Raw genomic sequence first — 72,089 nt, 5'->3', positions numbered from 1 at the left:
GAATGAAGTGTGACTCGTACTGATTAAATAGTATGATCGTTATCATTATTTTTTTATTATTGTATATTTCAGTCGAAAATTAATTCATTACAGATTTAAATCAACTCTCAACCCTTATTGATACATGTTTTAAATCTATCCTTTTGTTTCTATTTCAATTTTATTATATCTTTTTTATTCAATTTAAAAAAATAATAATAATAAAAATAATGTTAGAAAATTAAAAGAGTATTAGCCAAAAATTAGCTAAATACTTTTAGGTGAATCCAAAATCACTACGAGTTAATATATATAATGTTCTTTTTCATACAAAATAGATGTTCTTTTATATATTTTTCGAATTTTTTTGTATTGCAAATTTGAATATCTCTATTTCTTTAAGAATTTCATATTTTTAAAAAATTTTATAGATATTTAATTATTTTTGCTAAAATATAATTAGATGTTTCTTTTGTTAAGTATTAGGATGGTTTTTTTCATATTAAATAAATATTTTTTTATAATTTTGTAATTCTGTAGTTTACATTCTCTTTAATCATTAAAACGAGGCATCTAATATCCCAAAACGCAGAAAATAACATCTGCAACAAACTCTTAATTACAAACATGTGTGTTAAATACAAAATAGGAACTCAATCATCCACTATCCTTCTCACTAGCATCATAGTACCATCCACCTTCTTAACCTTACACACGAGCGCAGGTAAAAAAAAACAGGACAAGAAACAAGCACTGTTAGTGCAAGCAGCACATCATCGAACTCCAAAAATATTATGAACATGAATAATGCATCGTCAATAACATCGTCTAAGATTTGATACAGAGAAGCTATCAAATCTTTCTGAATAATCTAAGTTGGAGGATCTAACTTTGATCCCGTTATGTTGAGAAAAGTTTTCTTTTTCTTTTTTTTTCTTTTTCTATTGTTAGCATAAGCTAATGTTGAGAGAGGTTTGTGTCGGTAATTGTTGGAGGTGGGTAGGTTAATGTGAGAGAGAAGAAAAATGCTTTTATAAGTTTTAATTAGGTTTACTTAATTAATTTCAATTTTTTTAAATTTTGAATTTAAAAAATTTAAAATTAATTTTAAATATAAATTAATGTAATTTTGTTTAGTTTTTGGCTGATAACCTTTTGGTTCCATATGCCTTTCCTAATAATAATAATCTTTCTTAAATTTGTTCTCTTCATACATTAATTTTTCAACTACAAGATTTGTGGACGAATTTTTTTTGAGGAGGAGGAGAATGATACGTAATTCAAATGTTCGTAATATGAAAAGATCAAGTATCATTTAAACGTTATTAGGTTATATTTTTAGAATGTTCAATTTAGTTTAATGTATTTTTATTTTATTTATTTAATTACTAAATTAAATTTTATGTTATGGGTTTAGGATTTTTTTATTTTAACCTAATAAAAAGTCATAAATATCTCATAAATTATGGTAGTCGTCATTCATTCGGTGATTAGAGGTGTAAAACCCTTCTTTTGGTTTTGTGATGAAATTATGATGTGGACAATTAAGATTAAGTGAGTCCCTCTCTTATTGTATCGGAGAAATGGATAGAAGGTTGAGGAGTTTCTTCAATTCAATTTTCAAACTATGACGTGGACAAGTTAGGTTAAGGAACCTTTCTTATTGCATTAACAAATTAGATAGAAAGTAAAATGATTCTCTTTTATATTTACTTTTAATTTATTTTTTATTTTTATTTTAATTTTAATGTATTTTTTTTCGTTTGAATTTTTGTCTTTTTGTTTATACTCCTTTTTTATTATTTATTTAAATGGGTTAGCGAATTAAACGTTAAACAAATCCAAGTCGGTTTGAAGGTTGTCGGGGACTAATTTATGTTATTGATTGTGGGGGCAAGTGTCCCCACTACAATATGAAATTTTTTTTTATAAGTATATGATAAATATTATTTGCCTTTATTAATTATTAAATTTGACTCTACAATAATTTTTTACTCAATTTTTGATACTTAATAATTAATTTAAGAATTTTATATTAGATGTTTATTACAATAATCAATTCTCAATTTAAATGTGATTGGTATTCTTTCTTAGAAATCAACTTAAAAGAGTATTTATCTTCTTTTAAAATTAGTTTTAGTTTTTTCCGTGCAACTGTATTAATTGAAAAAATTTTCTCAACTATGAATATCAGTTGACTTCTAATTATATGAAAAGTAAATTTTTAAGTAATTGTTTAGTGATATATATATAAAAATAGAGATATTCTAATTGTATTATTAAAAAAAATATTACTTAACTTTTGAAAAATATAAAAAGTAAAAAATAGAATTTTAAATTATTATTTTAGTATTTTAATTTTGTAAATTAGATATTTTAAAGATTAATCGTATTTTATAATAACAAAATATAATTATAATAATTATGCTATATGTTTATAAAAAAATTTATTTGTATAGAATATATTAAAATATAAAATACACATTAAAAATAAATTAAATAATACATATATATATACACAAATATATAATAGTTAATAGATAATTTAATAGTTGACTTTTATATATACATAATAATTTTATTATAAAAATTATTATTATGTTATATATATTTTGCTTTCGTTATCAAAATTTTTTTAATCCGTCACCTAATATTATCATTCTACTAGATCATAGTATTGGTTTTTTTTTTTCCCACTTGGGATATGGGCTCTATTAAAAAGTTTGGAGAATTTAAGCCTATAGAACCGTAAAACATTTTTATTTTTTGGTATTAGAACCATAAAACTACTAAACACTTTTGTTCGTGACCTAACCATTTTTCATGGGCCTTAAAGTTGACAAACCCCAAACTGATTTCAAACCAAAAAGGAGAGAAATCTGACACAACAGCCCCCCCCCCCCTCCCCCCAAAAATACGAAAAAAAGTGGACTTTGTTTCAACTTTTAAACCTAGGAGCTACATACATAAAAAGAGGCCATTAATCTCTTAATTTTAATTTATTTACATGTAAATTATATATAAATTTTAATTTAGTTTTTTTTAATTTTATTTTAGTCTTATTTTATTACGTAAATATTTTGATTCCCTCTAATATTTTATCTAGTTCCGCCTCTGCTAACCAACAAAAACAAACCTCTTCAAAGTCAATCCCCACGTTCAGAAAAAAAAAAAAAAAGCCAATCAAAGTGAAAAATGTATTTACCTTTTAATAATTCACATCACCAGCGAAGACCTAGCACAGATAATATATCTATATGTCTCTTACAAACTACACTTAAATTTAAGTCTTAGCTAAAGTTGGATGCTATTTAAAAATTCAGGTTTTCTTTTTGTGCTACCATATTAAAAATAAATAATGTAATACAAATTTCTATAATTTAGAAAGGAAAACACTACTATTAAATTCTCTAAAATAAAATTTTAAAACATAAATATCCTAAATTTATTAATATATAAATGGTGTTAGGGTATTGTATGTTAAATAATATGTTAATTACCACATTTTAATATGATTTATGTATGGAACTTTTCCAATATAATTTATGCATGAAACTCCTCCAACAATAACATATAAATTGTGGTAAAACAATGTACTTTTCAAGTTGAACATAATCCATAACAGAGTAGCATGAGTTACATATTTTTTACCTAACTTATCTTAAAGTAGCACAATTTATATGACACATGATAACCTAGTACGATTTACATTGTAAATTCCTATCCCACAATATTTTAGCATGATTTATGTATAACAACTTAAAAGTTCAAGAATTTGGGATAATTTATGAAGACAAAACGCCTATAAATAAATGTAAATAATGTATAACGAGCTATAAATGAATTGATAATTTGAAAAATGACTGAGAGTATGTTTTTTTTAGTTCATCACCGTAAAAAAAATTGATAAAAATACAAGTGAAAGTATAACGTTTTCGAGTAAAAAACAGATTGATGTGTTTGTAAGTCCTTCAACGAGTTTATTAAATTTACAAAATAATATATTACAAGAAAAGTACAAAAACACTTATATAATTACGACAATATAAACATAATTTGACTCTAAATAAAAACTCACTATTGTATTTTTTTTCTGAGAAATTATGGGAATATGAAATTATGAACATGCATATAAAATATTTAAGCTATATAAATTCCACTAATTAATCTATTATTTTAATTACCGTTAGCTACTTTCACTGCCAACAACAATAATATAATAATAATAACAATGTCATCATTAATAAAAAAGAAGGTACACTTACAAGAAAACATATATCACCCATGAGATCTCAAATTACCATCGCAATCTAGGTTTTAATAATCCAAATATGTATTTAACACAAAATTATTATTTCAGAACCAAATAAAAGGTCTCACGACAGACCTTATTATTAATACATTAATACACAGATAGCTAGGAACACCATAATTAACATACCACATCTTTTTTATTATTTGCGCCAATGCATTCTTCTTTTTTGTTCAGCCATGTGATTATAATAATAATAATAATCATTAGCATCAACTTAATTCATTATTTCCTGGTAGCTTCACCGTAAATCAAAACATTTGGTATGGGTTCAAAATTCTTCACAATATTTTGCTTCTTCTCCTCGGCACTAATAATGTCCTCTTTATAAACAGAAAGGTTTGGTATGGCTTCAAAATTCCTCACAATAGTTGTGTTCTTGTCCTCTTCACATTTGTGCTTCAATCCATCAACAACAAGGCCTTCGATTCCTTCAGAAATTTCATTATCTTTCATCACCATTTTCCCATATTCTCCCGGCTCTTTTCTTGATTCCGAAGTAGTAGCAAACTTATCCACAAAAATATAGTAAGAAAGAAAAATTAGTAAAATGAAGGCTACACAATGTGTTCAAGTTCAACACATCGATCATCATAATTATTAGAACTAAAAATCAAATTCTCACATATTATGTTTGTTTTAACAGTTTAATTTTAATGTACTGAAATTAAAGAAGTTTATAGGTCATTAATCAAATTATATATTTAAATATTTTTTTAAATAATTAATTAAAAAATTAATTATTTTTAATTATTTAATATTATATCATTGATTGTTTGTATAATATACCTCGTTATAATAATTTTGTATGAAAATTAAATTTTGTTATTTTCTAACTAAATAATAAATTTTATTTATTTATTTTTTTGACAGAACTAAATAATGAATTTGTTTTCAACTTAGAATTGATGGGATATTATTCTTATATCAATTGATGAGATACACTAGATTCTACTGTTGAGCTCAAGTGCCAAAAGGTAAAAAAAAAAAAAAAAAAGTAGTAAATATATATGCTGATGCTCCTCGTATTATTTATTGTATATTCATCACTCTAAGTTACTATTGAGTATTGACGTTCACGAAAAAAAAAGCTATTGAGTTTTGAATATTGAGCTATTGAGTATTTAATAATAAAGTGCTAATCGAAAGTGTGAAATATTAATAATGAGTGAATTTGTTAAAAAAAAGTAAAGTATATTTTTTGTTAAAAATTTTAAAAATATCTTAAGTTTTATTCTAATTTATTTTAATTTTGTTTTTGATATTTTTTATTTATATCAAATATATTTTTGATAGTTAAATTTTTAAAAAATTTAGGACTAATCAAACAATAATGTATGACACTTAGATTTGATTTACTTGTGTTAAAAGTTACTTTTGTGAAATTGTTATTAAATTCATCTTAAATATTTGAAAAATTAGTTATTAGGGATATATTTAATATAAATTAAAAATTTTTTAGAATAAAATTAAAACAAAATAAAATTTAAGATTATTTTTAAATTTTTTAATAAATTTTAAAAATAAAAAATATACTTTACCAAAAAAAAAAATAATGAGTGAAAAGAAAAGCATACTAAAAAGAGGAAGAGGAGGGAGAGAAAGGCAGGAGTTGGCTTCATCATTCTCAAGCTTCACTTCTATATATATATTGCCTTTGTCTATGGTGTATATGAGTGATGGCACATCTCATCATCTATTTATAGGATAAGCAGCATATGATGTAATGGATAATTATTAATTAGCCATGGAAAATTTAAAATAAAATATAAGAACTATTTTTTTCAACTAATAACTAATTAATATGTTTTTTTTTATTTTTTTCTTTTGACATAATGTTATGTGCACTATTTTTTGTGTATTATTTTTTTATGTTTAGTATTAAAATTAATTAATAAGAAACTAATTAAAAATTTATTTTTATAGTACAAAAAATATACACAAGAGAGGTGTGTAAAAGAATAAATGAATAATGTGGTTCAAATGGAGAGAGAGAGAGAAACCAAAAAATTTTGTAGAAATGCAATACAAAATTATATACTATTTTTTAACCATTTTTTTTATCATTATATTAGGAAAAGAGAAATGAGCGTCAAATATGCCAGCTAGACACAATTTTTTTTTAATAAGTTATAAAGTACTCTTAAATATTTTAATTCTCATGTTTACAGTTTTGGTCCGATCCATCATCATTTAAATTTATTCCTGATTTTAGAATTGATTCAACAGCCAGTTTTAAAATATTTTAAACAAAATTAGAACAATTCAAATTTTAAGAATAAAATTATAATATTTACTTCTTTTATCTAAGGAATTATATGTTGTTAGTGTTGCTAGTGTGAGAAGTGTTGAAGTTAGTCTCACATAAAAAAAACAAAAAAGAGTGAGGAGTTTATAAGATGAGAGGCATATTAACTTGACAATTTAAGGTTTTGAGTTGGATGTGGTGTCTTCTCATCTTATGTTCTCTCACTTGATTTCTCTCCAAAATCTTCGTAGTGATTGAGAATTCTCCACGGTTGACCCAACACTACATTTGTGTTTGATTTTGCATTTAAAATAATTTTACAAGAGTAATCTGATATTGATAGTAAATTTTACAAAATTGATCTAAGAAGTGCATATAGAAGCATAATATTATGTAAATCATGACATCCTGTATAAATTTTTACCGTTTCAAATTTCTTTTTCAACATAATTTTCAACAGGCCGGCCTGTTATGTTATGATTATCTATTTTACGAGAAAATAATTTTACAAACATTAGCCGTTTTATTTTTTAGTTATTAATATATATAAAAAAATATTTAATAATTAAATTAATATCTAAAAAATAAATTATTTTTTAAATTTGTGTTTAAGATTTTTTTAATCAAATTTATTTATTAAAAATTAATTATATTTGTTCTTCGGTCACTTTGTTAATAATTTTTGTCAACAAATCATATTGTAAAACATTAATTAACAATATACATGATATCTAACATGTCTAATTAAATATTAATTAAATATGTTTATGAAAATTTATTAATTTTTTTTTCAATTACATAAACTTTATTTCCAACGTGATGATTTAGCGATTAAGTTGATAAATTTTCAAAACATATTTGATCAACTTTCAGTTAAATATGTTGCTAATATTAATTAATACTTAACATCATCAATCGATGACAAAAATTATTAATTAAGTAGTTAAAAAATAAATATAATTAATTTATAATTTTTAAAGACTAATTTAATTAATAAAATATTTAAAAAAAATAAAAATCATCTCATTTTTCATGAATTAATTTCACTACTGTTAACTCTAAAAAGGATATAATGATGCAATACAAACTGCTTTCTTTTTCTTTTCCATTTTTATAAGTAAACACTGCATAGGGTTGTGTGGTTTTGAGGTTTAAAATAGAAAGAAAATGTTTGACACAAAATTCATCTCGATCCCTTTCATACGAAGTAGAAGTAGATTAAGCAGTAAGCACTATTTAAAATTCTAAAATATCTTTGCCCATATCAATTATTTTCCCAATATAGCATTGGCCGAGGACCCTCTTATATGCCATGGTTATCTGTTTCACCACAAAAAATGGAAATTAAAAAATGTTAGAAACATGAAGCATTATTTAACGATTCCAAAGAAGTTTTGTCCATTTCAATTATTTTGACAACAACATGGGTCATGGGACCTATTATATGTTATTATTACTATGAGTATCTATTTAACCACAAAAAAAGAAAAATATTTTTTTTCGTTAAATAACCTTTCAATTCATTAAAAATTAAAAGTTCAATCTTGTATGTACATATATAAATATAGAGTATATACCTATTTTGGTCCTCAAAGAATTTCAGGCTGGACACTTTAATCCCCAACTAAAATTAATTACTCGATTGGTCCCTGACAATTAATTCCGTCAGTCACTTAGGTCCTTTACTCCGTTAACTCTAACGGAGGACAAAATAGTCCCTGACAACTCTAACAGGGGACAAAATGGTCCCTGATCTCTTCTGTTTGGAAACGACACTGTTCTCTCCCAATTTCCATCATATCTCGCATAACACTAGCAGTCTAACACTGTAACTTCAAACTACACAATGCACACTCTATAAATTTAATATTCACAAGAAAAAAAATCCTCAACTTGTTCTCAACCAATTCATATTCAGAAAATTAATGTCTATGTCTCTCAACTAGTTATCGTCTTCGATGGATCCCATGAATATTGACAGCAAGTCTGATTTGTTAAGACCCGTCGTCGTCGTTGCCATCTCCCTCCTCCTCTGCCCTATCATCACCATGACCACATTATCCACCACTCCAATCGCTTCTTTCAACTTCTTCTCTGAACCAATGTTCAGTAATTGCTTCAATTTCTATATGAGCGGCAACGACGACATTGCTCGTTGTACTGATAGCTTGGATGTGAGGTCAAAGCTGTCTGCCAACTTAGACTCTGGAAAAGAAGGAATGAAGCATTCGGTGTCTATTTCAAATGAGAATTTGCATAGGATGTCGAAGGAGAATCTTCTCATGATGTCCTAATGTCCAATAATCTATATTGCTTGTCGGAGAGTGGAGAAAGGTGTACCCTTGGAGTAGTTGTGGAATTTGGTCTTGAGGATGTCGTGGACGTGTCGGGGTTGGAGGTGATGTTATCGAAGACATGGAAGTTGATGCTTTTGGTGGGTGAAGTGTAGAGGGGTGGATGTACCAGTCACAAAGGTTTAGGAAGTGTGTGGTCCATGACATGTTGAGATAAGTGCGACACGTGTGGCAATTACACCATGGCTTAATTTTGGAGCTAAAGAGGAGGAAGGAAAAGATGGAAAAGAAATCTGTGAAGGTGAAGAAGGAGAGTATGAATGTTAGGGTTATGTAAGATACGATAAAAATTGGAGAAGAATAGTGTCGTTTTCGAATAAAGGGGTCAGAGATAATTTTGTCCATTGTTAGAGTTGTCAGGGACCATTTTGTCCCCTGTTAGAATCGTCAGGGACTATTTTGTCCTCCGTTAGAGTTAACGGAGTAAAGGACCTAAGTGACTGACAAAATTAATTGTTAGAGACCAATCGAGTAATTAATTTTAGTTGGGGAGTAAAGTGTCCAGTCTAAAATTCTTTGAGGACCAAAATGGGTATATACTCATAAATATATATCATTTTAAATTAAACATAAAATTTTAACTAGATTTAATTATTTATTGATCTTTATAATTTTACTAATATAAATCTTTATAATTAAATTTTTGTTAATATAAAAAATATTAGATTTAACAAAAATTAAGATTTTCTAAAGTAAAAAAGTTAGTAAATTGATAAAGTAAAAAATTAATTATTCTTAAATTAAGATAATTGAGCACATATTTTATAGAAATTATAAAATTAATGGTGATTAACTAATTATTTTATTAATTTATTAATTTTTTTATTTTAGAAGATCCAAATTCAATTAATAGAATACTTCTATGTATACTGAAAACACCTACAATAAAAAAACTTAATTAAATATTTTATCACATGTTTTCTATTAATTTTAATATTTTAAAAAAAAAAAAAAAAAAAAAAAAAAAAAAAAAAAAAAAAAAAAAAAAAAAAAAAAAAAAAAAAAAAAAAAAAAAAAAAAAAAAAAAAAAAAAATATAATTTAATGTAATTTATTAAGTTAATTCTTAGCTATTATTTATCTTATTATAAATATATTTAGTTTCATAGCTAATAAATTGGTTTTTTATTGTCATATCGTCTATTTTTATTTTTATCGATTTATTAGTATTTTTATATTTGAGTCCTACTAAAGCCGAGTCTAAATCAATAAAATATGGATCTTGATAAATTTTATGTCAAAAAATTATGATGTATTTATTTATTAAAAAAAACATAATTGTTATTGAAAAATTAATATTCATATTTATACATGAATTTATTTATAAATTTTAATTTTATATTTTTTTATCTATTTTTTAATTTAACAATGTAATTAAAAATAAAACAATAAACTTATAATTATAACATAATATTAAAATTAATTTAAAATATATATATTTTTTAGTCTTTTTAGAGTGTACATAGGTCAAGTGAAATTTGACCCAATCTTAAATAATTATCAAATTTATTTTCGAGACTCTTACTCAATTTTAAACCCTATAAAATTATACTAAATTAGCTCTTAAAATGTTGGAATCCGGGCAGCCCATATACATGCCTAATAGACTCAATTCAGTTAACATAAGAATTACATTTTATTTAATAATAATAATGATAATAATAAAAAGGACAAGTTTTATGAAATTAAGTGAAACACACTTTCATTGCTAACATCACATGGGGGAAAATGCAGCATCGGATTGAAGTACTTTTGGAACAAAGATAAGATTATCAGCAGGGAAAAAGTGGCACACTGAAGAGGTTCCAGGCTTAACAGCAAGAACTTGAAATGAAGGATGAGAAGAACCCCATTCTGAAGTATCCAAATGACAAACAACGATAGCTTCCACCTTATCACCATTGTCACCTTCAAGTGGCACCCTATAAACCTTGTTCAGAGTTGTCTGGCTATGGCAATAGAAAACACCATAAGGGTAAGGCATGGTGTGACAAGCCACCATCTTCGGAGCTTCCATCTCTTAATGTCTTCTAACATTGTATATTCTGAAATCACACTAGACTTAGTCTTGTGAGAAGTCGAAAGACTCGAAACCCGGAATCTTTTCCCAGAATGCTTTGAGCGAAATCAAGCATGGAATCTAAGGAAGTTGCACAGAACTTGACCTCTCTTTGATAGGCTTGCTCTCACATTCCCTCAGGGTATCTTCCATGGCTTTCGCCTGCGCAGAATCGCCGGCGAAGCCAAAGAGTTGGAGGAGTTGTGGGAGTTTTTCCAACGAGAAAGGAACTGAATCAGCTTCTTGCTTTGGCCATAGCTTCGGTGAAGTTGAAGGGTCTCTCTTGGGAAAATAAATTGGCATCCTTTGACCTACCTTCAAATCCTTCATTGTCAAGAACACCATTAGAGAAGGGTCTATGTCATGATGATGATTATTCATCATATGATGATTCATATTGTTTTTGGTTCCACCACCCAATTCTCTTCCATGGGATGAACACTGCAAAGTAAAATAAGTTTTAAGTTGTAATCTTAGGCTTTGAAAAGAAAATTATTCAAAGAACCAAAAAAAATAACATTAAATTAAATTTATCGTGATGCATATACCATGATAACTAGTAAATGAAGCAAGAGGATTAGAAAATTTTCGGCCATGTTTCTGCTGCTTGAATGCATTGAACAGTTTTTATTTCTTTCAACCCTTTGATACTAAATCTTGAATTTATTTTTAATTTGAAGAAAATATTAAAAGTTGGCAATAATTGTTATCAATAATTGTGAAACATTGTGTCTTTATTGAACAATACTAGTGTATATATGCATGGTACGGCTATTTGGTGTGTCTTTATTTCAATGGAAAGATGCCATGCAGATATCCCTGTCGGAAATTATTTGATATGTTATAGGGAAAGACTGAAAAAAAAATTATTATCAAATTATTATGTTTTTTTTGTCTTGTTTTAAAAGATATTTTTCTATTAATTTTGTTTGTTTTTATTTCGTTAGCAAATTATTAGTTAAAAAATCGATTTCCTAATAAAATTATTTATTTATTTCCATGATATATATATATATATCTTCGGTGGTGTGAATGTGATGTTAGTACCATGTGGTCTTAGACACTTATTTAAACAGATTACTGAAGACTGAAGTAATTACTAAATTAATTGAATTGGTTTGATTGATATCATTTTAGTATTTTACCATAGCATAGTATTGTTGTTTTTTTTTTTTTCACATGGGGTATGGGCTCTAAAACAAATTTTGACAATTTAACCCAAGAGAACCATAAAACTAATTAACACTTATGGTCGTCACCATTTTTCATGGGCCTTAAAGTTGACAAAACCCAACTGATGATTCAAACCAAAAAAAGAGAGAAACCTGACACCCAAAACAGTTGACTTTGTTTCAATTTTTTAAAGCCTAGCTAACCACCGAAAACATCTATTTTTGGAGGCAAAATTTTGGTCTAGTGATCATCATGTATATTTAGATTCAAGATTTAGCTAAGCCAAGTAGTAGATAAAATTCTTAAATATTATATGTACGAGTGTGATATGAATGAATTTGTAATACCTATAATTGGAGACTGGTACATTTTATTTGACAAAAACACTTCTTTAAAGTCAATTCTAAGTGGCAAATATATTATATACATGCCTTTTAATAAGTCACACCAAATTCAATATTCAACTATAGCTGGGTTGTGGTTGAAAATTGTACGAGAGAGTGCGATAAGTATGTGTATGACAAGAAAATAAAAAATAATTAAATAAAATAACGACTTTCTTAATTCTTATATTGTTCTTCAAAGTTCGCACATTTAAATAAATTATTAAAAATAATCAGAGTCTTTTAAAAAATAATAAACTTCTCAAAATAAAGCATATCTTTTCATATTTTTAAGATTTATATAGTCAAAATAAAGTTAGGTGAATACTATATTATTATCCAACCGTCTTTAAATTAGAGGATAAATTATCTTTTATAATATATCTTCTTATTATTAACTAAAATAAAATTAATTAATTTATTATGATTAACTTTAATTTTAATCTAACTTAAATTTTATTAATTTAATTAATTAATCATAATATAACTTTTTTTTATAAATTATAAAAATTATTAAAACATTTAATTTTTATAATTTTTTATTTTTATCAAATTATACATTTATTAATCAATTTTAATCGCAAAATAAAAAAAAAATCTCAAAAGACAAAGAATAAATAAAAAAATTCAAGAGACACAAAAATTTAAAATGTTCAAAATTTTCTCTCTCTTGCTTTCTCAAATTTAAAAAAATATATATAAAATATAATTTCTCTAATATTTTTATAATTTGTAAAAAAAATATACCATAGTTAGTTGATTAGATTAATAAAATTTAGGTTAGAGTAAGAAAAGTTATACCATAGTTAAAAATTATTAGAGAAGTTTTATTTTATATTTTATTATTTTTCCCAAAAAATTTAAGAAAGCAAAAGAGAGAAAATTTTGAAAATTTTAAATTTTGTATGCCTCTTCAATTTTTTATTTATTCTTTATCTTTTGAGATTTTTTATATTTTGTGATTGAAATTGATTGATAAATATATAATTTGAGAAAAATAAAAAATTAAAAAATAAACTTTTTTTAATAATATTTATAATTTGCAAAAAAAAAGTTATATCATAATGAGTTGATTAAATTAGCAAAATTTAGGTTAGATTAAAAGTTAAAATTAACTATGATAAGTTAATTTATTTTATTTTATTTAATAATAAAAAAATATATCATAAGAGGTAGTTTACTCTCTAATTTAAAAAGAGTTTGATAAAATTCACCATAAAATTATACAATCACAATATTAAAATCTGAAAAGCAGATACACCAAGAGAAATTAAGATAGGTTTCTTAAACTTTTATGTTTGCAGGTTTTCTTTTTGTGCTACCATCATTGAAAATAAATGTAATACAAGTTTCTTATATAATTTAGATTTTAGAGTAATAGCATATATGTGCATAAGACATACATGTGTGGCATGAGTAATATTAGGCACTGTTTATGCCTTACTTTAATACAAAGAAATAGCAAGATCGGTCATGTTCTTACCATTATTATTTATCACACTACCCTGACAACTCAAGCCATCATACACATTAAGGCACGAAAAATTCGTGTGTTTTTGGAGAAGGATCAAAGAATATCTACTCCAAAATGATCGCATACCATTTAAAATATATGCGAGTTGCAAATTTTATATTCTTATACGGATAGAAATGATACAATAGATTAATTATTTAAAGTTTAATTTAAACACAATACTATATATATTAAAATAAAATATATATGAAGATTTATTTCATTTGTTAAATGCATATGCAATTAGACTTATTAATTATTAATTAGTTTATTACACAATAATGATAATTGAGAGTAAATTACATTTTAATTTCTTGAGGTAACCGAAATAATTAAAAAAAGAAAATAGATAGTCTATGTTTTATTTTAACGGCCAAGTATACTGTATACCCACCAACCTTTGGTCTATTTGTCAAATGATTGATATCATACTTATCTTTAATATCATGTATTTCATCCATCCTTAATTAGTAAAGGGACAAAAAAGACACTCAGACAAATAATATACGTGTAGAAAATAATGCAGGAGTAGCATAATAGGTGTTTTCTTATTAGTGTATGAAAATAAAAAGAAAAATAAATGGGCTCATATATATATATATATATATATATATATATATATATATATATGAGAGGTAATTTTAAAAATAAATCTCTTAAATTTTGTCTTTTTAAGTTCTTTTTTAAAGTGTGATTTTTTATTACTAGCTATATATATATATATTTAAAGGAGTTTTAAGAGATAACATGTAAAAAAAAATATTGAATAATAAGTAGATATCACATTTTGTAAAAGGATAAAAAAATTAAAAGGATTTATGAATTAACTTTTAATGTAAGTTAAGTCCACTTAATTTTTTATATGGTATCAGAATTTGGTTAAAAAATGGTTATGGACCACTCTCACATCATACAAAAATTTAAGTCAATCTCAATTTCGAACTTCAAGTCTTTGTGATAAATTTACAAAAGTACTAAAAAAATAAAATATATATTTTTAATTTTTTTTAAAAATATGCTTTTTAAAATAAATAAATATTATTTTATATTATTATACTTAAACATAATTGATAAATAAAAATATTTTTTTACATGAAATATATATTCAAATATAAAATTAATTTTACTTTTTTATAAGATCTTTTAAAAAATAATAATTCAAAAAAATATATTTTTTAATTAAAAATTTACCCAAACAAATTTTTTATCTAATCTTAAACGAGAAAAGATGTATCAAATTTAATATTGTTTAAAATTAAAAATCTAATAACTTTTAAAATATAAAATAATTCTTATCTGTTAAACTAATTTTTGAAGTAAATTAAACTTACTTAATTTCTTATAATATATATTGGTCATTTGTCAAATGTCATCATCCGAATAAAGGAGAAATATATGGTAAAGATGTTGTTTTAAAGATGTGCCTATATGGCAAAATCTAAACCACACATTCTAAAATCACACTTTTAACTTAAAACCGTAACTCTTCACAAAGAAAAGCGTCACCTAATGGAAAAAAGTAAATTAGAAGACTTAAGAGAAGAAATAATTAAATTATCAAAACTAATAGATCAAAAATTAATGATTTTAACCAATGTTAATTGTAATGACACTGAATTCTTAAAATCAATACAAAATGATTTTTCTCAAAATCTTTATTTTACTATAAGTTTTATTGAAGGACTTCAAAAACCTGAAAAAACTTACTTTTCACATGGAATTTCTAAAAAATGCTACCATGGAAATGATTCCCCACATCTTCATCATACTTTTAACCCACAATTAAATTCTATAGTAGATATGCTTGAAGAAATATTACTATCTATAAAATTTCAAAGAAATAAGGAAAAAGAGAATCCCAAAGAAGAAAAATTTCAAAATATAATCAACATAACAGACTTAAAAGTAAAACCACCATTGAAATTATGAATATTGAAGAAAAATTAGAAGAAGTTACAATGCTTTTTAAACAATTAAAAATGACTCAAGAAAATAATATTATGGAACATGGTTTTCAAATAGAAGAAGAATTAGTAAATTCTGAAAACATAGAAAATGAAGAACACATTCTAGATTATTCAAGTGACGAAGAACCAGCAATTCCAATACAAGTAAAAAATGAAGCTGGAACATCTAAGGATAATCAATCTCAATTTAAATGGGAAATAGGTTTTGATAATTATGCTTTTAAAAAAGGATTTATAAATAAAGATTCAAAATATACAAAAATACCATCAAAATACGTTCCTAAAATCCAGGAAATGGAAGGAGAAAGAATGCTCGATTTAGACTGCAAAAAGAACGAAAAAGAAATTTTTGAAAACTGGTTGAATTCCTTCTTATTAGAAGCCTTTACTAATCCAAAACTTAGTGAATTGTCTGGAAGTGACATTTGGAATTACATAGGATTTCATACTAAAGGAACTATAAGAGATTATATGACATCAATAGAAAACCAAGTAATAGAAGAATTAGAAACAAAAACAACAGCTTATGATAAGATATTATATATAATGATGATTCTATATAAAGAATTTTTTGGAAAAAATATTATAGATCATAGACAAGAAGTCTATAATAAAGAATATCAAGAAGCAAAAAACCATTTAACTAATATTCAGATATATGATTTATGTAATGTGGAGTCTTATATATGTGAATATAGAATACACTATTACAAATTAAAAGAAGAAGATAAAAATCATTATCTCAGTATGTATATAACAAAACTGCCATATCTTGCTAATGAATTTATAATAGGAAGATTTATAAGAGAAATAAATAGAGGAACAATTGAAAATAATTTTGGTGGAGCAACCTCTGCAATAAGAGAGGAAATAAAAGAACGTTGTATGCAAGAAGCAACTCAAAAAAGGTTTGCAAATATAATTAGAATTTGCTGTCAGGATAACGAAGAAATACCTCAAAAATATGGTCTTAATAAAAATTTTCAAAAAAAAGAAAATATCAATTTTGAAGAAGAAAATACTATCCAAACTGGAGAAAAAAGAGATATTTTAGGAAAGAAAATAACAATAAAAACAAAAGACAAAGAAATAATTATTGCCCGAATAAAAAAGAAAATTGTAAATGTTGGTATTGCCAAGAAGAAGGACACTACGCAAATGAATGCCCAAAAAAGAAGGATAAAAAGGATCTTACTAAACAAATAGAAATTGCTAAGTCTTGTTTCATGGAACCATTAGAAGAATCTGATGATAACTTAGATTATATTTTTGAATATGTCTCAGAAACAGACTCAGAGACTGAGTAATAATGCTACATTTATTACTATAAAAATAACAGAAAAATTTATAAATGCTTTCATAGATTCTGGAGCAACACAATGCTTTGCTAGTTCAAATATAAAACTTGATTGAAAAAAATTAAAGAAACAATTAAGAGTTAGAATAGCTGACAAATCAATACATAAAATTGACCAAAAAGCAGAGATGGTTGAAATTTTTATTCAAAATTATAGATTCATTGTTCCATCTATATATATGTTAGATTCTGGAATGGAATTTATCATAGGAAATAACTTTTTAAAGCTATATCATCCATTCATTCAAGAATTAACATATATAGTTTTAAAAGCTCCACACGATTCTTCAATAAATCAAAAATCAAAACGTATAAAAATACCAACTACTACTATAGATAAGATCTTAAAATTTAAAATATTTTCTATACTAGAAACATGTTATTTAAATCTATACTTTCAGATAAACATTCCAAAAAATAATCTTGAAATAAAGATAGAAGAACTTTTGGATGAAATTTGTGCTGAAAATCCTTTAGATATTAAAAATACAAATAACGAATTAGTAAGCATTAAATTAAAAGATCCCACAAAAGAGATAAATGTTCCAAATAAAATTCCTTATTCCGCAAAAGATAAAGAAGAGTTCTCACTAGAATGTAAAAGATCTTTTGGAAAAAGGAATTATAAGATTAAGTAAAAGTCCTCATGCGACTCCAGCTTTTTACGTTGAAAACAATAATGAAATTAAAAGGGGAAAACGAAGAATGGTAATAAACTATAAGAAGATGAATGAAGCAACTATTGGTGATGCTCATAAACTTCCAAGAAAAGACTCTATTTTAGAAAAAATCAAAGGAGCAATTTGGTTTTCATCTCTGGATGCAAAATCAGGATATTGGCAACTTCGTTTAGATGAAGAAACAAAGAAATTAACTGCTTTTACTTGCCCAACAAAAGAATCAACAAGTGTGTTGCTCTATGAATGGAATGTTTTACCATTCGGATTAAAACAAGCCCCAGGTATTTATCAAAGATTTATGGAAGAAAATCTAAAAGAATTAAATGAATTTGTTTTAGTGTACATTGATGATATACTAATTTTTACAAAACAGGATAAAGAAGATCATCTTCAAAAATTATTAATAGTTTTAGAAAGATGTAAAGAAAAAGGATTAGTTCTTAGCAAAAAGAAAGCAAGAATAGCAAAACAAGAAATAGAGTTTCTTGGATTAATTTTATCCGCTCAAGGAAAGCTAAAACTTCAACCAAATGTTCTAGAAAAAGTAAACTTATTTCCTAATAAAATAGAAGATAGAAAACAATTACAAAGATTTTTAGGGTGTATAAACTATATTTCTGATCAAGGATTCTTAAAAAATATAACAGAATATACTAAAAGCTTATTTCCAAAAATAAGTACTAAAAAAGAATGAAAATGGGATGAAAAAGATAGTATGCAAATTCAAAGAATTAAAGAATTATGTGAAAAACTTCCAGAACTTTATATTCCAGAAGAAAATGACTACTTAATAGTAGAAACAGATGCCTCAGACATAACCTGGTCAGGATGTCTAAAAGCTAAGAAAGCTATAAAAAGCTTAGAACAAGAAAAAGAATCACTAGATTCTAAATATCCCCCAAAGGAATTACTTTGCAGGTATATTTCAGGAACTTTTACTCCAACAGAACAGAGATATACCACTCATGAAAAGGAAACTCTGGCAGCAATTAAATCTCTTAAGAAATGGAAAATTGATTTACTACCCAAAGAATTTACATTAAGGACAGATTCAAGTTACCTAACAGGTTTTATACGATATAATTTAAAAGTTGATTATAATCATGGACGATTGGTAAGATGGCAATTATTTTTGTTACAATATCCAATAAAAATTGAATATATTAAGGGTGACAAAAATGTTATTGCAGATACATTAACAAGAGAATGGAGTTCGTCTACAACGCATTAGATCAAGAAATTCAAAAATACGAACAAGAACTTGAAAAGTGCAAGCATTGTCAGCAAATAAAGATACAGATCCAATCCCTCAAGAAGGCCATCGAAGCAATGAAATCAACACAACAACCCAAACCATCAGAGTTCAGCCAGCTAAGCGTGGTGGACAAATCAGGTGAGGAAAAAATAGAAAATAAAACAATTGCTGAAATTATCAAAAAATCCACCCAAGATAAAAAATATTATGTAATTTATAATGGCCCCATGAAAGGAGTATATGATGCCTGGGAAAAAGCAGCACCATTTACACATCAATTAAGGATAATTCATAAAGGAGGGTTTTTAACACTGGAAGAAGCAAAAGAATCCTTCAGGGAATATGAAACTCTTCATCCAGAGCAAACCCTAAAAAGAGCAGATAAAGCTCCAATTCAAACCCAGAGAACAGGGATAATAAGAAACATTCCTACAAGGACTGAAATCAAGGAAAAGAAAAGGGTCTGTAGATCAAATCTCAGAGAAACCCTTAACATAGTCCTGAATTGGACTGAAGAAAAAAGGGCAATCTTGGGATATTATCCTATTGCGAAAGAACAGCTAACAAAGCTGGTTATATTTCCAGAGGCTTCCCCATCTGACACCTATCAGTTTTTCCAGTATGGATTAATTGATACAATTTTAATTTTTAATGATTTGAAAATTATTAGTGAGTTTCCTGCAGGATTCATTGATGCAGTAAAGAGATTTAAAAATATGATTGACAACGTAAATCCAAGGGATATATCCCTAAAATTTACGAATAGTCAACCTATTTTTAATGAAGAAGAAGAATGCTTGGTTCCAGCACATCAAGTAATCTTCATGTCCGTCTTCCCAGGAAATTTTCAACCAATTGATCAAGTTCAAGATTTAACAATTTACAGTCATGAAGGAAGACTAGCCAGCACACTAGCAAGGGTCTTCGAAAGAACTCAAAAGATAACAAGAGAATCTCACACAAGAATCAATTATAAAAGCAGAAATACTTTGCTTGTGTCCAGTAAAAGAAATGAAATTGAAGAAAGAGAGATGAATCAGCATTCTACAACTTATCTGGACTCTTAGAAAAGCTCCCCGAAGGGATAAAGAGGAATCTCTGCTATTTGATAAAAGACAGAGAAGACCACAAGTGCCAGCTATGTGTCTCAGAAAGCAATAATGAAACGGAATCAACCCACATGATAAAGGAAGAAGACAACGCATCTGAAGGTCACATGATGAAAGAAGAGGACAGCACATCTGAAGCATCTCTCAACATTATTGCATAGTGACATAAGCGCTTAGGTCATAGAGCACCAACGATGTAGCTGGTGCAAGATAATAAACAATGACGTAAGCAATGACGTCATAAGAAGGGTAAGGATGGGAATTGTCCATCAGACCCAACCATTATAAATAGGTTGCTTAGGCAATTGTAAAAGGCATCAAACAATAGAAAGCAGGAGGCTAGGAGTACTCATATGCTAGGAGAGTAAGGAGGAAGCGGCCGAGGCGATTCTATAGTTTGAAGAAGAATTCCCTTAGGAAAAACCAATTCTAAACTCCCCTCTGGAGTTAGTATCTACAATCTCCCCTCTGGAGATAAAAACATCTTATGTAAAATATTCTAAATAAAGGAAGTTTTTCTCCAGAAAGGTACGCCTTTATCTTAATCTCATAGTTATGAATTATTTAGAAAGTTTAGAATTAACGGAAGAATCTGATTATTATAGATTATCTGCCTTATTAGATAACGAAAAACAGGCTGTCCTAAAAACAGAATTAAATCTCAAATCAAATGAAAATTTTAATAAACAAAATCTTTTAAAAGAAGTTTTTAATAGAAAAAATATAATATACTATGGAAAAAATCAACTTGAAGCCCCTATAAAGATAAAATCTGCTAATGGAGAACTTGAAATAGCTTTGATAAATGATGAAGAATTGAGTAAACAGATTGAGAAAATTAAGGATCAACAAAAAAGATCTAAAATTGGATGGATTCATATTAGTACTATACAAGTCTTAATCAAATCTACATATATGAAAGGAATTAATTCACCAATAAGCTTAGCAATCTGTGACAAAAGAATTACTGATGACCCAATAGATCAAATAATTGGAATTGTTCATGGAAACTTGGCAAACGTAAATGTTAAATTCAATGCCCATCTTGGATATGCTATACCGTTATCAACTGAAAATCTTGGAAGATCTATAAGTTTGGCTTATAAATTTCACAGAAAGAATCTAATGGAACAAGACGATGAACCATTTTCAATTACATATGCAATAAATTATGCTTTAACAAATAGCCATCATAGTATAATATTTAAAAACAGAGAAAGAATTTATGTCGATGAATTATTTCAGAAAATTGTAAAAACAGAAATACCAAAATATAAAGCTATTGAAAACCCAGTTCTTTTACTAAAAGAACCATCAGGAAAATTAGTTTCATCAAATTTTCAAATAAGAGAATCCAAAATTAATAGCCCTTTAAGTTTATCTAAGTTAAAAATTAAAGAAGAAAATTCTGAAATAAAAGAATTAACAAAAAAGGTCAAAAAATTAAATGACACCCTAAACACTAAGTTATGACAATAAATAAAGAGAAAATATATGTAACCTATCAAGATAAAAAAAAGAACTCTTTGAAAGAGAAAATCGGTTGAATTATTTACAGTTTTCTGAAATAAATCAAAGAGCATTTGAAGCTCTAAAAATAACCTATGACAAATTGAAAGGAGAAGTTGAAGAGTTAGAAAAATTAATAGAATCTCTAGAAAATAGTGATGAATCAATGATAGAATTTGCAGAAATTTTAAGATAAATAATGAAGTATACAAAGATTGAAAGACCAGAAAACAAAATAAAAAGACATAGGGCGAAAAAATTAAAAAGTAAAATAAAGGAGTATAAAAGGGAATTAAATAGTCTTCAGTTCGAAATTAATGACCTTATAATAAAAAGGATAGAAATAAGAACAAATATAAACAAGTTGGAGCTAAACTTAAAAAATTTATAAATGCCTGGAACACCATATTATGACTTAAAAGAATTAAAGCTGTTGAAAGAGAAAATGGAGAATGAAGTTGAAAAATTAAAAAGATATTTAGAAACAACAGAAAGAGTAGAAATAAAAGAAATTTTGGAGGACTTGAAAAATTATATTAAAGAAAAAGACAAACAGATAAAAGATTTTATATACAATGATCAATGTAAAAAAGAATATTATAAACTAAAACAAGATTGAAAAAAAAAACTATAAAAATGAAATCAGACTTAGTAATAAATGCTCAATATTTATTCGAAGCAAAATATGAAGAGTTAATAATTTTGAAAAAGAAATTACATCTTAAAAATTGGTATCAGAGCCAAGTTAACGATTAAATGTAACACTTTCTCTTTAAGCAACACTTTTAGTGACACGCTTTTAAAATCAACAAATAACCATAAAAGACAAAAATCTTTACAAATGCATCTGTACACTAGATGCCCCCGAATAAACTAGGATATCTAAATAAATAAATAAATTGGGATAGGTACAAGTTCTCGTGAAAGTTGTGGCAGTTTTATATCTCCGTATTGCAAGTCCTAATTGGGGTTTTATTTATTATTCTTTAATGTTATTTAAATATCTAGAAGAATATCAAGAACAAAGGAATTTACATTATTTAAATGTTAGATATATAACTACTATCATCATATGCTTTTATTTATTAGTTTAAACAAATTAAACTATTAATCATTTGAATATTTAAGTAAGAATCACACTAAAGTTTTAAAATAATAGAATAAATATTAACACATAATATAATAATATAAATGTTCAAAAAAAATATATTTATTTTCTCTTTTAGACTAATAATAGTTAGAGAAAGATTGTTGGTTATGAGATTGGGCATACCACCAATTATATTGAGCTTAATTTCATAGAGAACTTAGAAACTTTTAAAGAACACTATATATATGTTGATGATGTAACTATGTATAAATAGAATCAAATACATAAATAATTATATTTTAACACGATACAATTTTTTTTAATTTATGTAAATTTTTTATAAGTTTTAATTTTTTTATTTACTTTATGCTATTTTTTTTTAATTTGGGATAAAAAATATCAAACTGTAAATTTTTAAATTATACAAACTTTAATATTATATTATGATTTCTTTTTTGTAAAAAAACTAAATTAATATAATAATTATATCTATAACAATAACTTCTTGAACCTTTCCTAAGGAATTATGCAAAATAAAACAAAACTGACTATAAATATAATCCAACAATACGTATAATCTTATAGAGGAAAAACGATAATAGATATAATCAAGAGAAATAACCCTGACACATATGATATATGTCTATTGATTACATAAAAATAGATACATAGGAAAACTTTTAAGTATATTATTAGTACACTGGTATTTTATTTAGTAATTTTTAAACCTTAATTATAAAAATATATATAACATATATAATTAAGATCAACAATTAAAATTTATTGAAATACTGATGTATCAATATATTTAAAAACTTTTTCATAAAATAAATAAAAGGGTTCAATACCACAGCAGAAAAGATGTTTATTAGTAGAAATTAACATCATATCATCAGTAATCAGCTCTATCTAGTATCTCCTGCAAAAATATAATAATAATAATAATAATAATAATAATAATAATAATAATAATAATAATAATAATATACCATATAATTAAACTGATTAATTGATTACTTTCCCAATACAACAATAATATGATAATCTCTAGAGATATATATATTCTGTGTATCATACCCCTCTAATAATAATAATAATAATAATGATTTTTATTCATTTATTTTCTGTTTCTTGAAACTCTGGCTCCTCCAAGTTGTTGTTGAGAAAAGGGTTTTTGTGCTTGTGCTTTTGCTTCTGCTTGTGGGAGTGATATAATATGACATTAGGCTTTATATCAAAGTCCCTAATGAAATTATTCTTGCTTCTTGATGAATCTGATGATGATATTTGTGGATCCTCAACAACAAGAATCTCTTTGATTGCTTCAGGCATGCTTTGCCCTTTTATCATCTTCTTCCAATATTCTCCCACCAACTCTTTCCTTCCATAGCTCAGGTTAGCACTCTATTTTAATTAATTCACACAAAAAATATATATAGTCATCAACAACATAATAACAATAATAATAACAAAAATTATTTGTTGAGTTATTAAGAAGATTGTATAGAATAATAATTCATATATATAGTTTTTTAGATGAGATGATTTTTTGATATGATATTATAGTTTTTTCGTCTGTAAATTCTAAAATTCTATTAAGTTTTGACTAATTTTTTTTAAATAAAAATATTGTTTAAGTACAATACTAAATAAATTTTTGCATTTTTACATTTTAAATTAAAAAAAATTGGAGACTGATATATAAAAATACTTATAAGATATAAATAGACTATTATGTTTATGAAAGAGTTATTTCATGAAAAAGAAAAAGCTGCTTGGGAAAAAGATGAAAGGAACTTGAATATATATGATGTATGGTTATTGATGAGGAGAATACTTACCAAGAGAAGAGAGAAGACTATGAAGAAAGCAAAGAAGGGCTTCATTTTGTTTTGAGATTAGATGTGAAATCCTTGTTAGATTATTTGTCAGTGTATTTGAAGGCTAGCTAGGATACTCACCCTCTGACTATTTATTTTTATATAGGCCTCAATTATATATATAGACATACATGTGTAAGATGCATGTGTGGAGATTGTGGAATATTACAATACAAACAAAAATATCAGTAATACTAAACAGATAAAAAAATAATAATTTAAATTTATTTTATTTAATATCTATTAATTATTAGGTGAATTCTATTAATTATTATAATTAATAGATATTAAATAAACTAAAATTTTATTGTTTTAGTTGATTTTTTAAATATTATTACAAAAGTATATTAATTATGTTATGTGTATATATTAAAATTAATTATTAATATAAAATATATATTTAAAAAAATTAAATTATACATATATATATCTATATAATAGATATATTAACAACTGATTTTAGCAACTGATTTTAATGTACGAATGACAATTTTTAAAATATATATAAGAGTGGCTAACCTTTAGCCAAAAACTAATAAAGAGTGGTTAATATTTTAAACACGAGGAGTATATATAATAATGTCTTTCAACTTTAATTTATTTGCACCACGTAGATTCCTTGCTTTGTGTATCCAAAGTTTTACTTTTTAGAGTCTCTTAGTGTAAATGGAGTTAATCTTTGTATGAATTTTTTATTTTATTTTAATTTGTAAGATAAATGTGGTTTTTCTTTAGAATATAACTAATCATAATTTATTTTATTAATATAAAAAAGTAAGTATGTTATCTTTACTTCTTATTTAAAAAGAATTGTAATAGTAGTTTAGAATTTTGGTCTCTTTCACAAATCGAACATGATTCTTTTAAATTATATTTTTTATAAATTATTTTTTAACTATTAAACTATATTTTTTGTGTTTAATATAAAAAAGTAATTAATAAAAATATTTTTTGGTTTTTTATGATATCCTCTAACCCATTAGAAGAAGCACTAATAGTTGTGAATCGAAATTTTATTTAACAATTTGTTGCTAACTAATAGATTGTTGCATGTACAAAATAATATCTATTTATTAAAGAAATTAGTGAATAAATAAGATAATTATTAGACTAACTCAAAAATTGATTTTAATTATGATTTACTAGGAAACATAAAAATTAACAAAAATATGATTTAACAGAAAAAGATAAGATTCCGAATATAATAAAAAGCAAAATGTTGTACTATTATATACAAATTATTCAACAATATATATAACATGTATTTAAATTAATATCCATACTTGTCAACCATATATTATGCATAGTGCTATTGCACCAGAATGCGGAGTGAGGGAAAAACCCCATACAGAAGATAGAAAGGTAGCTTTTTTCTCTAACACCCTTCTTGCATGTGTTTTGCAGAAATCATGGCACTTCATCTCCATTTCTATATTATAACTTCAGTAATGGCAATCATTTCTACTTTAAGTTTATTAAACATATGAGTGATATAATATGTATACTTGCTTTATTAAGCAAGGCTCAATAATTATCTTCTTTCTGCTCCACGTTTGTATAAAAATATTTAGTAACTAAAAAAATCAATTAAAAATATTTAAAATTTATTTTATCTAATATTTTATTAATTATTATAATAATTAATAAATATTAAATAAGATAAATTTTGATAATTTTTGTTTTATCTAGCATTATCAAAAAATAAATTTGTCCTATTCTGTCATCAAAACATACAAACTCCACAATCATTGTACATAAATTCTAATAAGGGTTAAGTACAATTTTAATTCCTAACGTAGAAGTCGAAAATTTATTTCGTTTTTAATTTTTTGTTCGCTATAAAATGGTCTCGAAAGTTTCAGTTTATTTTAAAATCATCATCTTTATCAAATTTTAAATTTTTATTCAAAAAATACCCCTAACTAAAAAAACTTTGAATAAGAGGAAAACAGGAAAGGAAAAAAGGGGGAAGGGATTCATAGGGAAAGGGGGAAGGATCTCGCCGCTCCAATCCGCCGCCACTGCTCGTCGTCGTTCGATGGTTGGATCTTGCTACTGCTCCTATGGGCTCGGCGGAGGTGTTCGATAATGGTGGTTTTGATTCGAGGCAAGAATAGGGTCGCTGCTGCTCATCGTTGTTTGGTGGCTAGATCTCGCCGCTGCTCTTCTGGATTCGGCGGATGTGCGCGATGGCGGTGAGTTCTAGTTCGAGGCCAGAACAGGGAAATGCTTTGGTGGTGAATCGAGGAAGGAGAAGAGGTCGCGTTGTGATGGTGGCGCTTGGGTAGCGCAAAGAGAGAAGAAGAAAAGGGTTGTGGCGCTGTGATGGCGGATCGGCGATGTGATGGCGGTTTTGGATGGCTCGCCGGCTTCTGCTTTTGCTTCCAGTCTTTTTTTGTTTTTGCTTTCATTCTACTTTTGTTTTTATTATGTTGTTGATTTTTTATTATTGTTACTTCTGTTTCTAATTGATTATATTGTTTCATTGTTGTTTTTGTTGTTCTGCTTCTATTTTTGTTTCTATTTCTGCTTGATTTTATTGTTGATTCATTGTCGTTGTTGTTGTTGTCCTGTTCCTGCTTCTGCTTAATTATATTGTTGATTTATTGTTGTTGTTACTTCTAGTTCTGTTTCTACTTGTATTTGTGCTTGATTTTGGAGAAGAATGACGATTTTAAAACTTAATTAAATTTTTGGATCAGTTTATAGCCAAAAAAAGTCAAAAATAAAATAAATTTTTAATCTTTACATTAAAAACCAAAATCATACTTAACCCTCCTAATAACTCTTCTAATAAGTAGCGTAGTGTTATATGAACATAACTATTATCATAATTTGATCGAGCAGATGCTGTTTAGTTGTTTACAGATTTTATATATAATAATTAGTATTGATAAATACTGACATATTTATTAATTATTTATTTATCGAGTATAAAAATACGTATTTGACCATTTGTAAAAAAATTATTATAAATTAATATATAACTAAGGGAGAGATATATGCCTCGCACGCACGCATAAATATTTTTACAAACTGTTAACGTGCTACACATTTTGTGAATGTATTTATCGTTTAATAATTTAGTGTTTCGGAATAAAATATAATTAAAATACAAAGACAAAATAAAATAAATTAAGTTATATATTTCTACTTCACTAGTTTTGATTGAAAAAATTAAAAAATAATTAAACAAATGTTATCTGAAACAAAAAATAATTTGTTTAAAATAAATATGTCTTCTAATAATACTAGCTAGCTACTTTTGATATTATTTCCTTTTTTGTCTTGATATAATTATGAAGGTGAAAATTCAGGTGAAGTCGACTTCACGTAAAGTTGATACTTGAGAGTCGTAAGATGAAAATTTAGTTAAATCAGTCAAATTATCAAACGACTTTCAGGTATCAATTTCATATGAAGTCAACTTCACCTGAGTTTTTTACCAATTATGAAACTAAACAAGGAGTAAAGGATGTAATAAGGGTCGTCATGCTGACATAGTAGAAAACGCAAATTTAATTTGAATGTTGATTTATTAATGAAAGAGTTGACATACATACATACATATAAAGCACATTATTGTTTTGTTTATATATTCCTTTTATTCTATAACAAAAAGTCCTATACGACTATAAGTTCATGACCACAGTATATCGCCAAAGCAGAGTTCAAGCTTATCTTGGAAAAATTTCAAATCAGCCCATCTCATCATCACATTTATTTCTCTTTTTAAAAAAGGGAAAATCTATTTCAACATCCAATGTAGATACTATGGTTAGAAAAGGAAAAATATTTATTTGGGTAGGTTATTTCTATGAAAATTTAAAATTTGAAACAAAAATGTTGAGAACCTTATTTTGTAGTTGACTTGATGATATTACACTCGAGTATTCATACATATAGCAACATGGCTTTTTGTGCATTATTTAGATAACAATGTTTCATGTTCGGTTATTGAATTATATATATATTTTATTAAGTATCAATCATATAATTTTACTAGTCAACTAACAGGAATCTAGCTAACAACAAATCAATAAGTGTTTTTGAACTGTACTCTATACTAATAAATTAGTATTAATTAGTAATTATTTAAATTTTATTTTTAAAAGATACAAAATTAATAATTATTAATTATTTTTTTTATTTTAGTATATTTTTTTATTATTTATTACACAAATCTTAATTCCTCTTTTTAAAAATAAAAACTTCGAAACTTCAAAAAAAAATACTAAAACATAATATAAAGAATCATCCAAATTCTAAGAAAAAAAACATACAAAATATAGAAAAAATCATCCAAAACTAATAAAAAGAATCATCCAAATCCTAAGAAAAAAACATACAAAACATAAAAAAAATCAACTGAAATTTAGAAAAAAGAAACAGAAAAAACTAGTTAAAAGAATCATTTAAAACCAAATAGCTAGGAGGAGGAGGAGAAGAGTCGAGGGTGGCTAGTAATAACGTCTTGGATGGCGTTGTGTGGACGGTGGGGGACTAGCGGTGACGCGTTGCGAGGAAGAAGTCACGGAAGTCTGCACATCACGAGTGGAGGAGTCGCCATAGATATAGAGTAGTTGATCGCGCGTCGCAAATGGGGCCTGGCAATGACTGCGTCGCGGCGGATGGAGAGCCGTGGAGTGTAGATTCTGCATTGTTTTGAGCAACAGATGGAGGCCGATGGTATTTAGCGATGCAGATGCGTTGTGAAGAGAAAGATTTGATCGTTTCTAAATGAATGGAAATGGATTAGATTTTGTATGAATTGTTTTTATTATGTATTATAAATGTGACTGGGATAAATATAGGTAGAATTTTTTTTAAAATTTTGAGTTTTAATTTTTTAATTTTTATTTATTTATAAAATTTAAATTATAATAAAATTGATTTATGTAATTTGTAAGGAGGTTAGTGAAAATATGACTAAACAATTAATATATTAAGAAAACAATTATGAATAAAGAATAAATGGTCAGTTCAAAACTGCTAGAAGATTTAATCAAAAGATCATGAGGGGGTCTACAACTCAATCAGATGGATAGAATTTATTACCAAAAGCAAGGATTGAATTCAGTGGGAGTAGCCGTAGTATGCGGGAATCAGTGGATGCATATATAACAAAAAATTCCAAAAAATGAAATAAAACCACATAATATATAGAGAATGAAATGATGAGTAGTTATGCTCCAAAATGTTGTGTTGGCCTTTTTCTACTAAGTCAACTTAAATGTGCATCACTAAAACAACGATTGCGATGTTTCATATATAATACAAAGCAATTTAATCAAAATTCACTCGCAATTTTTATTTTCTTTTCCCCCAAAGGTTCATGCATTATAGCATGTAATCCCTACTACTTTATTTATTTGATTTGATTTGATATATATTCTGTTGCTTTTTCCTATGTCCTTTGTGGGTTGGGTTGTGATCTATCTGGATTATTTTCCAAAGTCAACTTATATAGTTTCTTCATCATCAGTGTCTTTTTAGCATCTTATTTTGTTTTATTTTTTAAATAATGTTGTGTTCTACTATTTTTTTATTCATTTTTCCTTGTCAACAATATGGCTGTATTTGACTATTATATTTATAAAAAGGCTTTCTAAGTTCATTATGAGTGTGTGACACCAAAAGTTGCGTCAGTCTAATTAAACAATGTTCAACTCATTAAAATATATATAAATGGGAGGGGATAATTAACTTTTGAAGGATCCCATTGGCCAAGTGCTAACTTTCCTTAATGTTGAAAAAAAAATGTTTCTATACCAACCCCTACCCCAACATATATAAGCTAATAATTTTTTTATTAAAAATTAAAATATGCTTTTCATCCTTCTTTAACTTTTACTTTATTAGAATATTAGATTAAAAGATTTTTTATTTTTGTGTAGTATATTTATTATTATTGTTCTGGCCAATCTAATAAGGGTCGAAAATCTATTTTGTGGACTACCAATTCGACAAATTTTTGATCCGTATGGACAAAAATGATCCACGCGTCACATTACTTCTTGAGAAGATCTGATTGGTGGAAATTTTTAGGCGGATAAGTCCAAGCAAAAGGACTCATCCGAATATAAAGCATAAAAAGGGAGTGCTCTACTCCTCTCCCAAGATATGTCATCTTTACCCTAATTAGCCGTCTCGTCGTACGGACACTATTTATTTTAACATCGGAATGTCCTTGCAAGAGACCCCACCCGCCAACCTACCAACGATCGTGACTGCAGTCTTCCTCGCAAAGCTCACGCTCAGGTCTAGATACCTCAGTTCCCGAGTTACTTTCAACAAAACGTCTGACCGACTCCTAATCCCAACGAGCAACCAAACAATTATTATTATTATTATTATTATTATTATTATTATTATTATTATTATTATTATTTAATTGGATTAAATATTAACAGACATTGGATTTACCTTTATTTAAATGTATACAAATAGCTCATAAAATACTATATATACTCTATTGGAGGGAATCAATAATGGCTTCTTGTTGGGTAGGTACAGCATTACCTGGCGAGGGTTTATAACTAAAATTAGGTCCATGGCATGGCATGTGATCTTCATATATGAAATTGTTAAATACTTCTAGAAAGCATGGTTTATATTAACTTATTCATTTGTAGAATTAAAACTAATAATATATAGCTAGATATACTCGTGTAGTATCTAATAATATATATTTTGTGATAGATGTTTAATTATTTGAATAGAAAAATATTTTTGATTATTTATATATGGGTTGTGGGTTTAATTGTAAATGGAATCTATATATTATGTCTAACGATAAATAGATAGTGTATATTAATAACATACATGAGATATTTGATAATAATTATATTAAAATAAAAATATTTATATTGTTTGTACATATTTTATGTTAATTTTAAAAAATATTTATTACAAATTATCTATATAACATATATATATATATATAGGTTTTTTAAAACATAAAAGATATTTTTTTAATTTTATTTTATTTTAAAAATGACAAAAATGATGATAAAAACAACTAAAGAAAAAGTATAATAAGGAATTAATTTGCATTATTATTTCCCCTTATAAATGATTCTTCACTTAACTTTTTCTAGTTAGGTGATTATTCTTCCTTTAATATTTTCAATTTGTAAATTAAAATTTAATTAGTTACCTATCTCCACATGATATTAGAACCTTTATATCATAAAAAAATATACAATTATGTACGAAAAATATTAAAATAAAGGTCAGTGAAATTTATTATTTTTATCAAAAATTAACCAATGATATTTAAAAATATAAATTAAAAGTATATTATTAAATTATTATACTAGAAACATTAGATTAATGGCTAAAAATATTAGCTAGAAAAAATAAATTTTACTAGTATTTAAACTTTTTTTATCTATTGCAGAATTGTGAGAGGTTTTTATAATACTGTTTAAAATTCGTATTAAGCTTATTATACTTTATAAGCCATATAATCAGAAATTATTTTTAATATGGAAAGAGATATGGTGTTTTGGTTGAATATTAATATTTGAAGTGTATTATAGTATTGTGAAAATTATTCAACACGTTTTTTACGTGTTGTAACACGCCCTCCATGTGTTGGCTAAGATATTGCCACGTGTTCAACACGCTCCCTGCATGTTGGTCAGAATGCTGCCACGTATTCAACACGCCCCCACATGTTGCAATATACCCCCTACGTGTTAACTTTCCATCTAAAAAATTCATCAATCTGTAATTACACCAAATACTCTCATTTCCAACAAAAACCATCAATATTTTTTTCATATAAAAAAAATTAGCCCCATATAACATCATATCATATATATATATATATATAATTTCCTTTGACTTGATTGCACCAGGTGTGACCGTAATAGTACAGCCCATGGTATATGAATGACCAAATAATTGAACAATGTGATTGTCACTTTAATTGGTTTATAACATCTTATCTATATATCCATTTAATGATCTGGATTAAGCACAACCTTTAGTTTGATTTAGTAAAGGGTTTTTAGTAGTGGGTTGTTTTGGAAACATAGACTTTAGTAATAAGTGGTGGTACATGAGCTAAGCCTTGATTCAACAGTGTGAGCCAACACTTTGAGTTTCCCACTACATGGGTTGCACATAATAAGTCAAAGGTATTGATGGAGAGACACTATATTAGTCAACTCTCTTTGAGGGAACTATATAATCATCAATAACTTTAAAAGGTAATATGATATGATCTGTGTTGCATGCCACCATTCATTTAGTCAAAAAAACCTGCCAAAAATGTCATAGGATCGGATAGGAATCATACCTTTTGCAAGCAAAGATTTTGTCCAACATATATATTCTTATTAATTAGAATTCATAACGGTGCCTATATATAATATTGTTAATTTGTTATTAGAATTCATATATATATATTTGTGTATATTTATACTTATTAATTTATGTATTTTAATTATAATTAACCACAAAAATAATTAAATTTATCATAATAAAACAATCAAATGTATAATAGAGGAATAATTAAACTTATATATACTGTAATATAACAAAAAATATTTATAAGATGTTAAACATATATTTAATTTTATATGTGACAGTTGATTGAAAACTAATTTTTTATGTATATATACTTAACACGATTAATGTATAGATTTACTTTAATTTATTATTCAATTAATTAATGTTAGAAATATAACTATTAATATTGTCTTTTTTTATCATTATAAATTTTTGAAATGGATGATTTTATGACTTCGTATCAAAATTTTACATCAAAAAATCTAGAATTTGATCTTTGCTGAATTCTAAAAAAAAGACAAATAAATTAAAAAAATTTATGCAAAAAATCAAACAAATCTAAAAAATTTTGGGACGAGTGATTTCATAATAATTAATTTAATATGATATAAAAATTTATTTAATTTGATCATATTAAAATTAATTAATTGAATAATAAATTAAAATTACCTTTAAACAGTTAGAAAGTTTGTAATTCGTCTTGTTTGTATAGTTGATCTTCAGAACGATATCTACTAAAATATGGAGAGTTAGTTTTATTAGTTTCCATCTGGCTTTTTTTATTTTAATTTTGAAGTCTCTTATACATTGTTAGGTGTGATATAACTTTAAACAAATAATTAAATTAATACATGTATTTGCAATTAGTTATAATTTCTGACGTTGTGACTAACACCATCTAGTGATCAATAACAAGCATCTAGAAAAGGATAAGGACAGATATATAACCAATAAATAAGTAAAAATCAGAGGAAGCGATTAATACAAAAAGATGGTGATTACGATAATATGGCATGAGCATATTGTGTCAAGAAAACTCAAGATTAGTAAATTATGAAGGGACTGAGACCATGACCAGCCATGAGGATAAAGATGATTTTTTATTTTTTATTTTTATCAGCATGGTGGTGTGTAAATATGAATAGAATTTGCTTTTCACCCTATAGGTAATATGGAGAAGCATATCTGTTATGCATTTCATGTTTATTCTTCATATTTTAGTTTTTTTTATGGTAATTTATTAAGTAGCGTTAATTAACTATATTACGTGCAAAAAAAAGTACCAATAAGTCATATATTATATATAATATTTACTGAAATATAAAATATATATTAAAAATATATAAAAATACATGATAGTTATTTTTTAAAGTGAACAAAGAATTTTTTATACATAATAGATAAATTTTATTCTATAAAATCAACACTAATAAAGATTATACACTAGAGACTTCGCCCCTCTCGCTTTGTAATTTTGTATTATTAAGGCTTGTTTAATTTATTTTTATTTTATGCTTGTTTAATTTATTTTTATTTTATGTAATTTTTGTTTTTGTAATTTTATAAAAAAAAATTTAGTTACTTTTTTTGTTGTTATTCAAATTCATTTTGGCAAAATTAAAAGATAAAAAAGATTGAAAATGAAAAATGTAAACTAGACAGACCATATTTTTTTTTGGGGGTGTTGGACCATAACTTTTTTGTCCTCTAAATGTCTTTTGGTATTGGATCGGGCCAGGCTCAACTGATGGTTGTTTATGTCAGAATATCATTTTGCATAGTATGTTTTGGGTAAAAAATATTTGGGCTTATTGGGTCCGGTATATGATATTGATCGGATCATCCATATAATATACAAAAAGAAACTCTAGATATTTGATATCTTTCTCTTTCAATGAGATCTCAATTCCAGCGACGGTTTCATTAGATATCTTACAACTAGAATCTCTTTTTTTTCCGATCTTCAACAAAATGAACAAAAAGTGGGTCAAAAGAGATTGGGTTCTAAAACAACAAGAACTAATTAATAAAAAAAATAAAGAACTGGGACCAAAAATATCGTTGTAAAATGGACCAAAATTGGGTTAAAAGAGATTGGGCCCAGAAAACAAATATATTTGGGCCAGAAGATCCAATGGTTTTGGACAATAAAACTGTGGGCCTCAGAGAAAATCAATAAAAGGTTAGTATCCATTAAAATAGAACACTGATTTGGAGTTGCAAGGTTGTCAACAATGGTAGCTCCAGCTATATCAGTTCCTGCAACTGCAAGCTTCGCTATCGCTTCTCGCAGGGCAAATTCGTCTCACGTTTTATTTTCTCAGAGGTTCATACTCATGTTTCCCAACCTAATTTCACGAAAGTTTCGTTTTTTATCCTTTTTACCCTGAAATCCTGAAACTTTGAGTTTTCATTTAGCAGAAACTCATGCTCGATTACTTGTTCGTTGCCAAGCCCATATGGCCAATCATATAAAGTTGGTAAATTTCTTGTTTCGCCACTCTTTCTATGGCTTCAATTCGAAATTTGGTAGCTCTAGTGTTATTGGAAAGTTTTAAACTTACTTTTGGTACAAAACTCTTTTATTTTTGGAGCTATGATAGGTAGCTGTGTTGCATAAGTTGAGATATTGAAGCAAAGGTTTTAGTTTGAAAACAAATACTTATCGGAACATAAGAGTGTCATGTTATTGTAGTAATTGGGGTTCTTCATATGCAATAAGTGTTTTTGTTTTGAACAATTTCCAGCATGATTTAATATCTTGTGAGATGCATGTATTAGTGCTATGCATAGGGCATTGAATTGGGGATGCAAAATAGTTTGCATTTGAACAAAAAGGAATGTTATGATGTATATAGTTTGTTTAATGCAGGGTTGTCAAGTGCAAGCCGCGGCTTACCGTTTAAACTTGCTGAGAAAAATACCCATGATGCTAGTACAAGGTACAATTTTCTGTTGCTATTCTCTGTGTTACTTCTGTTTTATGTGGTTGTATGTTTGGAATGCTTAGGAATATGAATTACCTATTTTTGTCCATTTTACATTGTTTAAGGTTTAGTAGTCTCTGCATCTTTATTGGAAAACAACTCTATGTATATATAGGTAGATTAGGTTTTCTAAATGAATGCAATTTGAAACAGCATTACTAAAGCGTTCAGCTGATTAACTATGGCGTATAGATATCTTGGGAAATAGGTAGTATCACCATAGCTACATTGTACATATCCTTTTATTAGTTTTATATGCACCTTCATATACAAGTTATTGATATTCAAATATCTTTTTAGTTATGGTGCAATTGAAGCCAAGAAGGGGAATCCACCAATAACCCCAGCAGTTGTGACTCCCGGAGGACTTCTTGATCTCTCAACTGTTTTGTTCAGAAACCGTATAATATTCATTGGACAGCCAGTAAATTCGCAAGTGGCTCAGAGAGTTATTTCACAGCTTGTGACTCTAGCCACCATTGATGAAAAAGCAGATATATTGGTTTGTCTATTATGTCTTGACATTGCCGTTTTAGTTTTTTCAAGTCATGAAGTGAAATTTATGTTGGGTTGTTGGCCTGCTTCTATTGACAGGTGTATATAAATTGCCCTGGTGGAAGCACATATTCGGTGTTGGCAATTTATGATTGCATGTCTTGGGTAAGATTCCAAACATTACATAAAAAGGCTATGCTATAAATCAGTTGAACCTTGCTCCATTTTCTTTACTTTGCTACTTGCTAGTTAATTTTATATTTTGCTGAAAGTGTCTGGTAAATGCTTTTGATATCAGATAAAGCCCAAAGTTGGTACCGTGTGTTTTGGTGTAGCGGCTAGTCAAGGAGCACTTCTCCTTGCAGGTGGGGAGAAGGGAATGCGTTATGCCATGCCAAATGCACGAATAATGATACATCAACCACAGGGTGGATGCGGGGTAAGAATCAAGATTATTATTCGTATTAAGCAAAATACAAAAAAGATGACAAGTCATCAGACAGTAAATATCTGTCTTGCTGATTTATTGCTCAAAATCTGATTGTGTAGGGCCATGTCGAGGATGTGAGACGCCAAGTGAATGAAGCTGTTCAATCTCGCCATGTTAGTCTTTCTTCCCTTATAATCTATTATTTTCTGAAAAAAGAAAAAAATAAAAACTCTAGCATTGGCGGAAACAGGATATTTTGTGACAAAGAAGTTTGTTTCGGTCTTCTCAATTCATTTATATGTGCCTCCTCCGGAAGACCGATGACTAAAAACCTGCAATCTATTTCACTTCTTGTTCTTAATAAAGAATATCAAACACTCAAAATGGCAAAAGCAATTCTCTTGCACCCAAACTCTCATTTGACACACTTTCTTTTAGCTATACCCATGGCTGCTGTTAATTTGTTCTTTTAGTTCTTATGGTTTGTTTGACGATTCTCGGAATGCTAAACCTAAGTGCCTTCTCTCTTCCTTCCAATTTAACTACAGAAAATTGACAAGATGTATAGTGCTTTCACTGGACAGCCACTAGAGAAGGTGCAACAGTATACCGAGAGGGATCGTTTTCTGTCTGTTTCTGAGGTATTGTCAACTTTTCGTCATAATTGCGATGAATTTTTGTATCGAATTCAGCCCAAATTCTCACAAAATGTGCCAACTTTCCAATAAAAATAAAATTTTGGAATCTCTTGGCAAATGTTTTGATGTAATCTGGGTTATCTGTTTAGGTTATACCATTAAAATATTTGGCTGGCTTACAATATGAACTTAATACATGCAAAAAACACCCATTATCAGTTGAATAAAAGCTGCTTCTACAATTTGTGGTATTCTAATTCTTTTTTTGTTGCCTTTCTAAATGCAGGCTTTGGAGTTTGGTCTAATTGATGGTGTCCTAGAAACAGAATATTAAATACCAATTTACTTGCAGGTTATTTTTCTTTTCTACAGATTTAAAAATGTTATAATTTATGTCAAAACTTGTATTCTAGAATTTCATTAATTAATGATTATTTCTTTATATTTGAGTATGCATTTTTCTTCCAATTATGCAGTCATTTGGAAACTGGCTTTCACATAATGGTTGATCTAGTTTTAATTTACCGAACTGACTTTGTAATAGTTTGGGTCATGATCCAGTCTGGGTTATAGAATTTTATGAAGTAAACGGATAAAAATAGAAAATATGATTGTATTATTTAGTGTTTAGTATAAAGAAATAATATAATCTGGTTTGTTAGAGACATTACCTAACTAATAATTATTAATCATGCTAATTTTACATAAAAAAATCAGCTACTAATTAGTGTGTACATATATTAAAAAACCATTCTTTTATTTTCCTAATATTAAAAACAAAGAAATGTTGACAATCTTTTTTATTATCCAAAGAGAAAGGTATAACACTCCAAGTGTACATATATCATTTCTCATTATAAACTAACAGAAGGTCAGAAGTGTTGAGATATGTGGAGATCAATTACAATTATCTATATATGTCTATTACCTATTGTATCAACTTACTTTTAATAAAGGGGCTAAGCTAGTTTAATTATATCAATCTAATTATTCTACTCATTCTTGTAAATAACTTAAATATTGGGATGAGATTGTGAAATAACAATATAATTTGCTTCCATGATACTCAGTTAATTGTGTATGAGTAAAGTATCGTTTTTATTCCAATATTTTGGGTAAGTTTTATTTGTGTCCCTAACGTTTAAATTGTCTTATTTGTATATTTAACGTTTATAAAAGTGATTTAATGTTATCCTGCCGTCAATTATGTTTTATGATCTTTAGCTGGAGTTCTGAAAATGTTTTTTTGAAGTTAGAATACAAATGTCTGGGACAAAATTGATGATTCACTCTAGATAATAGCTTATAAAAGTTGAAACTAATTCCTGCAACATAATTCACTTTTTTAGAGACTTAGACTTGGTTTGGTAAAACTTTTGAAGATGTGCTTATGCTTTTTAAAAGCTTGCAGCTTTTAAAAGATTGGAGTACTTTTGAAAGCACATAAGATAGAGCTTTTTAAAGTTGGTTTGTGCTTTTCAAAATTTAAAAGTCTAATATAACTAGGGGTGGCAACGGGGCGGGTAGGGACGGGTTTTTGCTCTACCCGCGGGTAGTAAAATGTTAAACCCTAACCCGTCCCTGTGGATACCCGCCCCGCCCCAATAATTATTAAATCCAAAAAATAAAATAAAATTTTAAAAATTATATAACTATTATTTATATTCATAACATAAATTAAAGTAAAAATTTAAATATGATACAATATTATTAATTATTTTACTAATTATTTTATATATATTACATATATTATATATTAAAAATATATATATTTATATATCTATATATATACCGGGACGGGTTTAACCTAAACCCGACCCACTCCGCCCAAGAACCCGCCCCGCTAAAACCCGCCCCGGTGCGAGTGCGGGTAATTACCTGCCCCGAACGGGTAGGGACGGGGTGGGTACCCGCGGGTTCGGGTAGTGTTGCCACCCCTAAATATAACCTCATATGTTAACTAATTTTCAAATTCAATGTTTATATTTATGTCTGTTATAGTATTTTTAAATTTTAAAAACTATTTTACCAAACACAATTGAAGTTACTTGTGTTTATTAAAAGCTATTTTTAGTTTGATTTAGTAAATATAAATGTTATAACTTTTAAAAAGCTATCTTTTTAAAGTTAACTTTTATAAGCTACTTTTGAAAAGTAAAAGTTTTACCAAACTAAGCCTTAATTGAACTTAAACACAAATAGTGGATATAATATTGAAATCGACACACATCCAAGTGAGACTTAATTGAGAATAATTGAAAAATACAATTTGATCTGTTAGTATAATTGATAACAGGATAATATTGAATCACTTTTATAAACATTAAGAATACAAATATGACGATTTAAATGTTAGAGATACAAATAAAATTTACCTCAAACATTGAGCACAAAAACTATACTTTATTCATTGTTTATTTTTAGCGGGATTCTGAAGAAAGAGAGTTTGGGATATTCCCTAATATCCTGAGACTTTAAGTTTACAAATTTTTTTAATTCCATGTGATAATGTCACTCTACACTACAATTTTTTAGGATTGATTAAATATTCAAACCTCAAACTCAAAGCTAGGACTTTGAACACATAGGATAACGAAATCCACAATAAAACGTTATATTTTATCTTCAATCTTATTTTAAATTTCTGATTGTACTAAAATAGACATTTTCCTCCATTATTGTTGTGATCTACTCTTGGATCTGGGAGTGGGTTTCTCCATAGATGAAATCAATGCACAATAAGTTAAGGTTTCAACTTCAATTTCACCCACTGCATGAGGAGTTAATTGTACGTTTATGTTGAGTGCATGTGCATTGGTATATAAATATTGGAACCAATTTTAAACACAATTATAAGTGATTAGATTCAAATAATCGCTATATATTTACAGCGAAAGTAAGAAGTGTAACATCCCTAAAAATTATCTTGTCAGCAAAAGTACTAAAAAAAGAGAAACAATAAAATAAAATATTCTAAATTATAAACTCTACATTTAAATCATTAATATAAAATATAATAAACAAAATGTTAAGATTTATTTAATTGAAAAGGAGTGTAGCACTCCTTATTTAATAAAAAACATTTAAAGATGAGTCATTTTAACTAATAGGACGAAAATTCAAAACTTCACCAGGACACTATAATGTATGATTTGAACAAATTGTTGGGGGAAAAAATTAGTCTAAATAGAGCAACTCGTGAAGTTATACAATTTTTATTTTCATTACAATCATAGTAACTTAAGAATCCAAAAAATTCAATAATTATAAATGAAAAGTCCTAGTTAGGGCTGGTAATGGATAGCATAGGATTTGTATTATATCCTAACTCTATTCGCGGGTTGAAAACTTTTTTAAAATTTCACCCTGTGGGTTGAAGATTTTTCAACCCTAATCCTACCCGTACCCTAAAGTTCTAAACCCTATTCTATCCGATTCTACTCGTAGAAAAATAAAAAAGATTCAAGCAAATATAAAATTTAGTCATTCCAAATTTCATACATATGAATAAAATAGAAAATAAAAAACTAAGTTCAAATTAAAATTAAAAATAGTATAATAATCTTAAAGAAATCTAACATAAAATTATAAATAACATGATCATTAATTAATTTAGTGGTTATTTAAAGTTTTTATAAAAGAAAGATTATGATTCAACACTCACTTTTTTCACTATATATATAACTTTTACATATATATTATATAATATATTAGGAATACGGGTAGAAAATTACGATAGGATATCGCAGATGAACATAAGTATGATAACCTTATTAAACTCCAAGACTTAATTAGGTAGTCATTCTTTAATGATTAATTATCTTGTCTAATAAGCAAGTTCTATTAATTAATATACTAAATTAATTGACAGAGTCACAAAGTTTTTGTGCAATCTGATAATATTATCCTATTAAATACGGTAAATGGAAGAAATCTCCCTAGTGCCTATAAAAAGAGTACTTCTATTCAAGTTGAACTCATTCTCACTTCACTATTGATATTATTGAAGAAGCTTTTTTTTAACATAGTTGGAAAGATGGCTACCAAGCTTGCTCTTTGTTTTCTTTCTTTTCTCCTTTTCTTCTTAATGGTAATAATTCATTTATGCACACTGATCTTAGTCTTGCTTTATATCATATTATTGGGGGAGAATTCCATTAGGTAAGTCCTAGTAGACATATATCACTATTTAGTAAATGAATTGCAAATAAAACATTATTAAGAGTTACATTATTTACTTATGTTATTTTTTTAATATTTATTTGTCATTATATTGGTGGGGGTATAAAATTTAAATAGAATGAATTCCATATTCTATTTGATGGTAAAAAATTAAAATGAATGATTTGGTGTCGAATAAAATAACTTTCCATACCTATTTTGGTACTTTTTCTTCGGTTATCTTATTAGTGAAGAAATATAATAAAATACTCTAAAAAGTAATGTGAAAATTCAAGTGCAGTCGATTTCACGTAAAATTGATACTTAAAAATCGTTAGATAATTTGATTGATTTGACTAAATTTTTATCTAACGACTCTTAGATATCAACTTTATCTGAGTTTTCACAAAAAAAAACCTCTTTTTTGTAATTTTGTCTTAGGACAATTAATATAAGGGAGATTTTTTTTGGTACCGATAGAATTTTTATCAAATTTGTCTAAAAGTATTGTTGGAGTAAAGTGAAATCCATGCCTTTATTTTTGAGTTTTACGGGTGAATTTTTAGACACCATAGAAAAGACCTTAAATAAAAAAAATATATATGTAATAAATTTTATAGCTAGCCATTTTTTATTCATTGAAAATTAAATTACAAAGGGGTTAGTAATTAGTTGCTAGCTGTAGCCAATAGAAATTCAATAGATATGGTCCGAGAATCAAAATTCATAAAAAGAAAATAAATAAGAAATCGTTTTATAAAACTAGGGGAATAGATTCTCTCAATTGTTAAAAGAAATTGAGAGCGTAAAGTGTAATTTCTAACATTTCATTGTTCTCTCTCATATTTATTTTTGGTCCCACTTATAAAATTAATGATGAGAGATCACGCTTTACTCCCTCAATTGTTAAAAAAAATTGAGAGAGTATATTTCCCAAAACTAGGGATAAAGAAGAACAACATCCTTGTAAGTTGTAACTACTCATGATGCATTAACTGTGAATTATTGTCTAGAATCCTAGTACTTGAAGACAAGCATACGAATTTTCAAAGTTTGTGTGGCTTATGAATTCCTTGTCCTTTAATTGCATAACAGAATGGACATGGCATCAGTAGCAGAGACTTGAAGGTAGAGTTGCATGATCATACAGATACCAATTCACAATCATATATTACTAACTATATAACTCCTGCAAACACTCCGAAGGAAGAAAATGCACAACAATACCTTTTTGGGTACATAGCCACTTCAGACAATACCCAATCAAATTACAAAACATCCAAAAAACACAACCACCCTTCACATTCACACCATGCAAATCTCAATCAACCTTACATCACCGCCTATGAAACTTCTAATGCCCATGATGCCAACAAGCCTAACTACCTTCTAGGTTATAGAACCAGTACCCATGCTCCTGACACAGATATTTTATTCTGGTCAACTGATAAAGCTTATATCACTCAACATGGTGGTGATGTTGGTCCCAAAAGAGATTCAAATGCGCCATACATCGCTCAATATGGCGTTGGTGGTTCCAACAAAGAAGTAAAAAAATCTGCCACAGCCCAGGATTCGGCTAAGCCTGACGTAACAAATTATGGCCTTCATTCCAAGAAAACATATATCACTAAATATGGTAGTGATGCTGGTTTTAAGTTTACTCAATATGGTGATGACATTGGTCCCAAAAGAGATTCAAATGCACCATACATCTCTCAATATGGTGGTGACAATTCCAACAAAGAAATAAAAACAAAGTCTGCCACAACCCAGAATTCAGCTAAGCCTTATATGACAACCTATGGCCTTCATTCTAAGAAAACACAAGGCTTGAAGCGAGGGCCACCATCTTCCAGCGTAGACCACACTGAGGCATTCAAGGTTGGATTCTTCGCCATGGATGATCTCTACATAGGGAACATTATGGCCCTCCAATTTCCTGTGGAAGAGTTCTCTCACTTCCTATCAAAGAAAGAAGCCGACTCCATTCCTTTCTCAATCCCACAACTTCCAAGTGTTCTTCAACTCTTCTCAATCTCAGAAGATTCTTCACAAGCCAAGTCCATGAGAGGCACAATTGAACAATGTGAAGCAGGAACCATCACAGGGGAGACTAAGATTTGTGCTAACTCTTTAGAGTCCATGCTGGAATTCGTCCACAACATCATTGGATCAGAGGAAAAACACAACATTCACACAACTACTCCATCTTCAGGGGCTCCTCTGCAAAAATATACCATTTTGAAAATATCAGAAGATATATATGCTCCTAAATGGGTAGCTTGTCATCCTATGCCATACCCATATGGTGTTTACTTTTGCCATTACATATCAACAGGGACCAGGGTGTTCAAGGTCTTGTTAGATGGTGAGAATGGAGACAAGGTTGAAGCTCTTGGCGTGTGCCACTTGGACACATCTGATTGGAGCCCAAATCACATTCTGTTTAAGCAGCTTGGGTTTATGCCTGGGGAGGCTCCAGTGTGCCACTTCTTCCCTGTGAAGCATCTTATGTGGGTTCCCCAACCCTCAACAGCCACCATGTGAAAAGAATAGGGAGTGAGTATCTATGCAATAAAGGGTCAATGATAAATGGCCTAGTAGCCAACTCATGATCTTGTTCCTATTGTAGACTTCATCTTTGTTTGTATGACTTGTGTTTATGAATGAATTTTAAGATTATGGTAAAAAAAAAAAAGAAATCTAGGATTACAATTCCATAAACAACACTTGGTAGAAGAAACTAATACTGAATATCATCATCATCACGAGAAATCTATGATTATAATTTATAGCATGCACATCAAACATAATAGTATAATACTACAACTTATTAAATGCAGTCTAAGATTAACTTAAACATAGATACGCCAAGCATATAAGCACATTTGGTAATGACATCACATGATCCTAAAGGTAATTGATTTGTAGTTGATTGAATTTTTTTTTGGTTGATTTTTTTGGTTGTTTGCAGACAAGTGGAAAAACATGGTGTGGGTTATTCGTCTGTGCAGATTGTGTGCAAGAGGAGTTGCATGAAAGAGCTGTTTCAGGAGATGATGATGGTGATAGGAAGATGAACTTTGCATGGCTGATGGGGAAGATGGAGGCAGACATTAGGAATCTGAAATTCATTACTCATGTTCTTGGGTTTGGGTTCTTAGTAGTTGTTGTTTTTGTAGGAATGGTGCTATCAAAGGGTTGAGAACATGTCAATGTAATGTAGTTCCCAAAGTAATGAATGAAAGTGTTATGTGGTAACATCACAAGGTTTCTGTAACTGATCTTAGTTTACTATAATAAAATATCCTGTTGGATGAATAAAAAGTACTCGTAAATAAGTAACAGAAAGATTAATTCAAACCATGGATACTATTAATTGATCTATACCAAAATACGGCAAACCATTCATAGTTTTAACACATTACAGTCATAAGTAATTGAGCAAGTAGTATGACATACTTGATTAGTAATCAATAAAATGAACCATTGTTTATAGTGAGCACAGTCACTGTTTCTTTTAACAAAAAACAAACACTTGACAAGTGTAATGTCCTAATATTAAGTTTCACTTCTTTCGGGAGTGCTTAAATCCAGAGGTCGGGCCAAATTTCAGAAAATTTGTGAATCGTGAGGCAGTGGCAGAACTCGCACCATTCATTGGGTCCAGTGCTGTAGAAGAGGTTGTTGGTGGTGACCTTTTTCTAGCAGGCAGTTTGGCAGGTCTTGTGGCTGGTTCCCCTTTTACTTCAGTGAACTACACAAATTTCAAACCACAAATAAAAACCAAAGTTCATCACCCACTAAACCTTTTTCAGAGTTATTAGTCCATGAATTAAAAAGGTTTATTATAGAATTACTATTGTACCTTTTGAGAATCTTCTGGTTCAAAATAAATTGGCTGTGACAGATCAATCTTTGAAGTTTGACCAATAGGAGCAGAATTGATTGTAATATTAGCAGTAGTCGTAGCTGTACTGGTAGCAGTTGCAGTTGCATGGGCAGTGGCAGTGGTCTGAATAGTTGCAGTCGCTTGGGCAGTAGCATTTTTAGGGTCTTTAGCAGCCTCCGCAGCCTTTGCAGCTGCCGCAGCATCAGCTGCAGCTTGAGCAGCGTCAGCTGCTCTTTTCTTTTCACATCCTTTTTTGGTGTGACCTTTTTGCAAGTAGTACTTGCAGGTGAAAGGTCAAAGCTGTCTTTTCATGGTTGTACTTGGCTTAGATTTCTTGCTAGAACTTGTGCCTTCATCAGAGTCCTTCCTCCTCTTTGTTTGAAGGTTACCTGGCTTCCTCTTGATTGGTGGTGCCAATGGCTTGTTATACTGACTTTGTTCCCAAAAGGCTTGGCGGTATAGGATTGATGTGGTACTTGTATATTTCCTTGTAAGACTCCATGGTTATCAATTTGTGACAGAAATTCTCTGGGTGCTTGTTCACTCTGGCCAGTGCAGCACAAGCATGAATGCATGGAATCCCTACAAGTCCAATTTACATCCAGCTTAGGTTAAAACAATGAGCTATGCTACACATACAAGTCTTTTTGGCTTACAAGTCTTATAAGTTGGCCCAAATCTAACACGCGCGTCACTGAACCATCTTCGCGTGTTTCATCTTCGTTTTCTTTTTTGAGTTTCTTGCCAAATTTGTTCGATTTTCTTCGTGCGTTCTCTCTTTGCCTTCGATCTCCTTCTATTTTTTTCGATTTTCATGGTTTCTGAGATCAAGCTTTGAAATTGTTTTGGAGATAATAAAATTTCAGAAATACACCCAAACGATTATAAAAATACACCCAAATGATTACAGAAATACACCCAAACAGTTACAGAAATAAACCAAACGATTACAGAAATACATCCAAAAAATTACATAAATACACCCAAATGATTTAAGAAATACACCCAAAAGATTTAAGAAATACACCCAATATCAGGCGAAGACAGTATATTTCTTCTTGAAATCTTTTAATGTTTTGCTGGTTAAGGATGAGGCACATGGCAAAGACAATCTAGAAAAAAAAAACTAGAAGAACAGTAAAATAGTACCTTGAATAATATTTCTTCGTTTTTTATGGTGATTTTGATGAAGAAGAAAGAGAAAACGAAAAGAGGAGAAGAAATTTCAATAAAAAAAGAAGGAGGAAGATGTGGTGTTGATGACGACGATAACGAGAGAGAAGAAGTAAGAAGAAGAAGAAGAAGAAGAAGAAGAAGAAGAAGAAGAAGAAGAAGAAGAAGAAGAAGAAGAAGAAGAAGAAGAAGAAGAAGAGGAAGAGACACGGAAAAAAACGTGAATAAATGACTTGTATGACTTGTATGGGAAAGTGCTTGTATGTGGAGAATAACTCTAAAACAAAATCATTTATAAACAAGTGTAAAAGTCCATGAGCAAAGGTAAGTGGATGGGAAAAAACAACCTGTTAACATCCAGAACTGGCAGGTACATAATCTTTTCCCCAAATCCACCACATTGTTTGTAGGACGCCCATAGACCTCTAACTTTTCATACCCAGTATCTCCAGACTATATAGCATGCCAATGTCTGGACTCCTTCCTCACCTTTTCTAGCCTACTTTTGATTACGGGTGGTAACAGCCCCAAGTGATTGTCCAACTTCACCTTGTTCTTAGCTATAGTCCTCATGACAAACATCCTCACCTCTTCTAAAAGAGTAAGTATAGTCTTTCCCCTTGCTTCCTTTATCTTTGAATTGAAAACCTCACAAGCGTTGTTGCAAATCGAGTCCAATTTTGGGTTGTGTCTGAACTGTGACCTCGTCCATGCCTCCCTGGGCCACTTGTCAAGATACTTCCATGCGTCCTCGTTCAGCCTCTTTATCCTATCCATGTAATCATAAATGGCAAGAATTAAGAATAGTGAAAAAAGTCCATGTAAACTAACTCCAAAATAAAAATATTGCCTTTACATACCTTAAACTCTTGAAATGTAGTTGCTCTATCACACTGCTCCCATAATAGTCTCCTCAACTCCAGGTCCTTCCACTGCTTGTTAAAATTTTGCCACAAGTGCTAGACACAAAAACAGTGGCCAACATCAGGCATCACCGCTTTCATGGCAGGCAGTAATCCCTGAAGATAGCAAACAATATGTTACCATAATAGTCCCTATGAGTGTTAATGGTTCACCATAATAGTTCTTAACTTTGATCATCAATCACCATAATAGTCCCTATTTTTGAAACTCGTTCACCATAATAGTCCCTATCATTCAAAATCGTTCATCATTATAATCCCTGAATTGCACCATTCAGTACCTATCTAAGTTGTAACAAACAACAAACCACAGAAGGATAGTAACTAATCAAACAATAATAACAGAGGTATCATCAATCACAAAAGTTTACTGCAATTTATGTACTAAATCAAGTTAACACAGTTTTATACATTACAATTTATGTGAGATTAAGGTTATACTAGGAGATTACCTTTTGCATGTCAGAGATGAAGTTTCACCCATGAGTCTTGTAGTCTCCAAGGTCTTCATATAGCAACTCTAGAAACCACTTTCAATTCTCAAAGTTCTCCACTTCCACAACTGCCCATGAAATAATGTATATATAATGATTAGCATCTTGTCCAACAGTTGATAGAATTTGCCCTCCGAAAATAATTTTTTGGAAAAGCCCCATCAAGTCCAATTAACGGACGACAGCCAGCCCTGAAACCTGACTTGCACCTACTCAAGCAGACATACATCCTCTTAATTATGACCTCACCACTAGGCTGTGGCTTTGTGCAAATCTGAATAGTGGATCCCGGGTTGATTTTCAACAGTGTTTCACCATAGTCCCTAAGCAAGGCATATTGCTCCTTTGCATCCCCATAAACTATATTCCTAGCATCACACAGTGCCCGTGATATAGAGTTCCTATTGAGCAACAAGTCGTATTTCATCTTGAAATGTGTTGTAGCCTCACAGTTCCTGAAATTGGGATATTTCTGTAGTTTTTTGACCAACTTACCTGTAACCCAATTTCTATTTGCTGCCCTGTTCCTATCCTCTCTTGGACAGGTGTGATCATTGAAGAATGTCTTCACTTGCCAGCAATTGTCTTTGTGGTCCCTTGATGCGTACACAAACCACTTACAATCCTTCACCTTACATACTGCCATTACCCTTTTTCCGTCGCTCTTCCTTAACCTCATCCGTCTCCCTTCTTGTATAGTGAACTCCCTCACTGCCGCCTTGAACTCCCACTTAGTATTGAACTTCATCCCGTCTTCTAAATGCAATTCCCTGAACCTAGCACCTTGTCTAAATACCGGAAATACCCCCTCCGAACTTTCTTCTCCAACCAGCTCATCCTCTGAATTAGGTGGTGTTTTCATCTCCAAAGAGTGCCACAAATTGGCACCATCCGTTTCTGACCCCGGATCAAAAGCATCATGGTTATCCGCCTTTCTCCCTCCCCCCACAAATCCGTTGTCCACATCTTCATCAGAAACGTCTTGCACAAATCTATCATCATCAACACAGACCTTGGCCTTCCCTTTTTTCTTTCCACTCTCTGCCTAGACCTTCTTCCTTGCATTGGGTTTGTTGACTTTCTTCTTGTGTGAAGGAACATTATATCCAATGCCCGATTCGTTTGAGCTATCATCCGGCTCTTGTGGCTTATACGCCTCATCCTCAACACTCTCGTAGCTGTCATGAGAGTCTGAGTCAGAGGATAAAACAACATGGTCACCAGCATTTCCCTTTGCTTTTGAAAAACCTTTCCCTAAAGACCTCAGACAGTATCTCCTAGTCCTAGTTACATTGCTATGGATGGGTATGGGTTTGGGTTTGGGAACTATCTTAGGCTTAGGTTTGACAGGGGGTCTTTCACCATCCTGAAATTCGACTTGGCTTGCTCTCCAAGATCCCTCACCTGGTCATCAACATGCACAACAACATCTTGTCTTTGTACTATTTCAGGTTTTGAAATACCATGTTCAATGTAGACATCTACTACCCCATTGTTCTTTCCACCATGACAACACATCTATTTCAACTCGTTATTAGAGTCTAAACGCCTCAAACCTACTTCCAGGCTCATCCCTGGGACCTGCCACCAAACCTCCTTCATTGTCTCATAGTCTAACTCTTTGAAGTAATTTCTCAGGTAGAATACATCCAACCTGTCCACATCCAGATTAACCAAACAATACTTATTGTCAGGTGTGTATGTCCATCTTCGATCCTTACCCCTTCAGGGCTACTTCTTTAACTAGAACTTCCTTTCCATTATTGAAGAGTAGTTATATTTTTCAATGTTAAAGCTTCTTAATCACTTTGTCCTTGATATATCCAAATGGAGTTAAACCCCAAAATGATCATTGAGATGGGCATTGTGCACTAAAATCATCTTTGAGATTGATAAAAATGCACCAACGTTAGTGACATGTGTCACTCTATGATTTGGCCACATGTAATGATATGATGATGTGTTTATCAGTGACACGTGGCATGCTGATATGGATGATTGTGCCATGTGTCACAATGTCATTTGGCTATGTGTTTGTTTGTGCCACGTGTTGCAATCGTATTCGTCCACGTGTCATCCATTATGTTGTAGATGCACCAAATTAATCCATTACTTTGCATTAAGTGACTCATTTTAGTCCATAAAATTAAATGTTGTGCACTAGACTAGTCCATTCACTAATTTTTTCTCTTTTTTTCTATAAATTTAAAATTCTCAATATCTTTGAATCAATTAATTTCAATTCTATTTTTTTACATGTTATTTAAATACAAGTGTTTTTATAAAATACTTTTTCTCGGGTATCCCTAACCGCTGTCTTAGAGTTGACGTAAAGACATTTCAAGCACTCCTACTATCATCTCCAACCTCTTTCGTCTAGACTGAAGAGGTCGAAAATGATAATGAGGATGCTTGAAGTGCTTTCAGTCTAGCCTATTTACACATAATGAAAACGTATATTTCATAAGAGTTGAAAAAATGTGTATTTTAATTCTTAATTTATTGTTAAAAACACATATTTTTTATGAAAAAATATGTTACTAAATCATATAATTCTTTTTTTTATAATAACATACTTATATATTACAAAATTTACCAATGTTAAATTATTATAGAAAAAATTATATAATTAAAACTAAAATCTTAAAAATTTTTATAAAAACACTTGTATTTAAACGATATGTGAAAAAATAGAATTGAAATTAGTGTATCCAAGATATTAAAAATTTTAAAGTATTAAAAAAAATGAGAAAAATTGGTGAAGGGACTAGCTTGGTGCACCACATTCAATTTTAGAGACTAAAAATGAGTCACTTAATGCAAAATGAGGGACTAATTTAGTGCATCTACAACGATGATATAATGGATGACATGTGAACGAATATGGTTGTGACACGTGACACAAATAAACATGTGACCAAATAGCATTGTGACACGTGGCACAACCATCCACATCAGCTTGTCGCGTGTCACTGATAAACACATCATCATACCATTACACGTGGCCAAATTATGGAGTGACATATGTCACTAACAGACCACATCATTAAGCTATATCATCACGTCGTTAATAGAAAATAGGTCAGAAACTAACATGATGCATTTTTATCAATCTCAGTGACGACATAATTGATGCAATTAGAATCTCATGTATGACCCCAATTTCAGGGACCATTTTAAAGTTTAACTCTATCCTAACTCTTTTTGGTCTCTGAACAAAATTCAAAATATTTGTCTTGACTCCTAACGTTATTGATCTTTAAAATTTCAGCCAGGCTTTCTATAACTTTTATAGGAGTGTTATTGTTGAAAAATACATAAAATTTGTTTAGATTTACCACTTAACTACTAATTTCACGGTAATTTTGTAGTATGTTCAACATGTTGAAGTATTTTGTCTCCTTACTTTATAAAATAAAATTGAGTCCTTTGTAAAAAAAAAATGACTTACCTTCAAACGTTTATGGTTTAATCTCATTCGAGTAATCTCTTGTATTTTTTTAGTGTAAAAAATTTATAGATGACTAATCATATATTATTATATTAATAAAAATAATTAATTTTCACAATTATTAGTTAAAAAGGCATATAAATATATGAATTTAATTAATTAGATAATTATACAAAAAAGTTTATATTAAAATTAACTCACATATATGTAAAAAGATAACAAAATAAAATATAAAATTATTAAGTTTTTGCAAAGATCAAAATTGACAATAATAATAATAATAATAATAATAATTAATTGCAATTTTATATAAATAAATATTTTATTTGATCACTCACTAATTTTAAAATTTAGCTATACAAGGATATACATAAAATATATAATAATTAAAGAAAATATCTGGCAAAAATGAATAAAATAAGAGAAAGAAGACAAGAATGTAAATCTTCACCTTGCTGGGTATCCGTTTTCCAAAATTACAACCTTACCACAAAGACAAGACTTACGTAACTCAAAGGTTGATTTTTTGTTTTTTGAAATCGATTATAAAATGAAAGAAAATAAATGAGAAATGAGTTCTTGATTATTCTTTTTTTTAAGATGCCTATATTCTAGAGATTCATAAGTTTCTATTAAGGTATATAAATTGTCTTAAGTTTTTAATAGTTAAAAGCCTATGAATGATTCATTTTATAATTCGAATTTATATGTTTTCATAAAAAAAAGGGTTAAAAACCTATTATTTGTTTTTATATTTAATTATATAATATCATATTAATATTATACATAATTATATTAAAAAGAATGATTTAATTAAATAATAATATAAATATGATGCTAAAGTAACATATTAAAATTAAACTCATGATATTTGTATGTTGAATTAGACATGCTATGGAAATTACTAGAAAAATAACAATGAAAATGATTTTTAAGACTTTTTTGGACTGTATTTTTAAATATAGATTAAAGAAATAGAGGCAAAAAGTGTTTAGAACTATGATGCATGGATACTGACACGAATACAGAATATGTGAATTTAAAATTTTTATAAGACATGGGGACATAGTCTATATATAAAACATAAAGTATTTTTTAGATAAATTAAAATGATATTTTAGTATTTTTTTGATATTAAAATATAAATTAATTTTTTAATTATTTTTAATATATATTTTTTAATTATATAAAATATTTAAAATATATTATTTTAATCATTAATAATATATACTATTTCTAAACTCATTTTAAGAATACATATTAAGAATAAGTCTAGATTTGCTGACATATAATAGTATTTAAGTGTGTTCAAGCGTATTTAGAGAAGAATTTTTTAATTTTTTATTAAGACACGATTGGATACAGAAGACACGCATGTCGAACAAGTGTCCGTGTGTGTCGTGTCCAACACAGAGACACGACAAATTAAGAAAATGTTTGTGCTTCATAGGCTTAGAATGAGAAACAGAGAGATAAATACATAAAAAAAAGGTCTCAAAAATAGAAAAAAAATTGTCACTCCAAAATAGGATAAAAAATTCAATTAAAAGAAAGAAAATTTTGTTAACTTTTCTTTTTGTGTTATTCTCATAAAACTGACAAATTTTTAAATTTTAACTTTCTTCCTTTTTGTTTAAGAAAAGAAAAATTGATTTAATTTTTTATTCAAATTGATAATTTAGATGTTATATTTTTAAATTTGTGAATTTTGATTTTAACTTGATGATCTCTTTCTACCACTAAAAATTTGAAAATTTGTCATTTTTATGAGAACAAAATTTAAAAAAAAGTTAACAAAAATTTCTTTCTCTTGATTAAGTTTTGTGTCCTACCTTTTGGAGTGACAAAAGAAAAAGATTTATTTTTTTAGACTTTTTTTTATATGTATTTATCTGTACTTCTTATTCTAAATATTTTTTGTCTCTATTTTTTTTTGACACAGTTCAAAAAGAGTCTTAAGAATCATTTTGATTTTTATTTTTTTCTGTTAATTGCTATAGCATGTCTAAGTAACCATACAAATATCATGAGCTTAATTTTATTATGTTATTTTACTATCATATTTTTATTATTATTTAATTTAATCACTCTTTAAATAAATTATGTATATTGATATTATATAATTAAATATAAAAATAAATAATAGGTGTTTAACTGTTTTTATTCATAAATTTTTAACTATTGAAAACTTAAGACAACTTATATACCTTAATAGAAAAACTTATGAATCTCACATTTTTAATAATTAGAGATTTATAAATAATTAAGTTTTGTTAGAACATAGGTATCTTCCAAAAAAAAAAAAATTAAGAACTCATTTTTCCTTTATTTTCTTTCCTCAGTTTATAATAGATTATGAACTTTATGTTAAACTAACTTTATGTTTATAACATGAACTTTGTGTTTATAATATAAATTCATGTTAATATGATGAACTTTATGTTTATAACATGAAATTTTATGTTAACATAGAGTTCATGTTATAAACATAAACTTTTATATAAAGGCCAAATAATTCAGGGCAATTCTATTTAATTTGACTCTTGAATTATAATTGGTTATTTTAATTAAAATGAATTTATTTTTAATTATAATATTATACACTTATATTATCTTAAAGTATGGGATAAAAATAAATTTTTTATCTTTAATATTAATTAGTTATTTTTTTAATTAATAAATAATTAATCAATTTTTTTAATCCAATTTTATCGTATTAACCATGGTTTTAACTTTGACGCCACCTCCCAATGCCAGTCTCATTACCATCTTCATTGGCTTAACACTTATCATAAACCTCTACAATTTATCACAGATTATAACTAAACCGCTAAAAATTATAGCTGTTTATGCTGTATATGTGTTCGTTCGGATATATTCGGCAATGGGGTATGGACATGAAATTTTGGAAATCGCTATAAAATAATTGCACTCGCATGCAACGAAAATTCAATGGTTGGAACTTGTATATTAGATCATCAAATAATTTAATAATGTAAATTATCCTTAAAAAAAGAAGAAGAAAAAGGGAACTACAACTTCGAAGAGTTCTAGCTGAAGCCAGAGACTGAAGTTTGAGGCTGTCAAGAGTTCATGATGACAAAGACTTTCTATTTTTAATAACTCTTACGTCGTAGGCTTATCTTAGCTTAACTCGGCTTACACCAGCTTTTTGTCTCTCTTTTGGTTTCTCTTCCTTTATATAGAAGCAATCTTTCTTACACAGTTTTCCTCAGTCTCATTCCCTTTATGTCTCCTTACAACATACTAAAATAGATAGACAGAGAGGTAGATTGTTGTTTATTCAATCTTTTTTACACAGTTTTTTCAATTCTCAGTCTCATTCCCTTTATGTCTCTTTACAACATACTAAAATAGATAGACAGAGAGGTAGATTATTGTTTATTCACAATTTTCTGGTGTGTTTTGAGAATTCTTAAGTAGTTATTTTTTCGTATGTTTTAAATTTTTCTTTTGGCCCTCTTTGTGTGGTTGGTGAATTCTAGATTTTGATTGTAAAGTTTGAAACTTTTCTGAGTTTAAATGTGGGACTTTACTTGATACCTCACATCAAGTGCAATTCAGCAACTGCCTGCATTTGGTTCGTTATGTTCTGTACTAGTTTTGGTACATTTGTCATGGTCATTTGGAACTTGCGGCCAAATATTCAGGTTTTTCTCATTTTTACCATTTTTACCATTTTCAAAATAGAAGTTTGAAAGGTTAGAAACTAAATTAAAATTTAACCCAACCAAAATAGCAGTTTACCATTTTTTCTATCTGTCCAGAGAATATTTGTAGTTTAAGTTTTGATTTAATTTCCTACTCTTTACTGATGACTTGGCAGAAGTGTTAACTTTTCAGGCTTGTCGGACGCTGGTAATCTGGGAAGGAATTTCAAGTGGAAACTTGCCAACAAAAGAACTCTAACACAGGCTGAATTTTGATTTAATCATGGAAGATCAGTTTTTCTCTGAGGGAGAGGGAATTGGGTATTGGACACCTCCTGGCGCTCAATTCGATGGACCAAGCATGATAGACAACGGAATAAAAAATCTTGTATCAGAGGAGATGCTTGACAACCTCCCTGATCTCATGAACTTCGATAACCTTGCTGGTTGGGGTAATATTCCATCTGTGACTGATCGTAATTTAGATAATGGAATTTCATCACTTGCCTCTATGCAGTATTCTCCACCTGATGCATTCAATTTAGTGGAACAGGACAATGATCCATACTTTATGACAAAAGATTGTGGAAATTATAATGCTACTGAAACCTCCTTGGGTTTCGATGAGAAGGCTGTGTTACAGCAATTGGAGACCCAACTTGGGTTGTCAGAAGATGCAAATGATATGAATAACATAAATGGATCACTTCAAGAATTGAGTGCTGCTGACATGGGAAATTGCTTGGTGCCTAGACCATTTGCTTGGTCGCTTGATGAGAGAATGCTGAGGGCTATGGACTTGTTTAAGGAATCAGTTGGTGATGGAATATTGACACAAGTTTGGGCACCAATGAAGCATGGTAATGACTTCATCTTAAGCACAAGTGAGCAACCCTATTTGCTAGATCACATGCTAGCTGGATACCGAGACGTGTCGAGGCAATTTACCTTTTCTGCTGAAGATAAACCAGGGTCTTTTCCAGGGCTTCCCGGACGTGTGTTTATCTCCCAAATTCCTGAATGGACCTCCAATGTTGGGTACTACAATAAAAGTGAGTACCTGAGGGTGGAGCATGCAATTAATCACGAGGTTCGTGGATCAATTGCGGTTCCCATAATTGATACGCTTGCTGAACCACCTTGTTGTGCTGTACTAGAACTTGTCACTACAAAGGAAAAGACTGATTTTGACAAAGAACTAGAAATTGTTAGCAGTGCACTCCAGGTTGGTTTCTCTTTTACTCCCATTTGCTTGTTTCGCTTAATATTATATAATGTTTGGGAAACATGTTAAATGTGTTTTTTGTTTGATGTTTTTTCATATTCTTTTCACATTGTCATTATAGACTTGGATGTTTTACTACAAGGTTGTCATGTAGAAATTTCTGCCCTGGCTAAAAAAGTATCTTATGCATTCAATATGATGTTGTAACCATAGTTGAGGAGCAGTTAGGCAAGTAAAAAAAATTCTCTGCATATGAAATTAGTTCTACTTTGCCATAAGTGAAACTATAGAAATCATATGCAGTAATCTTTTGAATGCTATACTCATACATGCACATCTATTTATAGTGGGAAATCTTTTGATTTGTTTTTGCAGCTTGTTAATTTAAGGACTACTACGCCTCCACGACTTATGTCCCAGGTACTGTAAATAGAAGGGGCGAAAACAAAGTTGAACTTTCTGAATGATGTGTTTTCATCTGGATTTAAAAACTTCTTGATTATTTTCTCTGCAGTGTCTATCAAATAACAAAAGAGCAGCTTTAACAGAGATAATTGATGTGTTACGAGCTGTGTGTAATGCGCATCGTTTGCCACTGGCATTGACATGGATCCCCTGTTATTACAGTGAGGGAGTAGGAGATGAAGCTTCAAGGATACGGATTAAAGATGGGCGTAAAATTCCTGGTGAAAAAACTGTACTATGCATTGAAGAATCAGCTTGCTATATAAATGATATTGTGGTAGGAGGATTTGTTCATGCATGTGTTGAACATTATCTCGAGGAAGGGCAAGGTGTAGCTGGGAAAGCTCTTCAATCAAATCGTTCATCCTTCTATTCCGATGTGAAGGCCTATAATATTAGTGAATATCCCCTTGTTCACCATGCGCGAAAATATAAGTTGAATGCTGCCGTTGCAGTCAGGCTAAGGAGTATTCATACCAATGATGATGATTACATAATAGAATTCTTTCTACCTGTCAATATGAATGGAAGTGAAGAACAGCAACTTTTATTAGACAATCTATCAGATACTGTGCAGAGAATGTGTCAGAGTTTGAGGATAGTTTCGGATGCTGAATTACACGGGGTAGAAGGTTCGCAAGTGCAGTTTTCAAAGGAAGAAGGCTCTCATATGGCGCCGGATGGAGACCATGATTTGGTCCAGCCTATGTCCATGACGAACAATGAAACTGAAGCTGCTCATAACCAGGTATATCTTAACAGTTGCTTCATTTGAGAAATCATTTATTATAATTTATGATTCAACTTTGTAGGCAATGGATGGATCAAGAAAGCAGACTGAGAAAAAGAAAAGTTCAGTGGAGAAGAATTTTAGCTTGAGTGTTCTCCAGCAATATTTCTCCGGTAGTCTTAAAGATGCGGCTAAAAGCCTTGGTGGTAAGACTACTACAGCTTTGTCCCTGCAGATTTCTTTTAACTTATTCAATCATCATATATTTTGGGTTAGATGATAGATTCTGGTTCTAAAAATATATAGATGATAAATATTTGTGAAAAAACACCAAGATGATTATTATTGACAAGTGATTCTCCTTGAACAGTTTGCCCAACAACCCTGAAAAGGATATGCAGGCAACACGGAATTTCAAGATGGCCATCGCGCAAGATCAATAAAGTTAATCGTTCGTTAAAGAAAATACAAACCGTGCTTGACTCAGTCAAGGGTGTGGAAGGAGGACTGGAGTTTGATCCTTACAAGGGGGGATTTATGCCAGGAGGATCAAGCAACCAAGAAATTAATGCACATAAAAGTTCTCTCTTCGGGAAGAAATGTTCTGGTAGCAAAGGTGAGAATTTAGCTTCTGCATTCAGACATGCTTATATCTAATTCCAAGGGTGAGTTGAAGAAAAACAAAGCTTTTTTCTGTTGGTGTAGATTCAAAACCAATAGCCATGGATGATGGTGGATTACGGCAGGAACCCTTTCCGGTTTCTATTTTGGAAAGTTCTTGGTGTGATATAGCATATCACAGTCCAAACACCCTGGTTGCCGATGAGATGGCTGACAAGCTCGGCGAGCATCACAATCCCACTACTTCAAGCATGTCAGACTCGTCGAATGGCTCTGGCTCAATTTTGCGTGGCTCTCGGAAATTTGAGAAGCGGAAACATTTGAAAGCCAAATCACCTTGTGTTGATAGTGGATCAAAAATTAATGTCAAAGCTGTCTACAAAGAAGATATGATCCGTTTCAAGTTTGACCCTGCAGCTGGTTGTCTCCAGCTCTATGAAGAAGTTGCAACAAGATTCAAATTACAAATCGGATCTTTCCAGCTGAAGTATCTCGACGATGACGAGGAATGGGTGATGATCGTAACTGACTCAGATTTGCAAGAATGCATAGAAATATTGGATGATCTTGGCACCCGTGCTGTGAAATTTCTTGTTAGCGAGACATGCCTAGTGGTTTGAGTAGCCGTGGCAGTAACAGTTGAGGAATACAATGAACCACAAAAAATCTTTGATCCAAATAACTCCAATGACACATTGAAAATACTTCATGGAAATGTCTTCATCTGGCTTGTGTGGCTAAAAAGCAATATTAGTAAAATATTGTTGACAGACGAATTCTATGTGACAACTGAATTCTTCTATCAACATATTTCATTAGCATTGTCTTTTAGCACACAGTCAACGTTTCTATGAAGTTTTTTGGATGTGGCATTAAAATTATTTGGATCAAAGATTTTTTGTAGTTTAATCTTCACAGAGGAAAGAACCTTGAAACATGATCATGCTTTAAGATTCTTTCTTTTGTAAAGATTAAATAGCTTATAGAGTTTTATAGTTAAATAGTTATAATTAACAGGGAGATAAATAGCTCTAGGTTGCTTTTATCCCAATTTTTGTATAAAATCATCAATAATTTAGGATAAATATTGTAAATAAATTTTCATATAATTTTGTTGTTTTTATTTTCATAGGATAATCTAATTAATAATAGAAATTAATACCGTTTTCAGTGTATTGCCTGTGAAATTGTGTGTTGGTTAAAGTCAAAGAAAAAGAGCTTATTATTTATTTTTTTAATAACATAATAATATTATATTAATAAAATATTATTAAATTTTAAGTGATCCCAATACATCTTGCCTGCATATACCATATACTATACATATATATCTCCGATTTGAATTGGTCTTAATTGATCTCTTATTACTTCTCCTAAAATACGTATTACTAAGAGATAAGGATAACATAATTTGAAATTCAAAAATTTATTATTTTTGGATCACCAATTTAATATTCCATTCAAAATACTTTTTCTTATAAAATAAGTAGATTCTAAAATAAATATTTATGAGTTATAAATAAAAAATTTTATTTAATAGAATTATTTTTATTTAAAGATTCTATTAAAATTAAATAAAAATGATTCTAAAATTTTATTTCTTTGATTTTATTAAAAAATATAACTATTTAAAACTATTTTAATTAATATTATATACAAATTCTATATTCTATTAGAGAATAGAATCCAACTAATTCAAAGTATTTCAACGTTTGTATTTTTTATATAAAAAAAACTTTTTAAATTTCTCGTAGAAATTGATTGCACTGAAAAATCTTTTCTATTTGAAAAAATTTTTGGGAATTTTTTAATCTTAAAGTGCATTTATTTGGAACTGCCACGTATCTAATACAATGATAGTGATTGTGCATATGAATAAGCTTTCAATACTGTCCAAAAACCTTTCCTTTTGTAAAGAATTTTTTGAATTTTTTTATTTCAAGATGCGTTTTCTTTAGAACTGCCATGCATCTAATATAGAGATAGTGATTGTGCTGTCCAAAAACCTTTCATTTTACAAAGAGCTTTTTGGATTTTTTGGATTTTTTTGTTTCGAGATGCGTTTCTTTGGAACTGCCATGTATCTAATATAGTGATAGTAACTGTACTGTCCAAAAATCTTTCCTTTTACAAAGAGCTTTTTGAATTTTTTGGATTTTTTTATTTCGAGATGCGTTTCTTTGAAACTGGCATGCATCTAATATAGTGATAGTAATTGCGTTGTCCAAAAACCTTTACTTTTACAAAGAGTTTTTTGGTTTTTTTTTATTTTGAGATGCGTTTTCTTTGTAACTGCTATATGCATCTAATATAGTGATAGTGATTGTACTATCCAAAAATCTTTCCTTTTACAAAGAGCTTTTTGGATTTTTTAGATTTTTTTATTTCGATATACGTTTCTTTAAAACTGCCATGCATTTAATATAGTGATAGTGATTGTGCTGTCCAAAAAACCTTTCCTTTTACAAAGAGCTTTTTAGATTTTTTGGATTTTTTTATTTCGAGATGCGTTTCTTTGAAACTGCCATGCATCTAATATAGTGATAGTGATTGCGTTGTCCAAAAACCTTTCCTTCTACAAAGAATTTTTTGGATTTTTTTTTTATTTCGAGATGCGTTTTCTTTGTAATTGCTATGCATCTAATCTAGTGATAGTGATTGTCGTGTCCAACAACCTTTCCTTTTACAAAGTGCTTTTTGGATTTTTTGAATTTTTTTTATTTTGAGATGCCATACATCTAATATAGTAATAGTGATTACACTGTCCAAAAATCTTTCTTTTTACAAAGAGTTTTTTGAATTTTTTATATGCATTTCGTGCGTTTCTTTGGAACGGCCATGCATCTAATATAGTTTATTTTTTTTAGATCTTGAGATGCGTTGTTTAGAATTACCATGCATCTAATACAGTGATAGTGATTGCGCTGATAAATAAACTTTTAATGCTATCCAAAAATCTTTTCTTTTTTACAAAGAGTTTTTTTGGATTTTTTTTATTTCGAGATGCGTTTCTTTAGAATTGTCATGCATCTAATATAGTGATCAGATTGCGTTGTCCAAAAACCTTTCTTTTTACATAGAATTTTTTAAATTTTTTGGATTTTTATATTTCGATAGACGTTTCTTTGGAATTGCCATGCATCTAATACAGTGATAATGCTTACGCTGTCCAAGAACCTTTCCTTTTACAAATAAATTTTTGAATTTTTTATATGCGTTTCGTACGTTTCTTTGATTATAATTAAAAATTTTTATTTAATAAAATTATTTTTATTAAAATTAAATAAAAATAATTTTAAAAAATCTGTTTCTTTGAAATTTTTTTATCTCGAGATGCGCTTTTTTAGAATTACCATGCATCTAATATAATGACAGTAATTGCGTTGATGGTTAAGCTTTGAATGCTTATCTAAAAATCTTTCCTTTTTTCAATAATTTTTTAGATTTTTTTGTATCTCAAAGTGCGTTTCTTTAGAGCTGTCATGCATTTAATGTAATTTATTTATTTTTGGATCTCCTTGATAGAAATTTTTTATCATTGGACTAATTCACATTTTTAAATTGTATTTGATATATAATATATTAATTTTTTTGTGTTTTAATTTTATATAGCTTACTCTATACTTTTAATGTTAATAGGATTTTTTAAATATTATTTTTCATATTTTCTTATTTTTTAATTTTATATAAATTTTTATATCCTTTCAATGTTAATAAATTCTTTTTAATAGGTATAAATTGAGTTAAATTCTAATTTATTCTAACATTTTATATTTACTTTTTGTTATATCACTATATAAATCAACATTCACTTTATATAATTTTTTTATCTCTTCTCACATAATTTTATATCTCTTTTTTTTTTCCTACCACTTTTGCTAAATATATGTAGTAAGTGACTATGTAATTGTATTTATTAGGAAGAAAATGAAAAAGAAAATGATAATGACTCAACTAACCATAAAAAAGAAGATTTAACTTAAATTACTTTTTAATCTTTTTTATTTTAATTGAATTAATTTTAACTATTTTATTTCTACTTCTCATGTGCCTTATTATTATAGCTTAGGATTTTTTTTTTCATTTTCTTTCTCACTCTCATGACATTTATTTTTCTTTAGATTACTCTATAATTTCATATTCTCTTCTTCTCTACTTTTATATAGGATACTATATGTCTTCAATGTTAATATTATTTCTCTTTATTAGCTATAAATATAATTCATCCTCTTTTATACTTATTCTTTCTTATGGTTATTATATAGTGTTACAATTTAGGATTCTTCATTTTTCTTTTCACTCTTATGTCATTTATTTTTTTTAGGTTACTTTGTTTTTTATAGTCTCTTACTATTTATTTTTATATAAGATACGATATGATTTTAGTGTTAATATTATTTCTCTTTAATAGGTATAAATTGAATAATAAAAAATAATTCATCCTCTTCTTTCATACTTACTCCTTCTTATATTTTTTATATAAATCAACATTTATTTTACATATCTTCTTTATCTTCTCTTTCACATAATATTATGTTACTTATTTTTTTCTTCTATTTTTACTAATATTTTGTACAAATATTTAAAAAATTTAGTTGATAGCCACAATTCTTTTTTTAGTTTGATAAACATATGTATGAAGTAATAAATTCTTAAAATACTATATATATATATATATATATATATATATATATATATATATATATATATATATCCGATTTGAATTGGTTTCAATTGATCCCTTATTATTTTTCCTATGACACGTATTAGTCAGAGATAGGAATGACAGGATTTGAAATTTAAAAATTTATTATTTTTGGATCACTAATTTAGTATTCTATTCAAAATATTTTTTTATAAAATAAATAGATTCTAAAATAGATATTTATATGAGTTATAAGTAAAACTTTTTATTTAATAGAATTATTTTTATTTAAAAATTATATTAAAATTAAATAAAAATAATTCTAAAATTCTCTTTCTTTGATTTTATTAAAAAATATAACTATTTGAAACTATTTTAGTTAATATTATATACAAATTCTATATTTTATTAGAGAATAGAATCCAACTAATTCAGAGTATTTCAATGTTTGTATTTTTTTATACAAAAATTTTTTTTAAATTTTTCGTAGAAATTGATTGCGTTGATGAATAAGCTTTCAATGCTGGACAAAAATCTTTCCTATTTCAAAGAATTTTTTGAATTATTTTAGTCTCGAAGTGCGTTTCTTTGAAACTATGATGCATCTAATATAGTGATAGTGATTGCGGTAATGAATAAATTTTTAATGCTGTCCAAAAACCATTCCTTTTACAAAGAGTTTTTTTATTTTTCTTATCTCGAGGTGCGTTTAATTTCTTTGGCACTGTCATGCATCTAATATAGTGATAGTAATTGCACCGTAGAAAAACCTTTCCTTGGTGTGTTTCTTTAGAACTGTCACGCATCTAATATAATGATAATGATTGCGTTGTCCAAAAACATTTCCTTTTACAAAGAGATTTTTAAAACTGTTATGCATCTAATATAGTGATAGTGATAGTGATTGCGCTAACCAAATATTTTTTTATCTCGAGCTGCAACGCATCTAATATAGTTTATTTTTTTTGGATATCGAAGTGCGGTCCATACATTTAATATAGTTTTTTTTGGATCTCGAGGTGCAATTTTCTAGAACCCCATGCAACAAATAATTTTTTATTAGGTTTAAGAGTCAGAATTTTCTTTTGAGTCCATGCATCTAATATAGTTCTTTTTGGACATCGAGGTACGGTTTTCTAAAACCGCCATGCAACAAATTATTTTTTATTAGGTTTAAGAAAGAGTCAGAATTTTCTTTTGAGTAATGCAAAAGGGCAAATAGTGGGAATCAAACTCGCGTCTTCTCGTTGGCAAAGATAAATTTTATTATTGGACTATATTTACATATTTGAATTATATTTGATACGTAATATATCAATTTTATTTGTGTTTTAATTTTATATAAATTATTCTATGCTTTTAATATTAATAGGATTTTTTAAATATTACTTTTCATATTTTTTTTATTCTTTAATTTTATATAAGCTATTATATTCTTTCAATGTTAATAAATTCTTTTTAATAGGTATAAATTGAATTAAATTTTAATTTACTTTCACATTTTATATTTATTTTTTGTTATATCACCATATAAATCAACATTCACTTTATATAATTTTTTTTATCCTTTCTCACATAATCTCATATCTCTTTTTTTTTCTACCACATTTGTTAAATATATATAGTAAGTGACTATGTAATTGTATTTATTAGGAAGAAAGTGAAGAAGAAAATGACAATAACTCAACTAACCATGATAAAAAAAAATTTGACTTAAATTACTTTTAAATCCTTTTGTTTCTAATTGAACTACTTTTAACTATTTTATTTCTACTTCTCATGTGCCTTATTATTATAGTTTAGGATTTTTTTTTTCATTTTCCTTCTCATTTTCATGACATTTATTTTTTTTAGATTACTCTATAATTTTATATTCTCCTATTTTTTATTTTTATATAGATTACTCTATATTTTTTATAGTCTCTTATTAATTATTTTTATATAAGATACCGCATGATTTTAATATTAATGTTATTTTTCTTTAATAGATATAAATTGAATAATAAAATATAATTCATCCTCTTTTTTATACTTACTCCTTCTTATATTTTCTATATAAATCAATATTTATTTGATATCTTTTTTTTATCTTCTCTTTTACATAATACGGAAAAGCTCTGCATACAAGCCATTAGGGCTTGTATGCTTTACAAGTTTATTAAACAATAAATTTAAAATACGCGCTCCTCCACGTACGTTGATTACACGCGCTATATAATATCCCGCGTATATCTAACTTCCAAATTTAAAATATTTGTTTCCTTCTTCGTTTTCGTTATTTTGAGATTTGGTTGTTCTTCTTCTCGCGCGTCTTCCCTCATTCTTCTCCATCGATCTTTTCCTCTCCTTTTCTCACTGGTATGTTCTTCGTTTACGTTATCTTTTTCTCTCTCTGCAACTCGAGCTTCGTTTTCTCTTTTGATTTGTTATTTTCTGAAATCAAAGTTTGAACTCGTTTTGAAGATAATGGATCCTTCAAGCTCAGATTGTGTGCTGAATCCAGGCGAAGTGGATTATGAATTTGAATCTAACGAAGTTCCTGAGGTTTGATTTACAGTAATTTGTATAACATTGTGTAGTTTAAAAATTGCTCAACATTGTTTAATTACCTGGAATTTATAGCAGACGCTCGGGTGTAGATCAATTCTTCTTTGGGTGTATTTTAGCTATAAGTGTGGGTGTATATACACTTTACTGGTTTTTTGTTATTTTTAATTGAGTTGTTGTTGTTCAGGTGTATTATATCAGACATGATTGGGTGTGTTTTTAGTTTTTGACATGGTGTATTCTGCAGCCTGTGTATTGACAGTTTATGGCTTTAAAGGTCATTCTGTAGTTGAGTTGTTTCGGTTCGGGTGTATCATATTAGACATGATTGGGTGTATTTGTATCATATCTATGGGTGTATTCACAGTTCTGACACGGTGTATTGTGCAGCCTCTCTCGGTTGTTGATGACGAGCTTGTTCCGAAGGTCGGAATGACCTTTACCACCCTTGAAGATGCCGGAAAATTTTACAGAAACTACGCCAAGGCTGCAGGTTTCTCTACAAGAGTTCGGTGCACAAATAGGAAGGGAAACGAGATTAAGAATCAACTGATTACATGTAGCAGAGAGAAAAAATGGAAATCTAAAATATCTCCAACCGAGAAGACCAATCCGACAGCTGGTTTAAACTGTCCTGCAAGAATTTATATACACACATTGAAGGATGTCGGTTCTTGGATCATTTCAAAGGTTGTGCTGGATCATTCACACCCCTGCTGTCCAAGCAAAGCAGAGATGCTCAAACAGCACAGGGAACTAAGCATGTCCATTCGTCGTACGATAGAGAATAACGACGAGGCCGGTATCAGACCAAGCAAAACCTACCAATCTTTTGTTGCGGCTGCCGGGGGTCACCGCGAGTTAAATTTTATCGAAAAGGACGTGAGGAATTACATTACCAGGGAAGTGCGGAATGTTTCCGAACAAGAAGATGTAAAGGAATTCGGGAAATATTTCTTAAGAATGAAAGAGAAGAATCCGAATTTCTTTTTTGAGCTCAAACTCGAGGAGGATCAATCGATTAAGCTGGCTTTTTGGGCCGACGCAAGAAGCAGAGCCGCCTTTGAGTATTTCGGAGACGTCATTTCATTCGACACCACCTAAAATACAAACAGGTAACAAACTGTCCCTGTTTATGATGCTAAATTAATTTATTTTTACGAATCCGCAGCAGAGGTGTATATTGACTGTTTCATTGGGTGTATTCAAATCATTTGTTAGGGTGTACCTAATGATTTTGCATTCTGGACTATGGTAATTCGTTTCAGGTATAATTTGGTCTGTGGTTCTTTTGTCGGGGTGAATCACCACGGTCAGTCAACACTTCTCGGATGCTCTTTGATGAAGAACGAAGAAATTGAATCATTCAAATGGTTATTTCAATGCTGGCTTCGTTGCATGGGAGGAAACGCTCCGAAAGGGTTTCTCACCGATCAGTGCGCATCAATGAAAAGGGCTTTAGAGGCCTGTATGCCAACAACAGTTCACCGCTGGTGTATTTGGCACATCATGAAGAAGATTCCAAGCAAATTAAACGGGTATAAGGGACATGCCGATATCGAACAACAAATGAGCCATGTTGTTTGGAACTCTCATAGCAAAGACTCATTCGATAGGAATTGGAACGATTTTCTGGTGAATTTTGGTCTTGCGGACAATAAGTGGCTTTCAGGTAATGTGTTTTTAAAATCTGCAGCAGAGGTGTAAATTGTACGATCTCTCGGGTGTATTTTACAGTGTGTGTTTGGGTGTATTATGCAGATCTGTACAAAGACTGTCACATATGTGTTCCTATCTATCTGGACCACCACTTCTGGGCAGGGATGAGAAGCACACAAAGGAGCGAAAGCATGCATTCATTTTTTAACAAGTACATCACCCGGAACAGCTCGCTCATTCAGTTCGTCAAACAGTACGATAATTGCCTTGGAAGCAGGGAGCAAGTAGAGAGAGAATCAGATGCTGCAGATTTTCATACGGTCATACCGTGTGCAACCAAATCCTCCATCAAAGCTCAGTTTCAAGATGCGTACACTCACGCAAAGTTTAGGGAAGTCCAAGCCCAATTCAGAGGAAAGGTGAATTGCATCACCAGATTAAAGAATTCCGCTCTAGGCTATTCAGTATACGAAGTCGAAGAACAAGCTTCCAGCTCAATATTCGACAAGTTTGCGGTTACCTACGACTCAGTTGCAGCCGAGGTAAAATGCCAATGCTTATTATTCGAGTCGAGAGGGATACTGTGCCGTCACGCACTAAGCGTGTTAAGCTTCGAACAAGTAAGCCAAGTGTCCCCTAGATACATACTGGAACGATAGAGCAAGAAGGTAAAGAGGCAACACACACACATCAAGAGCAGCCACGACGAGCCACTAATGGAGCCAAGAAGCAAGAGGTTCGACCAATTGGTTTTTCGTTCGCAAAATATTTGCGAATTTGCCTCCGAATCGGAGGAGCTGACTGCAATTCTGCACCGTGCGTACGATAACGTCATGGCCGAGATGGAAGCATTAAAAGCCAAAAGGAAGGGGACATCTTCTTTATCCCACGAAGACGCTAACTTGGAATCCGTTAACGAGCTTCAAAGCCCGTCAAGGATTCGAACAAGAGGACGTCCAGAAAACAGGCTAGGTTCAAAGCTCGAGAAACAGATTGCAAATGCCACAAAGAAGAAGAAGACGAAAGTTTTAAGCGAGGTAAATGTAATGTTCTTTAAATTTGTGGCGATTGAGTTTATTTTTCTAGTTAATAGTTTAGCTAATGCGGGAGTGTTATATTCAGATAAACCTGTTTGATGCTGCATCAGCGGCGCATTCAAATTGCAGCCAATATCAGGGACAAGTTATAAATTATCAGCTCAGGGTACCAGCAGCAGGGGATAACTCTTTGGGTGTATAGTTATAAAGAGTATGGGTGTAAAAGCTCTGTTTCTTTTGGGTGTATTTTTGTTAATTGACAATTTACATATAGACACATATATAGATACATATAGAACAAAAGCTGTAAAAATTCACAGGTTATGGGCGTATATTTCAGTTGATGTTTTTCTTCATATTTTAGTACATGTAATTCATTCATTTTGAATACAGCACAGACAGTTGGGTGTATATTTTATTCAACCTCGGGTGTATTATTAGACTTGCATTGGGTGTAACAGTTTATAATTTACGTTTATATATGCCTTTATTTTTTCTTCATATTTTACCACCTGTAATACAGCTTTTGAATACATCACAGGCAGTTTACCATCACAGATAGTTTAACTATCGGAAAAAATATACATCGAATAGAAGTTGTTGATAAATGGCAAATATTTACATCATTTGTTCAATTTACAAACTACCCAGCAGTTGGATTACCCAGTTTCTATATCAGCAGAATTAATCTGACAAAACGGACTCAATAATACAGAGGATGGCTTCGACAGCCTTATAGCACTACTCTCTCTAATTGCCCGATCTCTCTGTTTATTCATCTCACTGAATAGTATCCGGGAAGCATACTCCACTCTATAGTGGTCCACCTCCTCCTACAATTAAAAAGTATGTTATGTTTAAACAGAAATATTAATTCAGTAAAGTAATACAGAGTTATATAGTTCTAAAGACAGTTACCTGTGTCCAATTATCCCATTCATACTTCCCCTTTTTAATGTTTTCCAGCTCAATTAACTCAAGCCACTTCATTACGTAGATAGCGCAGTCATAGCTGAAAACGAAGAAAATAAATTACAAATCTCATTTAGGAAAGTTTAATGTTCAGAGTCACAAATTTATACCTTGTTTTTTTGGCCTGATATTTTAACATATGAGGCTTTAATTTCCTTCTCCTTCTCGCCTTTCTCGAGAGGTTTCCCGCCGGCATATGTTATCAATCTTGAAAATACATATCCCTTAAATACCAAAACAAATCAGTAATACACCCGAATGAATGGACAAGATACACCCAACTGAATATGGAATATACACCCAACTCAACCTTCAAAATAGACCTATCTATTAAAGTAAAGAAGACAGAGGCAACTTACAGTGAATTTATTAATGTCCTTTCTCTCATCGCTTGGAGCTTTTTTGTGTAGCGGGTCAAGTATTTGACATTTTCGCTTTGTTGTATTTATCAGCCATAACCACCAATGTCCCGAGTGGCAAACAGGAGCAAAAATCTGAAGGATTGCCACATTTCAACAGTCTGTTATTTTATTTGGCATATAAGTAAATAAGCGTACTAACAAATTTACGAAACAAAAACTTACATATGGATGCGAACTTAATTTTTTTCTATCTATGAAGTGAATGAAACTCGGGTAGGCTTCCACCCTGAATTCTTTTTTCATTTTCGGGGATATGAATTCCCCCCTTGGGTGATCCGAAAGTGCCATGCTCTGCAAGAATTGCGATACAAGAAATGAAATACTGAAAATACACAACTTACACCCAATCTAAGCTAAAAAATACACCCAAATCAATGCATAAAATACACCCAAAGTTCGTAGAAGTAACACTTACCACAATATCGGGGGGGAGATAGTATATTTGTTCCTGAAACCTCTTTTCATTTTTCTGGTTTAGGATGAGGCAGATGGCAGATACAATCTAGAAATCAATTTTAAATTAATAAACATTGCAGTTGACTTTGGTGTAAAAACATTAATGTTAGTCTAAAATTACCTGAGATTCTATATCACTTTTTGCCTGGAGGGATGCAAGGTGCGTTCTCATCAAAATGTATTCTCCTTGGCCAATCAGAGTGCATATCTCCTCATACTCGTCAGTATCGCCTTTTGCATCTTCCTTCAGTCTCGTCTCCCAGATGTAGCACTTTTGTTTCATATCATCCGGAATTTGATTTATTCCCCAGGAGTTTCAAACTTTGCAGAACTTTCTCCCCCAGTCTCCCTCTGAATTTGTGGACTTTCGTCTTTTCCCTTTGCTGCACTGCTTGCTAATTTTTGGACCAAACTGTCTAATTGTTCTAGCATAGTTGCAGTTTCTGGAGATTTTTCCCTTTCTGTCTCCTGCGTTGACGCCCCCTCCTGGCTTGAATCTGTCAATTCGAGGCTGAATGATGGCATCCCCGGATCTGTTTTAGGAACATAGGTTGCTGTCTGTGCCATCATCAACAGGGCAGCAGCGTCCTCTGCGTCTGGATGACTGCGTCATTATGTATAAGAATAAGAGTAAGAATAAGAATATACGGATGATAAGCAAAGATTGATTTTAGTCTAATGAACTTACATTTTTGTTGGAGCTGGGGGAAGCTTGGGTGTTGTTTCTTGAAGTTGTTTGGGGGTTTCAGGAGTGCTGCACAGTTACACAAAATTAATCATGGCGTAAAAAAAATTGATCAGGAAGAATATACACCCAAACTGTTAGCAAATATACACCCAAACCCTAAATAAATATACACCCAATACTATTTTCTTACGTTTCTCTAGCCCCTTCAATCTATAGCATAGGGGTTGGTTCGAAATCTGCGTCAGTGGTTGTTTGTTGGGATGCCGGCACAAAAAACTGGATCGGGACTCTAAACAAGAATAAAAATGAAAAGTTAACAACGTATTTGAAAATAATAAGGTTATAAGGTTGAAATATTCTTGGAAAACTCACATTGCAAGCGCTTCCGACGGTGTTTGTTCCCTAACAACCATCATATTCGAATTAGTCGGAGTCAACCTAAAATACACCCAAAGAAGGTCAAAAAATACACCCGAACAATTCAAAAAAAGACGGGCTTTGTTTTTTGAGAACTTACATACTTGCAGTTTTTGCTTTTTTTGCTGCCTTTTTTTTCTTGAATAAAATAATAAAGGGCTTTCTTTTCTAAAAAAAATATATACAGAATTAGAAGTAGAAGTTATTAGAAGAACAAAAGTAACGGTTATTTGAAAGAGAAATTACATGCTCTGAGATGGCTGGTTTACACTACTCTGTTCTGTGCGTCATTGAGAGGAAGGATCATCACTTCCCAAGTTCACAGCCGGTAGTCTAAACAGATTTCATGTTATTCAAACGAAATATACATCCAACTTAGTAAACAAGATACACCCAACTTGATCCACAAAATACACCCAAATTGTTTCACAGAATACATCCAAATCATGATAACAAGATTTTATTAAATAATAAAGCTTCTTACGTTTCAGAGGACACATAGTGACCTTCTGTCGATCGCAGGTCAGCTTGGTTCTCCCTGCGAAACAAGATACAATTATTAGCAAACAAAAGACACCAAAAATAATTAGCCATTCATCGAGTTCGTCACTTGATATTTCATATCTCTCACTACATTCATAAAATAAGACGTTAACAAAAATAATTACGATGATAGACCGTAGTATAGCTTACGAGGTATTGTACCCGTCAAAGTATTG

The 72,089-nt window shown here is 29.3% G+C and overlaps 3 protein-coding genes, 1 long non-coding RNA gene and 1 pseudogene across 8 annotated transcripts; 3 read left to right on the top strand and 2 right to left on the bottom strand.

Annotated features, from left to right (window-relative positions):
• Window positions 1-10,509: 10,509 nt before the first annotated feature.
• On the bottom strand, window positions 10,510-11,681 carry LOC112788956 (BURP domain-containing protein BNM2A-like; annotated as a pseudogene).
• A 12,292-nt stretch (window positions 11,682-23,973) lies between these two features.
• On the bottom strand, window positions 23,974-24,969 carry LOC112788961 (uncharacterized). The gene is made up of 2 exons (XR_003196136.3): window positions 24,829-24,969; window positions 23,974-24,391 (listed from the first exon to the last, which is right to left on the bottom strand). It is a non-coding gene; the product is annotated as an uncharacterized lncRNA (long non-coding RNA).
• Window positions 24,970-35,355: 10,386 nt separating this feature from the next.
• LOC112788954 (ATP-dependent Clp protease proteolytic subunit 6, chloroplastic) lies at window positions 35,356-38,474 on the top strand. 2 transcript variants are annotated; one of them, XM_025830648.3, is made up of 10 exons: window positions 35,356-35,494; window positions 35,590-35,648; window positions 36,041-36,110; window positions 36,456-36,657; window positions 36,750-36,815; window positions 36,949-37,089; window positions 37,200-37,253; window positions 37,629-37,721; window positions 38,005-38,070; window positions 38,195-38,474. In XM_025830648.3, exons 1-9 carry the CDS (start codon window positions 35,403-35,405, stop codon window positions 38,050-38,052), a joined length of 825 nt encoding a protein of 274 aa, XP_025686433.1. In that variant the 5' UTR covers window positions 35,356-35,402; the 3' UTR covers window positions 38,053-38,070; window positions 38,195-38,474. The 2 variants fall into 2 exon arrangements, with proteins under 2 accessions (XP_025686433.1, XP_025686432.1); XM_025830647.3 differs by lacking the exon at window positions 38,195-38,474 and having other exon boundaries at window positions 38,005-38,170.
• A 3,206-nt stretch (window positions 38,475-41,680) lies between these two features.
• Window positions 41,681-44,992, top strand: LOC112769351 (uncharacterized). 2 transcript variants are annotated; one of them, XM_072232262.1, is made up of 3 exons: window positions 41,681-41,808; window positions 42,975-44,441; window positions 44,857-44,992. In XM_072232262.1, exons 1-2 carry the CDS (start codon window positions 41,755-41,757, stop codon window positions 44,427-44,429), a joined length of 1,509 nt encoding a protein of 502 aa, XP_072088363.1. In that variant the 5' UTR covers window positions 41,681-41,754; the 3' UTR covers window positions 44,430-44,441; window positions 44,857-44,992. The 2 variants fall into 2 exon arrangements, with proteins under 2 accessions (XP_072088363.1, XP_072088362.1); XM_072232261.1 differs by lacking the exon at window positions 44,857-44,992 and having other exon boundaries at window positions 42,975-44,609.
• A 10,642-nt stretch (window positions 44,993-55,634) lies between these two features.
• Window positions 55,635-59,701, top strand: LOC112788953 (protein NLP9). 3 transcript variants are annotated; one of them, XM_025830643.3, is made up of 7 exons: window positions 55,635-55,938; window positions 56,032-56,711; window positions 57,087-57,131; window positions 57,226-57,924; window positions 57,989-58,112; window positions 58,277-58,522; window positions 58,612-59,701. In XM_025830643.3, exons 1-7 carry the CDS (start codon window positions 55,770-55,772, stop codon window positions 59,145-59,147), a joined length of 2,499 nt encoding a protein of 832 aa, XP_025686428.1. In that variant the 5' UTR covers window positions 55,635-55,769; the 3' UTR covers window positions 59,148-59,701. The 3 variants fall into 3 exon arrangements, with proteins under 3 accessions (XP_025686428.1, XP_029151202.1, XP_025686431.1); XM_025830646.3 differs by having other exon boundaries at window positions 55,799-55,938; window positions 56,040-56,711; XM_029295369.2 differs by having other exon boundaries at window positions 55,635-56,711.
• Window positions 59,702-72,089: the final 12,388 nt, after the last annotated feature.

The sequence above is a fragment of the Arachis hypogaea genome, chromosome 3, assembly GCF_003086295.3.
Source record: "Arachis hypogaea cultivar Tifrunner chromosome 3, arahy.Tifrunner.gnm2.J5K5, whole genome shotgun sequence".
Taxonomy (NCBI): Eukaryota; Viridiplantae; Streptophyta; class Magnoliopsida; order Fabales; family Fabaceae; genus Arachis; species Arachis hypogaea.
This window is presented reverse-complemented; position numbering and strand designations above follow the sequence as displayed.

Bases quoted from the DNA above. Each gene is read 5' to 3' on its own strand.
- LOC112788954 (XM_025830648.3), top strand. From the start codon at position 35,403: ATGGTAGCTCCAGCTATATCAGTTCCTGCAACTGCAAGCTTCGCTATC. The intron at 36,658-36,749 runs GTTTGTCTATTA...TTCTATTGACAG, and splicing joins ATGAAAAAGCAGATATATTG to GTGTATATAAATTGCCCTGG. The intron at 37,254-37,628 runs GTTAGTCTTTCT...ATTTAACTACAG, and splicing joins AAGCTGTTCAATCTCGCCAT to AAAATTGACAAGATGTATAG.
- LOC112769351 (XM_072232262.1), top strand. From the start codon at position 41,755: ATGGCTACCAAGCTTGCTCTTTGTTTTCTTTCTTTTCTCCTTTTCTTC. The intron at 41,809-42,974 runs GTAATAATTCAT...ATTGCATAACAG, and splicing joins TTCTCCTTTTCTTCTTAATG to AATGGACATGGCATCAGTAG.
- LOC112788953 (XM_029295369.2), top strand. From the start codon at position 55,770: ATGGAAGATCAGTTTTTCTCTGAGGGAGAGGGAATTGGGTATTGGACA. The intron at 57,925-57,988 runs GTATATCTTAAC...TCAACTTTGTAG, and splicing joins CTGAAGCTGCTCATAACCAG to GCAATGGATGGATCAAGAAA. The intron at 58,113-58,276 runs GTAAGACTACTA...CTCCTTGAACAG, and splicing joins TGCGGCTAAAAGCCTTGGTG to TTTGCCCAACAACCCTGAAA.